Here is a 72,089-nt window from a genome sequence, read left to right on the forward strand (position 1 = left end):
CTCAGAGCAACAATGCACTTCAGCTCCGTGCAAAGAGAGGCTGGATTTCACACACATCGCTTGAGGACTGAGCACAGAAGAATACTGTAGCCATCTTTATATTCATTTACAATAAATATTTTTAATATATTTTTATTGATTTCAGAGAAAAAGGGAGAGGAAGAGAGAGACAGAAACATTAATGATGAGAGAGAGTCATTGATCAGCTGCCTTCTGCACGGTCCCTACTGGGGATTGAGCCAGAAAACTTGGGAATGTACCCTGACCAGGAATCGAACCCAGGAAATTTTAGTCCACAGGTGTATGCTCTATCCACTGAGCCAAACCGGCTAGGGCTACAATAAATATTGATACTTGATCACTTTAAATATAAAATTCTATTTTTTTTTCATTTAAGAGCTATGTTGCCTGAGCTTCAAGGCATTCTGTGAAATATGTATTACTACCATAAAGGGAAAAAAAAAAAAAAAAAAAACGATATATAGGTAGCTCCTATGGGTGTCATTGTAAACCCTTTCATAAGACAAGTGTATCAAAAGTGAGGAAAAAGAGTTCTTGGAGCTTTGGCTCTATTTTAAATCTGGAATAAAACCAAGGCTTAGAAAGGGGAAGGCAATTCTGTTGATTTTCAAGGACAATAGGGCCACACCCCAGAGGACTTCAGTGGGGACTCCAAGAGGAGAGAGCTGCTAGAAAAATCATATGCACTTGAGGCTGAGAGTTTAGGGTAGGCATGAGAGAGTGAGAATCACAGTCCAAATGCTCCTTGGAGCTTCCTAGTATAGAGAGGACAAGGAGTTCATAATGATTATTGGACTGAATTGTAATTTTTCTGTTCTTGCATGTCTGTGAGCTCTTTCAGGTAAGGGGTTACATTTTATTAAATTTAATAAAATAAGTCATTTTATATATTCAATTTATTTTTATAAATCTTTGCCCATATACCTACCACAGGGCTGCTATATAAGACACACCCAGTAAGTGTTTCAATGGAACTGATGGGGCTATGGCTGGAAAGAGAAAAATATCTCTCTCTCTATCTCTCTCTCTCTTTTTCCAAAGGTGTGAACCTCCTAGTATCCTTGAATAAAGCCTAAAAGAGAAAAGCATCAAGACCTGCTCATCAAAGCATCAGTCAGTTTTATTCCCAGCAAACTTGAAATCAAAGAGTGTGCCACAATTTCTTCATAAAGGCATCCTGTGCTCAGCAGGGCCACTTTGGGTCTGCAATATTGCAATTCTTGCAGCACCGATATGTGTAATTTGGGGCAAAGTCGGACACTTGAGTTGTCTAGAGTTGTTTATTCAACACAAGAAACAGACTGTGAGACATGGCTATGAAATTGCATTTATCATACAGACCTCACCTGAATCAATGAAGCATTCATTCTCTGTAACGTCTCATCTATGCAGGGCCGACCTCTCCCTCAGATGTCAGAGGAGCCCAAAGTACTTTCAGGGGCTCTCCAAAATGTTTTAATTCCTTTTGAAATCAGAAGAAAAATGAGCTTCTAGGTCTCAGGAAATCTACACTAATAAAAGAGTAAGATGCAAATTGACCATACCTTCTTGATGCCCACCAGCCAACCAGGAGTGAGTATGCAAATTAACCCAACAAAGATGATGGGGTAATTTGCATAAGCAGGTGCCAGTCACCGGGGGCAGGGCAGGATGCTTGTGTCCTCGCCATGGTGATGATGCAGGCGTTCCACACCGCCCCAGCCACTCAGGGCCTCTGGGCAGCATGGGAAGGTGGAAAGGTGGCTCCGGGCCAGAGCAAAAAGGTGGTTCTGGCCGGAGCGAAGGCAGTGCTGGTAGCCAGGGGAAGGAAGGCCCATTCTTGCATGAATCTTCGTGCATTGGGCCTCTAGTATTTAAATAAATAAGAATAATATTTCATCTTTACATCAATGCTGTCATGATATGTAATTTTTAGTTAACTTATCAATTTTGTTGAAGGATAGCTCCCACAAGGACAAAGGTTATAATTCTACCCAGTAACCACATGTGCCAGGAGTAGATTGGTGTCATGATGGGGAGAAAAATCCAGTTTTCAGAAAAACATCAAACAATCTATTAATTGTAGAGGGATGGATTCTTTTCAAAGACATACAGGTGAATTTGGGGTAGTAGGGCGGGGCTGGTGGGAGTAGGCATGTGATGGGTAAGCTGAGTTGGGATGAACCACAATCCTTCACAAACCACATGTTTGGGGAATATGGCCCTCATTTTTTTTTTCTCTCACAAGCCCAGTGCTCTAGGAATTAGCAAATCAAAAGAAATATAAAGAATTCTAAACTTCAGCACCATCACCATCAAATTAGGGGAGTTATTTGAGGATACATTCACACAGTGTAATCACGCTCTCTTTGTTTTGGTCAAAGGAGTGAAAAATATCTTTCAAACCCAATGCCCTCCCCTCCACCCAACCCGTTCTATGTACTGCAGCATTTCATAGCTGCTCCCATCAGTTTTACACACAATCTCTTCTATGAAGACAGGGAAGCACAATTACCATTCGACAATACCCATTAAGCTTCCCATACAACACGGACCTTTTGAAATCCACTTGACTTTTCAGGTGATTCAGCAGGAAGAGCCATTAGTGCACCATCTAAATCAGGACTTGGAAAGTTTATTAAAATTGGATTTTTAACCTGATCCCAATTTCCTCTGTTTATAAAGAATCCCACTGGACTGCTTACTATTCATGCTATTAACCTGAAAGATTCAAACAGCCATTATGGGAGGAAAGGCTTTACAGGCGAGCCCCACACACAGGAGTTAGAGATAAAATCACATGGAGTCCCTGCTAGCAGAGGGACTGTGGATCCTGGACATCTCCCCAAAGAGCAAGTTCTTCCCTCTCCCTTCCCACCTCCCCTTCTCCTGGCCTCCCTCTTCCATCACATACCTAAGGGAAAAGACGACAACCAAAAAGAAAACATAAGCAAGCCATTCAAATACAGAGAGCACTAAACAAGGAGTTTAGTTTTCACTGGAAGGGCAGCTACCTTGGATAAATTGCCTCCTCCAATGGTGCTGGAATTACTCCCACTCACCCGTGTTCCATTTTTGCTACATGAAGAAATCATACCTTTTAAGAAGGTTGGGGCAAGGACAAAACGTGCAATCCATGTAATCCATCTTGCACAGTGCCTGGCACAAAAGCCTTGAATACCTGTCCCCTGGTGCGATGACTGATGATTGACCAAACTCCTAGGTCAGTTTCTTTGTTTCCATTTTACCCTTTCAGCCTTTGTTTAGTGCAGAATACAATTTGCAACTGAACTGATGTCAGTGAGTTTGGGTAGTAATAGGTTGTGGGTGTTAATCTTGCTTCCCCTTGAGATGCAATTTTCTACTCCCTCAGGGCAGTGGTGATGTCTTCACTTAACATAGCAAAGTCTAGATGCTCAATAAGGAGTTTGATATGTTAGAATATAAGCAGCTTAGAGGTCATCTATTAAAACCCTTTGATTTTCCAGTTGATGACACTGAGGAAGAGGGTCTCAGGCCAGACACTGAGGAGTGACAGCCACTTTTCCAGTTGACGACCACTATGTCTGACCTAAACCATAAGCCATGACTCCTCGAGGAAAGTTCATGTAGAAGCCCGCCCCCTTTTTTGAGAGTATACCATGTTTCAGACATCATGCAAAATTTTGGGAGAGATAACTAAATTATGGTGCCTACACTCAAAGCCCTTCTAATCTAGTGGGAAAGACAGATCTTTAAGCAGACATTTTAAAGAAAATGTTCATGTTATAATAGAGCTAAGTTTTGGTCATATGTAAATGCCTATTAGGAAATCTAACTCATACCCAGGAGAGGTCAAGGGCGGGGGTTTAGGAGCAATGACAAGTGTCTTGGCAGAGTCATAAAACTAAGTAAGAACAAAAGAGCCAATTAAAACGGTCTTATTTATCAAACCATAAACCATTGATCCTTGATCAATGAGTGTTGTCTGAAGGGAAAAAATGAGAGAAGCTCAAAGTTCAGTCCTCAGATTCTCGTCACTTGCCAGATCTGCTCAGAGTAACTTGTTGCAAGTGAAGCTTCCAACAGAGTCTTAGGGCTGAGACCTGGGTTCTAGTTCCTTTTTGGGACTTGCAGTGGGGAACTAAGCAGATTCATTAACCTGCCTTTGACTCCCTGAGTACAAATCACAAGGCCCGCCTCCCTTTGCATCTGGCAAATGAACTGTGAGATTCAGACTCGAAGCACAAAAGCACTTTGAACTCTCATGGAAAAATAATCATAGCGACTTAGGACATCAAAGCAGCTCCTTATTTTGAAGAGCTCATGATCTGCACTGGGCTTAGCTGCTGGTAGGAGCTTAAGGACACCAGTAATTGGCAAGGGCTTATCTTCGACTACCATTTGACCCACACAACCTCGTACATGGTTTTACACAGCTTCAGAGAATGTGGGGAAAAAAGCACTTCTTTTAAAAGTAATGTAAATTTAAATGCTAAGGCTTTTCAAAGTGGGGCTTTAAGGTGACTTAAAAAAATCAAACATACATACACATATATGTATATGTAAGTTCATATATATACATGTATGTATATATACACACTGAGTGGCCAGATTATTATACGTTAAGAGATCATAATAATCTGGCCACTCAGTGTATGTTTGTGTTATATATGTTAACATTATATAACACTAGAGGCCCAGTGCACGAAATTCGCAGTCCAGGCCCCCTTGCTCCTTACTTACCTTCCTGCTTGCTGCACCTTACTGCTCGGCTCGCTGCTCCTCAGCACTGCTGTGGAGGCAGGAGAGGTTTCCACCACCGCCTGGGCTCGTCAGCCATGAGCCTGGCTTCTGGCTGAGCAGCACTCCCCCTGTAGGAGCACACTGACCACCAGGGGGCAGCTCCTACATTGAGCATCTGCCCCCTGGTGGTCAGTACGCATCATAGCGACCAGTTGTTCTGGTCATTCCTCTGTAATGGTTGCTTAGGCTTTTATTACATAGACCAGTGGTTGGCAAACTACGGCTCGTGAGCCACATGCAGCTCTTTGGCCTCTTGAGTGTGGCTCTTCCACAAAATACCACGGCCTGGGCGAGTCTATTTTGAAGAAGTGGTGTTAGAAGAAGTTTAAGTTAAAAAAATTTGGCTCTCAAAAGAAATTTCAATCGTTGTACTGTTGATATTTGGCTCTGTTGACTAATGAGTTTGCCGACCACTGACATAAACTAAAGACCCAGTGCACGAAATTCGTGCATGGGGGGGTGTCCCTTAGCCCGGCCTGCACCCTCTCCAATCTGGGACCCTTCAAGAGATGTCCGACTACCAGCAGTTGGACATCCCTCTCACCATCCAGGACCACTGGCTCCTAACCACTCACCTGCCTCCCTGCCTGATTGCCCCTAAACGTTTCTGCCTACCAGCCTGATTGCCCCCAAACTGCTCCCCTGCTGGCCTGATCGCCCCCAACTGCCCTCGCCTGCAGGCCTGGTCCACCCCAACTGCCTTCTCCTGCTAGCCTGTTCAGCCCCAAGTGCCCTCCCCTGCTGGCCTGATTACCCACAACTGCCCTCCCCTGCTGACCATCTTGTGGCAGCCATCTTGTGGTGGCTATCTTGTGATGACATGAGGGCGTCACGTGAGGGCACTAGGACCACCTAGGCTTTTATTAGTATAGATTGTATATATGGCATGTCAACATTAGCTTGGCTCAAAGAAGTAGCCAAAGACATTAAAACCCCTAAAATCTTATTTTCCAAAATAAGTCTTGGCCTTGGCCTCACAGATACTCCTAGCTTTGGCTTTATCAGCCAGAAAATGATGGTCATTGCTTTGCTTCCTGAAAGGACAGCCAGTCTCTAGAGTAAAAGAGTCCCGTTTCCCAGGTAGCCGGATGGAGAGCTTTAGTATTAAATCCTCCCTTCTTTCCTGAAAAGATACAAGTTATCAGGTACCAATTTAAAGAGTTAGGCCAGTGATGTTCCCTACAATGTATTTTCCGTCCTAAAAAGTGATTTCTGTCTAACTGAGTTCCTGTCAAGTTTTGAATCTACTGACAAATGCCACAATGTCCTTGAATACAATAGTAGCAAAGAGGCAAGCAGAGTGTAGGTCAAGCAGCCCAGTAGGGCAGGTGAGGTGTATAAAATTGTAGCAACGCATGGATGCTAGGATCATACACTGAGAATGGTGGTGCGGGAAGTCATGACTGCGAGAAGAATTCTTGGGGATCAATGTGGTGGGCCAGCGTGTGCTGCTTTTGGAGGAGGCGCCCAGAGGCCATGAAACCTAATATTCATCCTCGATCCGCTGACGTGTCTTGGTTTCTCTCGCCAACTGTCTAAAACAACCGTGAGGACCCACAGTGCTGGGTGACCAAACCTTACATACGTTCCCTGAGGGGTCAAGTTTAATTACAGTTGTATTCTGGAGGTCCTGGCAGTTCACGAGAGAGACCCTCGGATACCTCCACGAGGACCCTCAGGCCCCAGTCTCGTGAGAGTGTCTGCTTGCACAGACTGGAGGGAAGATGTGCCTCATGTCATCGGTGCCAGTTCATTGCTGGGCCCTCATATTTTACTTCTGTTTTCCGCTTGCAGGCAGTTATCCCCTTTTAACTAGAATTACTGCTCCCCCCTCCTGATCCTGGACAAGAAGCCCTTTCTCCAGCCTTGTGGCCAGAGAACTTATGGTTTGTGCAATCCGAGTCACACAGCCAAAAAGATGTTACTGATTGGGGTTACTGGCTAGGACCTTAGTTCTTCTCATCAATGCAGAAAAGATTTGCAGGCCCACCAAATGAAAGTAAAGCAAAGTGGGATTTATGGGAGATACATTCCAAGCAAGGAGTAGGCCAGTGTAGAGTCAATGGCCCTGAACTCCTGGTTATATGGTTTAAATGAGGTATTTTCTGGGTGGAGACTTTGATTTGCATTCAGGGATGATTGACAGAAAAATGCTTTGTAACAATATTCCTTGTTCGCATGTCCTTACCCATAATGCATACAGAAAAACCTACAAGGTGTGTGTGTGTTTGTGTGTGTGTGTGAAAACCGCAATGTAAATTTTATTATAATTAGTCCAGGGCCTTCGTAAGGTCTCATGGAGGTCATGTCATTTTGCTCTGAGCTTGCTCAAGAACAGGTTTGGAACCTGCCCACTGGAGGTCTGCTGGGTGCTGGGCCTCCCATAGAGAGGCAATGTTGGTCTGACAGCTGCTTGCACCCCAGGGCAGGCCCCACCCCAGCTGCTCATGGGTAACTTCCTACCTAACACTATGGGAACCATTCTTTAGATGGAAGAGTATTTTTAAACTAAGCAAAGTTAATGAAAGACTTTCAAAACTAGTGACATATTTGAATTCTTCCAAAAATTTATCTTCCACTATTTCAGATATGGAATCTCATCTGAAAAAAATATACTGTTGTATTTTGATGTTTCTTTGGAATTTTTTTAAAAACAAGTTTGATGACCTGCCTGAGAAGTGACTTGCTTTGTGTTGGGTAAGTGGGTAAACAGGCAGCCCGGCTTCTTCGGCTTCTTCGAGGAGATCCCAACCCCAAGCCCCTAGAAATCTTCACTGTGAAGGTGAACTACTGAAGGCTAGTCATTCTCATAGAAAACCTCCCACCTACAGGAACGGGGGAAGGGCAGGGAGACCCTACTCAATGTCAGAGCTGAGGTTGCAATCCCGCGCACTAGCAAGGCAGAGCTGAATTCTCTGAGCTCTGGTGGAAGATCCTCACCCACTGCCAGGCGCTGAACCGAACCGAACCGGAGGGAGAGGGCGTGTTCAATGGCGACAAGAGCACTGGGGAGCCCACTCCTCACGCGGATGCTGGCTCAGGCAGCCTTGCGGCGGGTGTCCCAGCCAGGCCCCTTGGTGAGCCGGAAAGGATGTCTCCCTCTGCTACCCAGGCGGTGCGGGGAGAATCGGAGCCTAAGGTGGGTCACCCATCAGGAAGGGAAAACGCGGTGCAGACCCATTAGGAAGGGGCGCGGGTCCCGGGGACCCTGTGGGACTGGAGAGTGGGGAAGAAGTGGCCTCGGGGTTCGGACCTGCCCTTTCCCAGCAGGGTTTGGGCGTGAACCAGACACGCCAGTTTTGCAGCGAAGGCACAGTCACTCCACCCTTCCCTGGCCCCACCTTCCGGGCCTCGCTGGTTGCCTCCCCCTGGGACTGCAACTCCGTCAGCCCTGGCTCCCTAGCTCCATGTGGGCGGGGCCAAGGCCTCCTACACCTGCCGGCTGACACCGAGCGCCAGCCCCTGGCTGGCCCCGCTGGCTGGCTGCACGGAGCGCCGAGCGGACAGCCCAGCACCCGGCGGGCTGGACTCGGGCAGCACCAGAGCGGGCCTGGCAGCAGTGGGCGCTCGCGATCTTCCTCTGCCCAACGCGCTCTCCCCCAGGGCCCGGCCTCCTGCGTCCCCTCCTCCTGCTCCTGCTCCTCCTCCTGCTCCTCCCCTCGGAGGGACTCAGCTTCGAGCCTCCTGCCTGCAAAGTCGCTGGCGCACAGGCAACAGTGAGCGGACTCCACAGCCAGCCGTGTCTCTGGGTGCCCGCGCCCCTTCTCTCCTGCCTGTCCCGGGGTGTCCCGAACCTCGCTCCGCCGGCCACTGCTGCTCGACGGCGCTGCCCATGGCCCAGCCCGAGAGCCGACTTCGGGGGGCGGACCTGCTGGACCGCAGCGCAGCTCAGGTGAGTGGCACGACACCGGGCGTTCCAGGTGCTCCGACCTGGCGTCCTGGACTTAGTGCCAGCTCAGGGCTCAAGGTGAGTCGGAGCTGGAGCAAGTGTAGTGAATGTAGGGGGACCAGGAAGGAGAGACGGGCTTTTCCTGTCCTCCTCACCTCCCGCCCTGCCCCCCAAAGCCCCCACCCCCAGCTCTGCAAGTCCGGAGGGACAGTTTATTTTTTGCTGGCAGGTCTCGGGGTTTCTGACTATTCGGGGATTGGATGGCGTTTGCCTTCGCAGAGCAGGAGGTTGGATCCTGGCGGCCGATGCTCCCTAGGACCATTAGGGAAAGCCGGAGGGCAGAGCGCAGCGATCCCGGTACCACTGGAGCTGGCAACTGGGGCGGGGATACAGTCAGCAAAAAGTCCTCAGGTCGAGGGAGCAACTGGGCTGGGGAAACCTTGTCCGGTCGGAGTGGAAGAGAGAAGAGGCATCTCCGAGGGGCGGGGATGCTTGGGAGCGGGGAGATGGAGGCTGCAGTAAGTAGCCTCTTTCCCTGAATGGCAGTTATACACTATCCTGATTTTCCCTGTTACTTTTTACACCCCCCCCCTTTTTTTTCCTGCCTCTGTTTCTATTTCGAGCAACTTGGGTGGCAGCAGCGGATGAGGGTGAGGGGTGTCGGGGCGCCGACCCGCGGTGGGAGCCGGAGCCCCAGCTCCAAGCGATGGGCACCTTCTAGGAGGCTGACTTCTCCAGGTGCGCTCCGGAGCCTGGAGACAGGACGCGCTGCTCCCCTGCTTGCCCCACCTGCCCCGGAACAGAAGGGAGAGCCCGGGATGGGCTGGGGAAGCAGCAGGATCAGGAGCCCCGCACTGGGTGTGCTAGGTGCCACGGTTTGGGTTGGCGCTGTATGTCTTACCCTTCCTGGACTCGCCAGGCACCTCCTTGAACACGCGGGCCCCTCTCTCCCGAGCGGGGGCGCGTCCCTCCTCCTCGGGCCTCCTACTTTGCAAGACCAGTCGCATCCTTGACTCGCCTTGCGCGAGTCTTGCTCCTCCCCCATAGTTATCTGCCGGCTATTTTTATCTCAGGACTTGCACCAAGATGCTTTGGGGGAGGGAGAGCGATTGGGGTGGTGAGTCCAAATCCACTGTCTTTGAATTGCGCTCCCAGAAGCGGTCCACTGCTTGCAGGGAGCAGCCGCCGGGAGCGGCCGGGGGATCACAGAGGAGCACGGTGCACCCGCTCCGCCTCCAGCCGCCGCCGGAGCGCTGGGAACCCGGGTACCGCTGGCTCCGCTGCGCCGCCCGCTGCTCGCCCGCCAGGGGAGCCCGGCCCTGCGCCCCGCGCCTGCTTCCAGGGCTTCCGCGGCGGCAGCCAGCGCGCACGCAGGAGTCTCTCCATCTGACTCCTGAGTTCCTGCTTTGCAGCCAGATCTCACCTGAATTTGTTGAAACCCAATGACCAACTTCCACTCAAAGGTTAATTTCAGGAATTCCATCTTTTTTTATAAAAAGGAGGGGGAGACACCCCAACTTCTGCCTCGCTGCGTTTGTAAAGCCCATCTTTCTGCGTCGGGAATTCTGATTCTGCTTTCTCAGTAACAATTGGGAACAACCACCATCCCCCTGACCTGGTGAAATTCCAGGGGAGGAGCGCGTCTGCTGCAAAGAAATCCCCTCGTTATGCTTTGCATTTCCAGGGCTCAGAGGCGTTCCTCCCCTAGGACTGCAGAAATAGCACGTTGAAATGGACCATGCTGTTACATAAGGTCCCCCCAGCGCCAGGCAGAGGGAGAGCAACTCTGAAAGGAGCCTCTCCTGGAGTCAGGAGGGCCCTCTAACTCTGCCAGGGGAGTTGGACAAGGGGGCGACTTTGTGACTAAACACTCCTAAGCCCGCAGGGAGTTAGCACAGTAGCGTGACTGAGGGTCCCTTCCTGAGGATTCTGGAGCATTTTTCTGGGCTGCAGATCCAGGCCCGGGCTGCCTGGTGAGCAAGACACTGTAACTTTAAGATGGGAGATTTTCTTTCTGTTCTGGAAAACTGGTGAGAAAGTGGTACCTTGAGCTTGGGGATGGGAGCAGGAGACCCCCAGGCTCTAGGCTCCGCTGGCGCACCTGGTAGGAGGCCTCCAGGCCTGTGTAGAAAGCAGTGCTTTGCACAGTGTAGGTGTCGGGGAACCCTGTGATTGGGCTCCACAGTCTAGTTGGGGCTTGTGCATTTGTGGTCAAAAGAAGAAATTCTCTTGCTGGAAAAGTCCCCCAAGCTCTTGAAAGAAAAGGTAATGCGGAATTAGAATAAAGGAAAGGAATGAAAATGTACTGGTGATCAGAAAGGGGTCAGGCAGATGGACTGGCTGGGGGGAAACGACTTGAATAGTGCCCCTGCTTTTCCCAGACCATGGCATTCACCCAGACTGGCACATGCCAGCCGGGAGTACTGAGTCATGTTCTCTCTGTTGAGGCTAGTGTTTGGAGGGGGGATGGAGGGAAGACAGTAACATATATTGATGTCCCGATGGAACTGAGCCTGGTTCTAGGCCGTGCCTGGCCAGGGAACCTCCTTGAGAGACAGTCCTGGAGAAGTGAGGAGTTACCGCTTTCTAGCTGCTGGTGGGAAATGCAGGAACTTTCCAGCTCCTGTAGAAAGCCGCAATTTTCCGGCTGGTACTGGGAAGGACCTGGGTTGTTCCCCATCACTTCGGGGTAAGTGTCTATCTTCTTTCAAATCACAATAATGGCCCAGTGCTGTCTAGTATGGCTTTCCTTTCCGAGTGGGGGGGGGGGGGAGTGGCGGGGTGCTAGCTGAATTTGGAGGCCACTTCTTTCCCCCGCATCCTAGGCAAATGGTTTTTCCTCCTTCTGAACTTTGGATTCTTCCTCTACAACTCAGAGATTGAAAGACTATTATGAGAAAGCGAGACAATGCATGTGAAGAGCCTTTTGCTGATTCTAAATGTGCAGGGCTATTTGCCTTTCCTACAAACTTGATTGCGTTTGTTGCAATGCTCACTGTAGTCTGCATGTGTCTGTGTGGATTACATAGTCTACATGGAGAGGATTTCACACAAGGTGCCAGTATCTCCTTGTGAGCGCTCTACCTGAAACCCACCAGCACCAGGCCCCATGGCTTCTCAGGCTGTTAATGAACATTACTTGCTTGGTTTTAGGATCAGAGTAAAATGTTTTAGAGGTTTGTTTTTTCTTTTTCTTTTTAGCTTAATGCACTTCGAATGTCTTAAGATAATATATTTTTGGAGGAAGGGGCCTGCTACTGATTAATCAGGAAAGAAGGGAAGTTGCAGATGAGTGTATCCATTGGAGAAGTGACACGTGATCAGTCCGGGGAGATGACCCTGGCCTCCCTGGTCTAAATCTGTCATCGGCATAAAGTACTGGCTCTCGATGGCCTTTGCAGCATTGTTCAGAGTTTGTCCCCAGGACATAGCTAAGTGCCGGGCACCTAATCGATGTCTGATAAGTATTTCTAAAATCACAAACTGATGCTTGAACTGCATCTTCACGGCATCCCTGGGCTGAGCGCAGGCAGATGGCATCCTTTCTATTTTTAAAGGTTTGGAATCTGCAGATCAGAAACGTTAATGAACATTCTGAAGGTACAAAGGGTTCCAGACTGAAGTTCAGGTCTGCCTGTTCTCATTCTGCACCTGTGCTGGCTCGCCCTCTCCCTCCCACTGCCACCGAGACTCCTCCGAACCCAGGGGGACTTTTGCGCTCTGGAAGGTGCCCAGCAACCAAGCAGCGCTCTTATTCAGGGGGCACAGCCTTCCTCTCCAGGAGAGACTTTTCAGTGGCCGTGGGCCCCTTCTCCTTGTCCCTATCTCCAGGCCCTGAGCCAGGGCCCCGTGCGTGATCCCACCTGAGACCCGGAGCCTTGAGGAATGAGCTAAAGGACACAGGGCAGCGGAGTGCTTTACCGACCACCGTGGGTCATGAACCAAGTGGCATGTGCAGCCGCACAGGTGTCGCAGGGTGTCCCAGGGGTGCAGTCCCACGGCATGAACCTGGCATGTTCCTTAGTACCTAGGTTCCCTTCATCCTTCTCATTTTCCAAGCCTGGCCCTGCAGCCTCTCATCAATCCCTGGAGGTAATTGGTCTCCAAGTAAACTTGCTTTCTCTCTGCGTTAGCCTGATCTGTCAGGAGCGGACGCCCGGCCTCTCACCATTCATCTCCAGGCCTGCCTCTGGCGTGAGGCATTCTCGGCTTCCTCTACCCACAGGGAATAAGCTCCTAGCTTTTTCGGGCCATTAGAATAATACTTACAGGGCCATAATTTGTCAATAGTTATGTGGAACCACGAGAGTTCTAGAGGAAGGAATACATTATTCTTCCAAGGAATAGCCTGCACGTAATGGAAATAGATCCCAGCGGGCATGTTTTCTTCACTTTTTTTCCTCTGTGTTGCATGTTTTCTGGTTGCTTTCCAGCAGGGGTCGCAAACTCAAATGCATTTCAGTGGCCCAGCAAGTAAAGACCTTAGAAACAGACCTCGGCCTGGGCCTGGGTACAGGGGGTGCTATGGCTGGGATCCAGCACAGGGGTTCCCAGTGGGGCCTCGGGCCCTGTCTTGACAGATCTGTTGTGTGTGTGTGTGTGTGTTTTCAGGATAGTCTGTAAGTTCACAGTTTTACATAGAATCTACTGACTTTCGAGTGCTCGCAGCTAATTCAGTATTTTAAAATAATACCAAATGGGCCAAACAAAACACCTATGGAGGTAGGCCTCCGATTTGTCCCAAGGGCCCCCAATATGCAGCCTCTGGTTTTGGGGGCTAGAGAAGAAACAGGTTGCAATGTGAGACTTAGCGAAATCAGTTACCCAGAATATCAGGGCAAGATTGTGTCGGGCGTGCAGCGTAGGCTGTGTTCCAGTGAGCAACCTTCCCATTTACAGATGTGTGCAGTGTTCCTTTCCCTGCCCTAATGAGCAGTTACAATGATCAAATGTATTCCATTAACATGTGTTTATTGAGTTGCAACCATGTACCAAGTGATGTTCTGCTCGCTGGGGACACCCTAGGGAGTAAAACAGGGGGTGCCCTTGTTCATATCTTCTCGTGGAAGAGGCAGATATGAGTGAGATGGATAAGTAACATCTATCCCATGTTAGATAGTGATGTGCCACGGATAACAGTAAGTCGCTAGAGGACCATAGGAAGGGTCAGGGGGTTGGGGTAAAACTAGGGATCTCAGAGTTCAGTCTCTGAGTCCATATAACCAAAGTCAAGTTTCATGGTCCCACAGGAAAGGTTTTCAGGTGTGGGAGTTTGGAACTTTGATTATATTCTAAGAGTCGCTATTTTGAGTAAACTCATGATAACTGACTATACTCTTAATTTTAATGAGATTGATGATTGAGCACATTTATTGAGCACATGTGCCAGTCACAGGATTAAGTGCTGGAATGCATTAACAAACAAAACCAACAAGGGTGAGCCCTCTAGGAAATGATAGACCAGCATGGAAAACATTAATACATGATCCCAAACAAGTAGATTATTAAGGTGAGTGAGGAGTGTGGGAAGGAGGTCTTTACTATTGAATTTTGACTCTCAGAACTCTAACATTCAGCATCTTTTCTTTTATAACTTTAAAAAATATATTTTAGAGAGAGAAAGTTTAGAAAGAGAGAGAGAGAGAGAGAGAGAGAGAGAGAGAGACATTGATGTGAGAGACAAACATCTATTGGTTGCCTCCCCTACCTGCCCCGACTGGGGATTGAACTTGCAACTTGGGTATGTGCTCTGACTGGGAATTCAGCCCACTAACTTTTGGTGTTTGGGTGGATGCTCCAAACAACTGAGCCACAGTGGACAGAGCTTGATCATGTTCTTAACCAAGCATCTGATTAGTACCAGGAACTGTTTAGGTATGTGCTCCTCAACTTGAAGTCGGCACTCTATCATTAGTGAAGATATTTTTTTAAGCTTTAATCTCTTTACCTAGCAAAGACATTTTTTATTAAGCAATTTCATTTTTGCATTACGAAAATGAAATATTTAAAAAATGTGTTGTCTGTGTGGAAGGTACTTATGCCCTTGAAACGCTGATACACCCTGTCTCAGCTCTTTCCCGGGCGTTGCTGTTGCGTGTTGTTGCCAGGGAGGTTGTGCACGAGGTAAAACACAGTTCTTGTTCTTGAGGAACCTGCAGCCCAGCATGGCAGTCAGATGAGCTGCGAGTTTTACCTATGAGGGGTCAGTGCATAATGGCTGGGTCTCTGCCTGTGTCATTGGGCTGACCTTTCTCGAGACCCCATCCCTTCCAGTCACCCACTGCTTTCTTTCATTGCAACACGTTCTTTCACGGCATGCCTTTGTACAATAGTGTTTACCTTGTTCCTTCAGGGGCTCCCCTGGCTACTATCACTCACCCTCCCTTCAGAGTAGGTGCCCTCTGAGAGCAGGATGGGGACGGGGTGTTATTTCTGACACCAGTTTCGGGAACACTGTGTCTCTGCTCCTAGTAGTTAGTTGCTCAGAAAATAAACAAGAGGATGCATTTCTGCCTGGGAGAATTTGGGAAGGCTTCAAGAGGGAAGAAATAGCCCTAGCCGGTTTGGCTCAGTGGATAGAGCGTCGGCCTGTGAGGTCCCAGGTTCATTCTAGTCAATGGTACATGCCCAGGTTGCGGGCTTGATCTCCAGCAGGGGGCGTGCAGGAGACAGCCACTCAATGATTCTCATCACTGATGTTTCTATCTCTCTCTCCCTTCCTCCCTGAAATAATAAAAATAAATTTTTTAAAAAAAATTGGGAAGAAATATTTAAGGAAAGACAGGGACATGGAGAGACAAGCCGAAGAAGGATGGTCAAACAGAATCAAAATTGCGGGCTCCCAAACCCTTCCTGAGAACTCATTTGTCCATTTCAGGGATCCCCAATGTGGTCAGCCCATTCACACAAGCCTTCGCAGAGTAGTTTCTGGCCATGCAAAAGCACGTTGCTTATGAAAAGAATGAAACCAATGGAAGAAGAGTGAAAGAAAGAATGAAAAGAATGAAAATGACAATTCCTTACTTTTATGTAGTATGATAATACCCACCATCTCCTTTTCCTCCTCGACTCAGTCCTTCAAGGGAGATGGAAGCTTGGAGCCTCTCCATGTTCTGCTTAAGGAAACTGAGGTCTGGAAGTGAAGGACTTTTCTCAGATCCTCAGAACGAAGGCTGCAGACCCCAGACCCAGAGCCGAGACTCTCCACCTGCCTCGAGGGGACGGCTCAAGGTGGAGGCTCCTGAGATCCTGGGAGGACGGAGTGGCCCACATTTGCTATAAGCGGAGAGACATATTTAGATTTAAAACACTTCCCTTTGTCCTTTATTCATCAGGAACTTCCATTTCAGCACTTTCCGGCTGCATTTTGTGTCTTGTTGAATTTCCCCTAGAATTCCTGCAGATTAGGTATACCGCGCGGTAGATGGTTTTATGTAAATGTCCTCACTCTCTCATTTAGGAGAGTAAATCAGAGTCCTGTATCAGCAGTTAAAATACAGGGGCGGAAGGTGGATTGCAGATGCAGCTGAAATGAAAAGCAAGCTCTCCTCGCTGTGCTCAGAAAAAGAAACCCTTCAGTGGCTCGGCCTCCTCCGGAAAACTTGCTTGCACTTTCCTTAAATGATGTCTTAAACCAGATTTTTCTCTGCGCCCTGCGTGGGAAGGAGGGAGAAGGTATCAATGACAGGTTTCCAGATTAGATTTGGGAGTTATTCATGTGGGGAAAGACATGGCTTTCAAAGTCACATCTGTTGGAATTTTTCATCTCCTGCTTACTGACTGTATCTTCCGAGAAATAGACAGACTTCCTGTGGCCTCACTTTTTCTACATTCTAATAAGGATTAAAAGGGGCTGCCAATATGAAGTGGCTCGCATAATGCTCAAGAAAACTTATACTCTTCTCCTGTGGAGTTGCTAGATTTGCCAAATAAATATAGGGGACACCCAATTAAATCTCAATTTCAGATCAACAACATAGACTGTTTTAGTACAGTTCTATCCAAGACACTAAATCTTAAGAAATTACTTATTGTTTTCTGAAATTTAAATTTAATGGAAAGTCCTATAGTTTCTTAAACATCCCTATTCTTTTTTAAAAAATAGTTTTTAAAATATGTTTTTACTGATTTTTCTGAGAGAGAGAGAGAGAGAGAGAGAGAGAGAGAGAGAGAGAGAAATGTTGATGTGAGAGAGAAACATTGATTGTTTGTCTTGGGAATGCACCTGACCTGGGATTGAGCCCACAACCTGGGCATGTGCCCTGGCCTAGGATCAAACTGGTGACCTTTCAGTGCACAGGACGATGCTCCACCAACTGAGCCACATCAGCCAGGGCAAACATCCCTATTCTTGTGGTGACAGTTCTGAGAGCTGTTACTTTGGGGAACGTTCTAGAACCCTAAGAAGTTAGAGCAGATAGAGTCCAGTAATCTTGAAGGTGAAATGACTTAGCCAGAGTCTGGTCGAAGGAGAAAAGGGAGGGTCGTTTGCTCTGATGGGCTATGTAACAGATCAGAGCAAGGCAGTCTTACTTTTTTGCTGAAAGAAGCAAAAGAATTGTGGACCAAATCAGAATGTTCAGTGTCTTTAATAAGTGAGTCAGATTCTCTCCCATGTCTGGAAGGCATGCACAGGTTATTCCCAACACCCCCTGCGAAGAAGGTATTTCAAACCCCTGAGGCCACCAGGGCAGCGTTTGGCCCACTAAGGCAGCACCTCATCTCTGGAGGGCCGGATGTGGAAAGACGAGGCTCACACAAGGGCCCCAGTGAGTTCACTGAAGGGGAGCTTTGTGCTTTGCAAACTCACACCTGCAATTGCTCCCTCCTCCCTGAACCCAAGGCTTATAAAGCTGTTAGAGGGCCTTTCAGACTGGCTCCTCCTAAGGCCATGACCTCAGGTTATAAAATTGAGTCCCAGGTTTCCCCTAAGGCTGCTGGAGTATGTTGTTCCGAGGGTGGCTGTGAAATGGCGTGTTTCCATTCCAGGTAGTAACCTGGTGAGGTAACAAGACTTTTGTTGCATGCGGACTTTTCCAAAGAAGAGTTTTGTGCTTTCTTCGGTAGTGAGATATGGCTTCTGCTGAAATAACCAGTTTCTGTTGCATATAATATTACTAAACCCTCATGTAACCTGAGCTGCTTCCTAACGACATATTCATGTGGAATATGGACCAGGAAGAAGGCAAAGCCTCCTAATGGTTAGCATGCAGGCTGCACCAGCCTGAGAGATCCAGCAGAGTCCACTTTGCAACTTCTCAGCCACATAACAAGAAGTGAGGTACTTCTCATCTCTGAGCCTCAGCTTCCACAGCTGCAGAAGGGACATAATTAAAATTATAGCAGAGGGTCACTTAGCAATGCATTAAAACAAAGTTATGTCAAACATATACAGGACGCCTGGTTCACAGTCAGCATTAAGAGAAAAAGGTGCTGTTACTGAGATGACAGAAGCAATGTCGGCCTCTAGCTTGCAAACTTGGTGTCACATCACAGAGACCACAGACGGGAACTCATGCATGGCATTCATCATATTCATGGGAGAGTGTCTGAGTCCCGTGCCCTTTGTGTCATTAAGTCTTCATTTATATAATTCAAGCCAACATCATGCTTTCATTTCCTGGATCAAAAGATTAGAAGGAGCAATGTAGAAAAGGGATGGAAGACACAAAGTACAGAGAGAGAAAGGGAGGGAAGAAGGGAGGGAGAGATCCAGGGGAAGAGGGCAGGGACAAAAAGAAAACAGAAGAGAAGACAGGTGGGAAAACTATTCCAAGCAGACCAAAGGTTTGAAGAGCATGGAAATCCAGTGACATTTAGTAGCAAGGTTTGCGTTGGGATTCCCTGCTTATACCCTCTGACACAGTCATTTAAGTCCACACCCTCTCCCCTTCCCCAGGTTTCTCAAGACTCCAATGTCAAGCCCCTGACCTTGAGGGAAGGGCACAGAGTCTGTAATAGTGAAACTGGGAAGAATATGGGACATGTAAACAGTGTTCTTCCATGGCATAACATCCCCAGTAACAGCTGAAGACGAGGGACCCACGTGCCATCTTGTGCTGGGATTGGCCACGGTGCCCCTTGTTCTCCTCGGACTTCCAGACGATTGGTTGTTCCTTTTGGCTTGGTGGTAATTTTCCACATATTCATCATCAGCTCTTACTAGAGAACTCTTTAGGGAGACATCTCTCCCTCTCTGATGCCTCCCTGTGAAATGCTGACCCCTTCCTGATCCCCGAGCCCCATCCTCACACACATGCCAGGAAAGGGCCGTTTCTGGGAGGCCTGAGCACCCGTGGACCCTGAGCAGGGAGGAGTTCCTGGGGACTCAGCCCCCGCTCCCAAAGCTATTTGGCACTGGGGAAATGCCTTTGTTTTCCCAAATCACGGTTGGCTTACCTGCTGAATGGAATTATACTCCCTCGTGGTTTTTTGCTGGGAGAATCACATGCTGTAATGTACGCCAAACACCCATTGGAGAGCCTGGTACCGAGTGTCCATTACACAGCCCTTAGCAGTCTTCATTGGCTTTTCTCTCCGATAAACCTGATTTTGTTTGGAAAGCAGGTCAAGAATGCCATTCAAGATCCAGATGTGGGGTGTCTTCTAGACCCCTCTGTCCATCTGGCTGCTGGCTGTGCAGCAGGAGAGAGGGCCATGGTGTGCCCCAGCAGCCGCCCTCATCTGCGCCAGTGTGGGAAGAGGGCGAGATTGGGAGACTCTTTTCTTTTCATCAGGGAAGGAAATCTTTCTCAAAAGCCTGCAGGTCCCATCACCCAAAAATTAGTTCATATGCTCACAGGCCAAAATCACAGAAGGGGAAACTGAGGCACACAGACATCTGAAACAGTGGAAGAGGACAGGTAGTGGATACAGCGACCCTGAAATGATCCCTTGTCCCCTTGAGCAACTGTTTACGTTCATGCTTGTATACTACAATGTGCTGGATCCTGCTCAGCTTTAGGTCTGTGTTATTTATCACTGGCCTCAGCTGAAATACAAACTTCATATTCTTCTGGCTTCCCTTTCTCTTTTCCTCCCCAGCTTTGTAACTTGTGGGCAAAAGTATGTTTACAGTTGTTCATATGGAAAATAATGTAATAATCCTATATTATAAAAACCCAGTGACTGAAATGGCAGAATGACCAGAGACCAGAACTACCACCCCCTTGCCCAGGCCTGCTGGGACCCCCACCCCGATCGAGGGCGTGGCCGGCTTGCAAACCACCCACGGCCCTTTGCCCAGGCGGGTCTCGCCTCCCAGCGGGGGCCTCCACCCCGATCCAGGGCCCCCATCAGGGCAGGCCAGCTGGTCCGCACCCATGCACCAGGCCTCTATCCTATATAATAAAAGGGTAATATGCAAATTGACCCTAATGGCGGAACAACCAGAACGACTGCTGGACCAGTCACTATGAGGCGCACTGACCACGCTCAGTTCCTTTCCCCAGCCAGCAGTCTGATGGCAAACGGGGAACTGGGGTTGGGTGGTGAGGGATGCAGGCAGTGCCAGGCCAAGGCCCCGCCCTGCTGGTCACCCCACACACAGAGGGCAACCAGTGGCCATGACCTCATGGGAGGGTGAGGGGCTGGCGAGCAGGTGGGAACAGCCAACCTCTAGGTCCCTTCCCCTGGCTGTCAGGCACCGATCACCCAATGGCAAAACCAGGGGTGGGTGGCAGCAGGGGGCAGGGCCGGCTGTGGGCACCCAGGGAAGATGTCCCTGATCACAGGCCAGGCCTAGAGACTGTACCCACATGTGAATTTCATGTGCCGAGCCTCTAGTCCTATATAATGAAGAGGTAATATGCAAATTGACCCTCACTCTGTCACATAGTCACAAGATGGCTGCGTCCACAGCAGAGGCTAGGTAACCATAACAAGCCATTATGAGCAATCAGCAGGGACCTGAGGCTGCATGATGCCAGGCCAGGTTGGGGGACGTCAGGCCGTGCCCACCCCCCACCTGGTGGGGCTTGACAGGGGAACTCAGGCCACGCCCCCCACCCTGGCGCCAGGCCAGGGGACCTCAGGCTTTGCCCCCCGCCCCAGCACCAGACCACGGGACTTTATGCCATGCCTCCAGCCCAGTGGGGCTTGATGGGGGACTTCAGGCTGCAGCCTCCTCCCAGCAGGGCTTGAAGGGGGACCTCAGGCCATGCCCCCCACCCAGCAGGGCTTGATGGGGAATCTCAGGCCATGGCCCCCACCCGGCTCCGGGCCGGGGGACCTGAGGCTGAGCTCCCCACCCAGTGGGACTTGACGGGGGACCTGAGGCTGCGCCTCCCACCTAGCGGGGCTTGATGGGGGTGGGGCCAGCCAGGTCTGGATCTCGCCCAATGTGGGTGGGGCCGGCCAGGTCTGGGTCTCAAACGATTTCAAGGTGCATGCGGGTGTGCAGGGACTTGACTCTGGGTCCCGTGGCGTGCCCCAGACTCTGACAGGAGGAAGATTTTCATATACATTTTAATAATTTTCTTTCATCTCTGATACTTCTATTATAGAGAAAGGGCAAATAGCAATATTAAAATATTTCCTCTAGCAGAGACCAGTTTGGCTCAGTGGATAGAGCGTTGGCCTGCGGACTGGAGGGTCCCGGGTTCGATTCCGATCAAGGGCATGTGCCTTGGTTGCGGGCACATCCCCGGTGGGGTGTGTACGGAAGGCAGCTGATCGATGTTTCTCTCTCATCGATGTTTCTAGCTCTCTATCCCTCTCCCTTCCTCTCTGTAAAATATCAATAAAATATATTTAAAAAATATTTCCTCTAATTAATTCCCTTTTAATGTGCATGAATTTCATGCACAGGGCCACTATTAATAATAATACAAGAATAAATAAACTCTTTCATGTACTCACAACTGTAAACCTACTTTTGCCCACCCTGTATTTCTCTGTTAATCTCTCCTCCGGACCTGAGCAAACATTGAAAACCATTATCAGGCACCTTCCCTGACCCCTGATGCAGAATGTCCCACAGATCCCCATATTTACAGGATCAGGACTCTGCACCCAAGAAGATATCTGAGCTCAGATACTCCACTGTATGACCATATCCCTTGGGAAAGGTTACAGTCACTCTAAACCTCACATATTCCTCATGATTTTTAATCATGTATTTTTTTTTGTTGTTGTTAACCGTAACCTGAGGGTATTTCTCCATTAATTTTTAGAGAGAGTGGACAGAGAGAGAAACATCGATGTGAAAGAGACACATCGATTGGTTGCCTCCCACATGCGCCCCTACAGAGGCCAGGGATCGAGCCTGCAACTGAATCGAACCCTTGACTGGAATCAAAGCCCAGACCCTTCAGTCCATGGGCCAATGCTCTATCCACTGAGCCACATCGGCTAGGCCTAATTATATCTTTTCATATCCTTATTTAATCTGTTTCAGTAGATTAAATTCTAGGAGGATGGGGACGTAGTCCAGAGCGCCCATCCCTGGATCAACCTGAACCAGTGCCTGGCACCAAGGAATAATTGTTGAAAAAAATATAGTCTAAGGGCCCAGTGCCCTCTTTTTCATAGAGTCCTTAGGAGTAAACGCAGTGTTCACACTGAGCGCTGCAGGCATTCGGGGGAGCTCAAAGCGGCTCATCTTTGCCTGCTTTGTCTCATAGTAAAAGTCACAATGGAATTCAAATCCCACAGCCTGGCAGCCGCATCCTCATCTTCCAGGCATCATCTCTCCCCAACCTCCCCGCTGTGCACACACCTCATATTCTGACCTCAGGGCCACCACCCCTTGTTCCCGGATAAGCCTGGAATGTGGACATTCCCACCCTTTACACATGCTGTTCCCTCTGCCTCACATCCTGCACCTGTGCCCTTTCTCCTCCGGGTTGGAACGTGGTGTTCTTTCAGGTCTGTCTTGGATGCTCTCCCGATCCAACTCCTCCCTGACCTGGGATAAGTAACGGTGCGCTTCGTGGCACCGGGCATGGAAGAGGGCTGCACCTTCTTTCCTATCAGAAGGTCCGCTTGGCTGTGACTTTCTGTGGTTGAGAAAGCTCAGGTGCATCCCAGCCTGGAGCCTTAAGAGGCGCTCTGCATTACACATTCTCGTCCCTCTGGCATGGCGACCTGCACCCTTCAGCTCAGTGAGCACAGTCCTGCCACCAGCCCTTGGGGGAGCAGCAGCCACAGGGCGGAGGCACTGAGCGAGGGGTGTTTATCTCAGCTTAGCCCGGCGTGCCCGCAGTCAGGCACTCATTTTCCGTTGTCCTGGGAGGCTCCTCACGGCACAGGGGACATTGTGAGGATGCTGGGGGCTTGGCTCCAGAGCAGGGCTCCCCCCGCCTTGTGCCTGACCCAGGAATGCAGGATTTTCGGCCAAATGAACTGTGGCTTGAGGTGGTGACAGAGTGAAGGACTCAGGTCCTGGCAGTTGGGAAGTGGAAATGCCATCATTATATTGGGAAACACCAGTCTTCCCCGAAAGGAGGATGATTGGGCTGAGGTTCCCAGAGCTCAGATGGACAGCCAGGCTTGGTTGCCCCACTCAGGGGTCAGAGCGACCTGAGAAAATGTTCTCTGGGCAAAGTCAATGTCAGCCTGTGTCCCGTCCTTTCTGGAACTCTCTCAAGGTGGCTGCGTGGGCATTTCCCCAGCTTTGCAGGCCCCTGCTCCAGGGCCATGTCTGTGGTTGTGGTCTTGAAGGAGGAGCCTGCCTTTGCCTGTGTCTGAGCCCCCACCACTCTGGTTCCCAGGCCGACCAGCCCTGCTGAGGGAACAGTCCCCTGTGTTCAGAATTGCCCTCACCTGCTGCCTTTTCTTACTCGAATGTACTTTATGGGCCAGCTTGTTTCAAATACTTTATTATCATAAATGCATATTATTTTAAAAGTATAAAGCATGAATCATCCAGAAAGAATACTTGACCAGTCTGGAGATGGTTTACCTTAACACGTAGTATTATATTTAATCGGACGACATGGAAACTGTAAGAAGAGTTAACGGGAGGTCCCGGCCATGGCTGTGTCAAGTGCAGGATCCAGGTGGTGTTCTTGTGAATGGATTAGGTGGCATTTGAAGATTGGAAGATGAGTAAGATAATAAGGCAGGCAGCCCTGTTTAAAGTAAATTCATTCTGGGTAAGTTAAAGCTCGTGTCAGAGGGAAATGAAGTACTAATTCCTTCTGCAGAACCTGGAGCTTAAGACTTTAGGAATATTTAACTTGAGTACTATTTTTAAAAATTTTCAAGTAAAGGCCAAATAGAAATCGCAGCCTTGTGTGGATGTGTGTGGGGTGGAGGATAACGCTATGTGCCATGGCTTTATCCGGGACTATTGCATGAACGGCAATGCTTTAATTCCGAAAAGGCTAAAAATTGGGCAATGTAACACCAAGGCCAGCTACAATCCGTGTTTTCATTGCTTCCACGCCTGTCTCCCATCAGCTCCTCGCAGGCAGGCAGGCAGGGACGTGTGAGTCAGTGTTTCAGCCCCCGTGCCGTTCACCGTACGCGTCAGTACTCAGAGCTCACTGAAATGTCTCTCTGTAAACAATCAGGTTAAACAAGGACATGCATATCCGAAGGAAAGACTAACGGAAGCCAAACCCGTGGTGGCCACGATTTCCCATTACCTTGCCCCAACTTGCAGCCTGTACGCGGCGTTGCTGGGCTTCGAGCGCAGGACTTTGTACTTCATCTTGTTGCCATGGTGCTTTTCTTTCCACTGTTTCCTTCTTCTTCTTTTCTTTTTTTTTTCACCCACCCTCTTGAACCCCCCTTCATCAGCTTGGCAACCATCAGCTTGTTCCCTGTATCTATGGATCTGTTTCTGTTTTGTTTATTCATGTGTGTTGTTAGATTCCACATATAAGGGAAATCAGATGGTATTTGGCTTTCTCCCTCTGACTTGTGTCACTTAGCACAATACCCTCTAGGCCCATTCATGTTGTTGCAAATGGCAAGATTTCATTCTTCTTTATGGCTGAGTAATATTCCATTGTGTGAAATATGAAATCTTTATCCATTCATCTATCGATGAACACCTAGGTTGCTTCTATGTTTGAGCTATTGTAAATATTGCTGCAAAGAACATAGGGGTGCATATATCTTTCTGAATTAATGTGAGTTTTTTGTTGTTATTGTGTGTGTGTGTGGTTTTTTTTTTGTGTGTGTGTGTTTTTTTTTTTTTTGTTTTGTTTTGTTTTTTTAATAAATACCCAGAAGTGCAACAGCTGGCTTGTCTGGAAGCTCAATTTTTGGTTTTTGGAGGAAACTTCGTCCTGTTTGCCAATAGTGGCTGCACCAGTTTACAATCCCACTGACATTGTTTGAAGGGTCCCCTTTCTCCTCCTCCTCGTCGGCACTGTTATTTGTTGATTTTTTTTTTTTTTTTCGGACAGCCACTCTGACAGTCCACTGTGTACTTAAATCTCAGGTCATGGCCCTCCTGGCTGGTGCGGCCTCATATCCCTACTGCCTCCAAGAGACTGTGTCCCGTGCCAGCCCCAGCACAGCCAAGGGCCGGCACGCGCCCAGCCCTGCTCCTGCTGCAGACCTACTAGCATGAATGTTCCTGTGGGACTCCCTGCCCAGCAGATGCCAAGTCTCCTCCCAGATTATGCCTGAACGCTGGAGGCCTTTCCCAGGGAATCAGACCAGGCAGACCCTCTCTGCTCCTCCACCAGGTCCATCTTCTCCTCTGTGCTCTCACCTACCTGTGACTGGATCGCTGCTCACACCCACATGGTGGCTGGTTTCCTTGCATGTGTGTCTTCTACTTTACAGGGAGCTCCTACGGACAGCAACTGCATCATCTCTGAATCCCCAGGAATGCCGTGCAGTCTTAGAAACATCATAGTGCCATGGAAAAGTTCGAGCGATCATGTGTGGGCCAATATAGACCTCAGGCATCAGTCTCTGCCCTCCAGTCTTTTTATTTTTCTCAAGTTCACCTTATGTGGCAACTAATACCCATTTATTCCATTCATAAAAATCAGGAGTTTTCACATAAATATCCATGGTTGCATCTGTAAAAGCAAAAGATCAGAGGGCATTGGTCCCTCGCCTCCAAGAGCATCTGCAGAGCTGTCGGCAGCTGGCGTTTTAGGCAGATCACATGCACATGCACAGCCTCTGGCTGCAGTCCCTCCCAGGACACCAGCTTCATAGGTTGATGTCACCTGCCAGAATCCAGGAGACAGGTGAGCACCACCCTGGAAAGACGTACACAGCAGAAACTTACTGTTTCTTCTAAGGGCTGAGTATTAGCCTGCTCAGCAGCCCCAACAAAATACCACAAACCGGGGGCTTAAACAGCAACAGCACTGCTTTTTCAGCTCTGCAGTCTGGGAAGTTGAAGAGCAGGATGCCAATGATTCCGCTCCTGCTGGGAGCTCTCACCTGGCTCGCATGTGGTTGTCATCTCCTCATGTGCTCCTGGGGCAGAGAGAGCTCTGGTCTCTCTTCCTCTCCTTACAGGGTTGGGGAAAGTCCAGTCCAAGGGCCATATAAGGCCCATCAAATCATTTGGTCTGGCCCTGCCAAGGCATTAGGGGTGGGTCAATTAAATGTTTGATCAAATTTAACAGGCTAATTTTTAAATTTATTTTTTCCTTTATTGATTAAGGTATTACATATGTGTCCTTATCCCTCCATAGTCCCCCATCCCCCCACGCATGCCCTCCCCCCTCGCCCCCGGAGTCTGTGTCTATTAGTTAGGCTTATATGCATGCATACAAGTCCTTTGGTTGATCTCTCCCCCTTACCCCTACCCCCTTACCCCCACCCTCCCCTACCTTCTCTCTGAGGTTTGACAGTGTGATCAATGCTTCTCTGTATCTGGATCTGTTTTTGTTCATCAGTTTATGTTGTTCATTATATTCCACAAATGAGTGAGATCATGTGATATTTATCTTTCTCTGACTGGCTTATTTCACTTAGCATAATGCTCTCCATTTCCATCCATGCTGTTGCAAATGGTAAGAATTCCTTCTTTTTTTACTGCAGCGTAGTATTCCATTGTGTAGATGTACCACAGTTTTTTAATTCACTCATCTGCTGATGGGCACTTAGGCTGTTTCCAAATCTTTGCTATGGTAAATTATGCCGCTATGAACATAGGGATGCATATATCCTTTCTGATTGGTGTTTCTAGTTTCTTGGGATATATTCCTAGAAGTGGGATCACTGAGTCAAATGGAAGTTCCAGTTTTAGTTTTTTGAGGAAACTCCATACTGTTCTCCACAGTGGCTACACCAGTCTGCATTCCTCCCAGCAGTGCACTAGGGTTCCTTTTTCTCTGCATCCTCGCCAGCACTCGTCGTCTGTTGATTTGTTGATGATATCCGTTCTGACAGGTGTGAGATGGTATCTCATTGTTGTTTTGATTTGCATCTCTCGGATGATTAGTGACTTTGAGCATGTTTTCATATGTTTCTTGGCCTTCCTTATGTCCTCTATCAAAAAGTATTTATTTAGGTCCATTGCCAATTTTTTGATTGCGTTGTTTATCTTCCTTTTGTTAAGTTGTATGAGTTCCCTGTAAATGTTAGAGATTAAACCCTTATCAGTGATAACATTGGCAAATATGTTCTCCCATGTAGTGGGCTTTCTTGTTGTTTTGCTGATGCTTTCTTTTGCTGTGCAGAAGCTTTTTATTTTGATGCAGTCCCATTTGTTTATTTTCTCTTTAGTTTCCATTGCCCTAGGAGCGGTATCAGTGAAGATATTGCTTTGGTATATGTCTGAGATTTTGCTGCCTGTGGATTCCTCTAGTATTTTTATGGTTTCCCATCTTATGTTTAAGTCTTTTATCCATTTTGAGTTTATTTTTGTGTATGGTGTAAGTTGGTGGTCTAGTTTTATTTATTTATTTTTTTTTTTGCATGCATCTGTTTAATTTTCCCAACACCATTTATTGAAGAGACTGTCTTGACTCCATTGTATGTTCATGCCTCCTTTGTCAAATACTAATTGAGCATAGTGGTTTGGGTCAATTTCTGGGTTCTCTATTCTATTCCATTGGTCTATATTTCTGTTCTTGTGCCAGTACCAAGCAGTTTTGAGAACAGTGGCTTTGTAATACAGCTTGATATCTGGTATTGAGATTCCTCCTACTTTTTTTCTTCTTTCTCATGATTGCTGCAGCTATTCGGGGTCTTTTTTTATTCCAGATGGTTTTTGGAGAGTTCGTTCTAGGTCTGTGAAATATGCCGTTGGTATTTTAATGGGGGTGTGTGTTGAATCTATAGATTGCTTTGGGTAGTATGGACATTTTAATGATGTTGATTGTACCAATCCATGAACACAGTATGTTCTTCCATCTGTTTATGTCTTCCTCTATCTCTTTTTTCAGTGTTTTGTAGTTTTCAGAGTACGGGTCTTTTACCTCCTTAGTTAAGTTTATTCCTAGGTATCTTAATTTTTTTGGTGCAATGGTAAATTGCATCATTATTTAAATCTCTCTTTCTGTAAGTTCACTATTGGTGTATAAAAATGCCATAGATTTCTTGGCATTAATTTTGTATCCTACTACATTGCCGAATTCATTTATTAAGTCTAATAATTTTGTGATGGAGTCTTTAGGGTTTTCTATGTACAGTATCATGTCACCTGTGAATAATGGCAGTTTTACTAGTATGTCTTCTTTTCCAATTTGGATACATTTTATTTCTTCTTCTTGTCTAATTGCTATGGCTAGCACTTCTAGTACTATGTCAAACAGGAGTGGTGAAAGTGGGCATCCCTGTCTCGTTCCTGTTCTTAGGTGAAATGGTTTTAGTTTTAACAGGCTAATTTTTAAGTTAATAATTTTCTATGGTCTTTGAATGATGTTATAAAGATCCAATGGCCCTTGGCAGAAAAAAGATTCCCCACCCCTGCCTTAGAAGGACACTAATCCCATCATATGTCTCATCTTCAAGGCCTCCTCTAACCCTGAGTCCCTCCCAAAGCCCCCATCTCCAAATACACATGCATCTGGGAGAACACAAACATTCAGTCCCTACAGGCTAGCCCCAGAAATGAGGCCAATCCTCCCCCGTCTTTGCCAATCCAGGGGAAGAATTTAGTTTGGTTTGTATGTATTTATTTTTTAGCTACATACTATTCAATATTTTCTACCCCAACACAAAATGAGCCCAGCCTTCCATGTCTTGTGCAGTGGCAAGGGCATCCGGAGACCTCTGTTTCTGATTCAGCTCCGCTGCCTCATGCTTGACCTTGGGGTTCCTGTTCTCTGCCTGCCTCAGTTTTCCCTTCTGCAGGGATCTGGACAAGACAAGGGGATGGCTCATGGCCCTTCAGCATCTAATGCACCTTATGTCTTTCCTGGTTCTTTCTGGGAAGATGTATGGGATTTCTGAGTGCTCCCATCCACAGAGTGATGTCAACTGTCCACTCCAGCCAGGATACTCCCACATTCAGAGGGCACCTGTGTGGAGGTTAGGTCTCACCTGGAGCAGGATCAGAAGGCCATGCCCACTGGCATGCACTGAGGCAGTCACTCCTGTTCCTTGTCTGCTGGCACAGCCCCCCTTTCCACTCAGCTGCACCAAATAATAAGAGAGGCCCATCCGCCCTCCTGTCACGAAGCTCCACGTGTGCTGCCTCTAATGAAGGATTTATTTAGGTCAAGGCTGCCTCCTGTGCACAGCAGTGCAGATTATACACATTGAAGAGAGGTAGCTGCTCCTCCTTTTCCCTCCCAGACTCACGGATCTGGCTGCCCAATATTCCTGAGGGGGGGGGGGCAGTCACAAAGGACTCAGTGGCTGTGCGCCCCTTAGAAACAGAGAGCCAGCACCCCGTCCAGGTGATGCTGTCCTTGTTTCCTCGAGCCTCCGTCTGGTTGAGTCACTGCAGTGCTGTGGATCATGAACAAATGAGTTTGACTAATTATCATGCCTGGATCCCATTTATACCACACAGCTTTCTTTTTTAGGGACAAAAATAGCTCCCAGAATTTGAGGGCTTGCCATGGACCAGGCGATATGCTAATATCCTCAGCATCCACACAGCCTGTTGTATTGAAGCCTCGCAGGTGAAATGTAGGGCCAGTGCATTTGACCTAAGACTATGAGCTTCAAAGCTGCCTGCAGGATTTTCAGCAGTAGAGCTGAAATTTGAGCCAGGTTTGGGCCCCAAATCCTCTGTGAAATACAGCATCTCCCCTCCGCCTGGCTCTGGGGATAACACCACCTCTGAAGCCAGACCGATCTCTCTATTTTGTCTTCCACAGTTGTTTTCATCCTGCAGTTAAAAACAAACAACAGTAAGAACAAAAACCAAAAGAAAATTGGCCACCCTGCTCAAGGCCAAGGTGATTAGAATCCAAATCCGGATATGCCCAGAGATTTCAAGCTCACAGCTGCGCCCAGAGGTTCCAAGCTCACAGCTGGGCCCAGGGGTTTCAAGCTCACAGCTGGGCTCAGAGGTTGCAAGATCCAAGGGCCCAAATGGGCAGCCAATTTCCCTGGGAGCTTGTTAGGAACACAGACACCCAGGCCTCTCCAACCTCTCAGATCTGAACCTGCATTTGGAAGCAGATCTCCAGGGGATTGGAGTGTGCCTCTGAGTTTGGAAAGCATTGGGCTGAGCTTCTGGGAGGGAAGTTTCAGTCACCTCCCACCTGTAGCTTCTAATCCAGATCCTTCTGCCCTAATCTCTCACCTTATTTGGAGAAGACTGGGTGGGTTGACCTCAGACTCCCTGGGGGACAGGCCACTTTGCTCATCCCCAGTGCATCCTGGAGTTCTCAGAGGCTCAAAAACAACATTGACAGTTATTTCTGGTGACCCCAAATCTCTGTGCCTGCCCCACACCATGCTGTCCTTCCTGGCTTGCCTGGGTACCTCCTTCCTTCAGTTCTGGGAGTCCAGTCACCCTTTTGAAATAGGGAGGAACCTCCCAGCATCGCGCGAATGCAGGGGAGCATGGAAGGCTGGAGGAGGAGCATTGAGGGTCCACCCCCTTTCCAAGGGGAAAATGGGCCAACACCCTTCTTTGTCCAAGATGGTAAATTCGGCCCAGGGAAACTTACCAGCATTCCCGGGACTGGCCTTGGGTCCTTTCCACCCATCTTACCACCCATCTTACCGTGCAACAATTGCCATCAGTAAATCCAAACAAAAGCGAATGTCAGCATTTGTTGAAAAGTGTCGTGTGTAGGCAATTTCTAGAAAATAAATATTTATGCAAGCTTTGAGATACCACTGTCCTTTCCCAGTCTGACAGGCACAAGCTAAGCTGTTTCCTCTTTCTCGGTTTCCAAGAGGACCTGCCAGGAGGGACATTTGACACCCCTGCCAAGCATTCATCCGTTAGTTGTGCAAGGACAAAAGTGAAGACTTGTGTGACTCTGAAAGTGAACAAATGATCTTATCCTGTTGATTGCTCTGGAGTCGGTTGGATAGGGGAATGACAGCTCCGTTGTTCGCATTGCCTTTAACCAGGTTTCAGTGCATTCCAGAAAATGAGATCACTCAGCACCCATGAAGCTGGAGAGAGGCAGTCCTGCATTGCAGTAGAAAGGCTCTGGTCCTCTCTGCTTGCTCATCCTGCTCTTGCTAAGCTGCCCCTGCCTGGAACACACTCCCACTGCCCACAGAAGCATCACCGGTCATGGGCAGAGTGCAGCGGGCTTCAGAGATGGCCTGTAGAATTTTAGTCTTCATACTTCCTGGGTCTGTGACCTTGAGGAGGTCATTCAACCTGAATAGCACGATTTCCTATTTGTCATGGGGAGAAAGGCACTGTGATTTATTTATTCAGTGTGGGGAGTCTTGTTTAATCACGATGGCATCCATAGGAAGTAGGTTTTAGCCCATTGTGCAGAATTGTACATTGAACCCCGATAGGTAAGAAGCTTCTTATCAGAGGTCAGGCAGCTGTAAGAATTCTAGCCTGGATCTTTCCAATTGCAAACACTCCTTTGTTTTTCCACGTCTGCGTGCTATCTTCTTGTTGTCTAAAAAATGTAAAATAAGCCCTAGCTGGTGTGGCTCAGGGGATAGAGCATCGACCTGTGAACCGAAGGGTCCCAGGTTCGATTCCAGCCAAGGGCACACGCCGGGTTGTAGGCTCGATCACCAGTGGGGGGTGTGTAGGAGGCAGCCGATCAATGATTCTCTCTCATCATTGATGTTTCTATCTCTCTCTCCCTCTCCCTTTCGCTCTATTGATTTGAAATCAATCAATAAATATATTTTTAACAATGTAAACTAAAATGAGAAGAACCACCTCATCATATTGTTGCGAGTATTCGAAGGGGTCATTTATATATGAGTACTTACTGTCTGGCACACAATGGGCACTCAGTAAGTAATCTTTTCCTTTCCAACCCTTTTGTTAAACCTTTAAAGGATGTGTGGTTGAGTGCTTTGCTCATCCATGTTCTCTGGGGGTGACTCTTGCCTGTGACAGCTGTGTCTCTCTCATGTGCAGGGGCCGGGGAGGTGTCCCGCAGAGGGATCACCGACACCACTGTTCCCGACGCACTGAATGCCCTCCTGTGAAATACTCTCGGTATTTCATTCTATCATGAATCTTCGGGGGGTGGGACTTGGAGAATATATTGTAGTTAATTACATTTGAAATCTAGGTCATGATGTGAATCATGGAATAAGAAAACTTAAGGACAAAATTAAAATATTTTTGAAGGGTTATTTCACTGCTTCCCCTCCTTTTTTAATTAAAATATTTTCTAGACTCTCAGGTGACCCTGTCCAACTATCATTAGAAATGCTGAGCCTGCCTTTCAACATCTGGTTTCTGTTTGACTCTCCAGAGGCTGAAAAACTCGATTTTGATGCAGTTGTTTTTATAGACAAACTATTGGGTTTCCCTTATACTGAATTAAAAGTCTTTCTCAGGACCTTTGGACATGTGTCTTGCTTTCCATTACATTTGACATGTCCATTCAGCAAACAGGATCTCCAGCACCCACTGTGTCCCAGAAATCACCCAGGCACTGGAAGGGTACAGCAGGGGGGCCTGGACTCTGACCATGAGCCGGCACTTAATTGCATTGTTTTTAGTGTGGCTCCTGGAAAATTTTAAAATGCACATGTGGGTCATTTCCGCATTTATAATAGAAGTGATAATAATACATGATTTGACATAGGGCAAGATTTGACTAAGTACCAGAGACACATAAATGAATAGTGGTTACTGTCACCTCAGGGAAGGGTTACTCTCACCTTCATGAGCACCTCTTGATTGCCAGTGAAGATCTGAGTTTTTCTGAGAATGAACTAAAACTGTGGTATACTTTCATCTATATAATTCACATGCCGTGTGCCTGCTGTGGGAGAGGCTGTGGTTGGCATTACGGAAGGGAGAAGGCATTGGTAAAAATGGGCACCCGTGTCAATGCTTAGGTAAAATGTTAGATATGTAGCATAAATTCAGTCAGTATTTGTTTGTTAAGGGAAAAAGTGCAAATGTGGTTCACAGTGGATTTCTTTGGATGGTGCTTATTGATCCACGGCATCTCACTGATACACAGTCCAAAGGTAACCATTGGAGATGGTGGGATTATTACTATTCTATGGATGAGGAGACTGAGACTAAGAGAGGTTAAGTTACTTAGACTCAGATCAAACCTAGTGAAGGACTCCTGACCCCATCACCTGTGTGAGTCCTTGACTCTTCTACTGAATAGAACTAGGGAATGAGTTTCACCCTGTGGGTATCAACTGATGCTGGAGTTGGTGGCCAGGGGGTTTCATTGCTGGATAGGTTTTGGGATCTTTTGGTTTAGGACCCCAAAACCATTGCCATTAGTGGATGTTGAGACCTCATGCTTGGGAGGCAGCAGTAATAGCAGATAGAACACAGAACTGGAACTCAGGAGCCACAAGTTCAAGCCTGGATTCTCCATGTGACCTTGGGCAAGTCATCTCGGGGCCTCCTCACCCACAAAATAAAAGACAGTGGCTCAATGGCTCTCTTTTGCCTTGATGTTCAGAATCCCACTGTCAGGATCCATTCGGCTCAGATGTTCTGGCTTATAGACTCACCTGAGTGTGGGGATCTTTGCTTTTCTACGAGTGTTACTAAGAGGCCCAGAAATTATGTCTATGCCACTGAACAATTATCAGACTACTACAGAAAGACTACTACAGAAAGACTGTGGCTCTTGATGGCCACTGTGTTTATGATATATTTTATATATATAAATTTACATATACAGATATATATGTGTGTGTGTGCATACATATACACATGATATACACTGAGTGGCCAGATTATTATGATCTCTGAACGCATAATAATCTGGCCACTCAGTGTGTGTGTATATGTGTGTGTGTGTGTGTTTGTGTGTGTGTGTGTGTGTATTAGAGGCCCAGTGCATGAATTTGTGCATGGGTGGGGTCCGGCCAGCCTGGCCAGGGGGAGGGGACATGAGCAGTTAGCCGGCCTGCCTGCTGGTCGAGTTCCTGGTCGAGGGACAATTTGCATATTAGCCTTTTATTATATAGGATATACACTGAGTGGCCAGATTATTATGCGTTCAGAGATCATAATAATCTGGCCACTCAGTATATATGTGCATACATATTAATTGGCTAAAGTTTCATACATGCACATGCTATACACATAGCTCTCTCTATATATAGCTCATATATATATGTGTGTATGTGTGTGTGTGTGTGTGCTTTTCTCTCTCTCTCTGTTTCCCTTTCTGTCTCTCTCTGTGTGTATAACACTTCACTAGTAGCTAAGCTTTTGCTTTCCATATAGCTTGAATATTAAATATTTTTGGAATATTGAAGAAAGGCTTACAATAAGTAAATACATTTTTAGAAAGTTTTAAGTAGAAATGAGGAGCTTGTAAACTACTAACTTCCCAGTTTATTTATTTTTTTATTTTTCATTTCTGTTTTGAAAGGGCAAACTATATTTCATTTTTTTCTCTCTGGGACTGCTGGTAATTCCCCTTTAGGAGAAAGATCTCTGATGTGCACAGTGCTAACAGGATACCTCCTAACAGGGTGGGAAGGATGGTCAGACAATATGACTTGCAGATCTGGCCTCCAACTCTGTCACTCAGGTGTAGCAGGGTTGGGGCGGGTTGGGGCCTGGAGTCGGGCACAAATTTATAAAAGCACACACATGTACATGTGCGCACACACATAAAAACATGTACAAGGCAAGCATAGCCAGCCCGTTCCCGTTCTGTTGACCCACATGAACAGTTGAGAAGGAAATGAAATTTGCCTGAAACACACTGAAATGTTTAATTGATTAAAGCAAATGGCCCATTAAATTGAGCTTATCCAATCAGTAGAACCAACCTTGAACCACATTTTGTCTGACCAGTCATCCTTAAACATTTCCCTTCATTTCCCCAAAGAGTTATGCCACCCAGTCTTGCAAGTCTCTTCTCCAGCTTTCTGGGATTCTCCAGAGGTTTCCAGCTATTTAATTGCTTGTTCTTTCATATACATTTTCCCCAAACAGTTGATATTTGAGGGAAATAGATCAACTGGTTTGATCATTAAAATGGAAGCCCTGGGCATGGTTCTTTGTTTACACATTCTGGACAAGAGTTAAACTAAGTGAATTTTAAACCTGGTCTAAAGATGATGGGTCCTCTTGATGGAGAACACTTTTACTGACTCTGGAAATGCCAGTGCCCAATCCCAGCCTGTCTCTAAGCCAGTGGTTCTCAACCTTTTTAATGCCGCGACCCTTTAATACAGTTCCTCATGTTGGGGTGACCCCCAACCATAAAATTATTTTCGTTGCTACTTCATAACTGTAATTTTGCTACTGTTATGAATCGTAATGTAAATATCTGTGTTTTCCGATGGTCTTAGGCGACCCTGCTAGCGGTTCTCAATCTGTGTGTCGCGAAACCACTACTGTAGAGCCTAAGACCATCGGAAAACACAGATATTTACATTATAATTCATAACAGTAGCAAAATGACAGTTATGAAGTAGCAACGAAAATAATTTTATGGTTGGAGGTCACCACAACATGAGGAACTGTATTAAAGGGTCGCGGCCTTAGAAAGGTTGAGAACCACTGCAAGTCATCCAGCCCTGTGTTTAGACAAGGATTACCTACAGGATAGCTGGCTGCCTCCTCTTTCAGACTGTTGTTTATCAGCACCCAGAAAACATGAACCATGACTCACCTGCCTTTGGGAACCCCATGCCATCCGTCCATCTGACCCAGCAGTGCCTGTGTGCTTGAGGGACTTTAAGGCCTAACTGTGATAAATCCCAGAGGGGTAGAGAGAAGGTGTAAAGAAGGGAGTTTGTGGAAAGAGAGCCCTGAGCTTAGAGTTTTTAATTTGGGCTCTGAATTTTGAAATGGACTGAATGTTAGTGTCCTTGGGGAAGACTCTCATTTCTAACTGCCCTGTCTTCCTACCCTACACTGTAGGGTTGTGTGACACGTCACCTGAGCAGATTGCAGGGCCACTTTATAAACGGTAAGGCTTTGCACACAGGAAGGCTTTTTGCTCTTTCTAGTAACCTCACGTGTTTATCCCTCTAGCCCAGCCTTGGGCAAACTACGGCCCGCGGGCCGGATCCGGCTGTTCTATCCAGTTCTCTTACTCTCCCCTCCGCTCCTTTACTTTGAATTTATATTAGTTCACACAAACACTCCATCCATGCTTTTGTTCCGGCCCTCCGGTCCAGTTTAAGAACCCATTGTGGCCCTCGAGTCAAAAAGTTTGCCCACCCCTGCTTTCCTCTGCTGTGAAGCCCTCCCCAACTGTTTCAGGCCAAATGAATGACATTATGCCCTCATGGGACCCTGCCTAGAGTGTAATCATAACATATATCGTGTCGATGCCTGCAGTCAGGTTGCATCTGTTAACCTTTCCCATATGAGTGTTCTGTACAAGCCACACCAAAACTCAATGCCCGACAAGCACCAGGGTGCATTCTCACTCATGAGCCATGGTGGCTCCGCTGCCCCTGTCTCCCCCCTTCCTCCTGGGAGCAGGGGCTGCCGGGCACATTCTTCTCATGGCGAGAGGGCAAGTGGAGACACACGTGGCCTTTCCGTGCCTGGTCTGGGGACTGACCACAGGCCATTGGCCAAACCAAACCAAATTGTGAGGCAGTCCCCTCACAATGAGGCCACAGCAGGAAGTGGATGGAGGGTGGGGTGAAGTGGGGTGAAGAATTGGAACTAAATGACCAATCTTTCGACAGGTTCACCTGCCCTATTAGATCAGGAGCCCCATGGTGGAGGGGGAGTGGGGGTGGGCAGGGAGCAGGAACAATGTCTGCTTCTATATCACCTACCCCTAGGCCTGGGGCTATGTGTTTGTTGAAGTCCAAAAGGCCTTTCCAACCCTTTCCTTCACAGCAGAGTTTGGCAAACTATGGCTGCAGAGCCAAGTCTCTCTCTCTCTCTCTCTCTCTCTCTCTCTCTCTCTCTCTCTTCTCTTGCAAACATAAAACTAAGCATATACATTGTTGGAAAACAAAGTAAAAATAATATTTAAAGTAGTATTAGGACATAACCACACCCATTCCTTTGTGTGTTGTCCATGGGTGCTTTAGAGCAAAACAGCATTCTTGGAGTTGCCATGGAGACTGTATGTCCCTAAGCCTAAACCATCCCTACCTGGTCCTGCACAGAAATGTTGCCGCCCGCCCCTACTTTACAGGTCAGGAACCTGAGAGAGCCCCAGGGAGGTGGACGCCCTGCCCACGGCTACAGAGGGGTCCGCTCCATGAAGCCTGTGGATTTGGGGTTAATATTTTCCCTTCTTTGTTTCCTAGTAATTGGCTGCCTGCTACGCCCATGTGTCACTGACCAGGAGGCATTTCCTGCGGTGGCGCTTCATGACCCAGCGACGTCCGGCCTAGCGAAGCCCCCGTGGTGTCCAGCATGGCCACGCTGCTCCTGGGCGCGGCGCTGCTGGTGGCACAGCTCCAGCTAGTGCCTTCCCGCCCCGGCGCGCCCTGGGCGGAACCTGGACCACAGGAGCTGGTGTGGAAAGCAGCCACCCTCCAGGACCAGGCCCTGGACGGCGCGGCCCCCAATGGCTCTGCCAGGCAACTCCCGCAGACCATCATCATTGGCGTGCGCAAGGGCGGCACCCGCGCGCTGCTGGAGATGCTCAGCCTGCACCCCGACGTGGCGGCCGCCGAGAACGAGGTGCACTTCTTCGACTGGGAGGAGCACTACAGCCAAGGCCTGGGCTGGTACCTCAGCCAGATGCCCCTCTCTGCCCCCCACCAGCTCACCGTGGAAAAGACCCCCGCGTACTTCACGTCGCCCAAAGTGCCTGAGCGGGTCCATGGCATGAACCCGGCCCTCCGGCTGCTGCTCATCCTGCGGGACCCGTCGGAGCGCGTGCTGTCGGACTACACGCAGGTGCTGTACAACCACGTGCAGAAGCACAAGCCCTACCCGTCCATCGAGGAGTTCCTGGTGCGCGACGGCCGGCTCAACGTGGACTACAAGGCGCTCAACCGCAGCCTCTACCACGTGCACATGCGCAACTGGCTGCGCTTCTTCCCGCTGCACCGCATCCACATCGTGGACGGTGACCGCCTCATCAGGGACCCTTTCCCCGAGATCCAGAAGGTGGAGAGGTTCCTGAAGCTGTCCCCGCAGATCAACGCCTCAAACTTCTACTTTAACAAAACCAAGGGCTTCTACTGCCTGCGGGACAGCGGGCGGGATCGCTGCTTGCATGAATCCAAAGGCCGGGCGCACCCCCAAGTGGACCCCAAACTCCTCCATAAACTGCACGAATATTTCCACGAGCCAAATAAGAAATTCTTTGAGCTTGTGGGCAGAACATTTGACTGGCACTGATTTGCAATAAGCTAGGCTCTGAACCTTCCCGATACTGTAAGTTCCGGTGTACATCTAGGGGTGAAGACGTTTTAAAAGGCATTTAAGCTATAATTTATTTGTAAGATCCATAAATGACTTCTGTACAGTATTAGATTCACAATTGCCATATATACTAGTTATATTTTTCTACTTGTTAAATTGAGGGCATTTTGTATTGTTTTTCATGGTTGTTAACATTGTGTAATATGTCTCTATATGAAGGAACTAAAAGATTTCACTGCAAAAAGAAATAATAATAAATTCTGGAGACGCTGTCTTTTTTTAATATAATTACCTTGCCCCTGACTCAAAAGAGCTGTCCATGTTGCACCCATTGGAGAATCCATATTCCTTTGTTACTAAAAAAACAAAAACAAAACGGATATTATGTTCGTCTTTCCTCCTTTCTTTCCTTCAGTGCTCTTTTTAATTTTGACTGTCTTGCTGTGATCATCAGATTTACTTTTTTTTACTTGCATTGTAAGATTTATCTTCACTGAGACCCCCCTGTTATTTTGGAGGAGACAGTTTTGCCCACTCCTGACTTCAGCACATACCTGAGTGTGGATTTTAATTCCATGTAAACTCAAGGTGGACAAAGCAATATTAATAACTAGTAAGAAGCTCCCTGTGATACGCCTGTGACTCAGGGGGTACTTGTATGTATACTGGTCTCAGCAAAGGGTGTAACCTACAATAAAGGTGGGTGAAACCTGCAATAAAGTGCTGTAAAGCATTGGCCTTCAGAATGACCTTGGGACTCTGTATACTGCCCCAGGTGGCCATGGGTCTCTGCAGAGCCATTCAGAATAGGAAAGAGGAGTTGCAAAATCTATGTGTGTCCCCCAACTTGAAGATTCTAGGAAAAGCTGCTTAAAGGGGAAGCCTTTTGCTTAGGTTGGTGTCTGTTTATCTATCTCTTGAAAGCTCACAATGCATTTGTAGACACATATGCCAAATGCTTTGAGACATAGATATGTGCGTATTTAGTAACCACCTCTTAACTTGGAGACCTGAAGGTGGGAGAAATGTAAACTTCAAGGGTTAAAATTAAAAAAAAAAGAAAGGAAGAAAAGCACAAACTGGAGGGTGGGGCAGAAGGAGCCCTGCCCACCTGCGCCCAGATGTGAGACCCCATTTCAGTTTGACTTCTGCCCCCGAACAGCTGGTTCACGGGAGGAGCCTCGGTTTTCTCTGCTGTTTCCTTCAGTCGGCCTGTTACAGGATTAAATATATTGTGTGAGTTTTTTCTCATGAAAGCAAAGCATATTCATTATGGTAAAACAAAAAAATACAATCAGGCAAAATAAAGCCATTTCCTGACATAGTTTAAACTAAGGTAAAAGAGTGAAATGGACATGATTGATCATTTTCCACAAACAGAACCTCATTGAAATGTTGCCCCAAGCCACCTCGGAAAGTGTAGGAATCATTATGGCAGGTTCAAAGAGGAGGAAACAGGCACGAAGAAGATAAAGACCGTGCCCAAGTTCACACGGATGGTAAGTCAGCCAGTCTTGGAGTCCCTGCATAGCTAAAGCACACATTTCATTTCTTACTACACAATTCTTTCTGAACTCAGCCTAAAAGGCCCAGATTGAGGAAAGTTCTCTATTTGATTGGCAGATTCCTTCCCTGGTGCCAAAGGTCTTCCATCCTGGGAGGTGTGAGTGAGTCACAGGGAAGGGGCAAGAATGAGCCTGCGTTCTCAGGAGTGCTACCAGGGAAGTGAGTCACCTTGGTTCTGTATCAGCATCTGCAGCCGGGCCTGACCTTCGAGTGGCCCATGCCCTGCCCCAGGCCCTGCCTGGCTATCTGAGGAAGGCCCTCCCTCTTCTTCAGAACCCATTGAGGTTGTCAATGACCCCAGCTCCCCAGAGGGCGTGTCAGAAATCCTTGTAGCAGGACCCCTCTTTGCACTGCAGTCTGCACAGCACTTTTCTCTGCAGCACATCACTGGATCTTGCTTTCCTCACCCCCATTTAAGAGTTGAAGAAACAAGAGGCACAGAAAGGTTAAATTGAGTTTCCAAGGCTGCCCAGAAATTTGGCGACCATGGAGACCCTAGTGTGAGTTTTCCGACTCCCAAGAGGATGGCTTTTGCAAAATACCTATGAATGCCTGTGTGCTCATAGGGATGGTATGCTTGAGGCATGGAGTGTTGGGACAAGAGGTGTTGGGTAGGAATGGAGGAAGGAAGGACCATGCACCAGGATCATGGGGCTGGCACAGCTGATGGTAGGTAGGGGTGGTCCAGTGTAAAATGGTCATTGTGTATAAATTCAATAATTGGCCTTAACTAAGGATGTTTTCATGGAGGTGGACCATGGGAAAGGGGTTGGAGTCCTACTGGCTATGTCTGTTTGGAAGGTACAAGGATTCAGAGCCAGGCACTTCGATCTCATCTGAACACTGTCCAATTCAGAGGATGCCCTGCACTTGACCTGTGCCTGCCAAATGCCATGACTCAGGAACCTGGTCCCTTCCCAAACACACCTCATACCAATTCTATTAACAAAGAGAGAGATGCCAACTGGACAGAGTGAGGTTCCTGTCCGAACCAGTCAGGCCCAGGGCAACCTACGGCCTCCAGGTGGGGTCCTTTGGGAGAGGTGGCTGAGAGCAGCTGAATGGAGCCTCAGCTATTATACTTAGAATATTCATGGCACTTGAAGCTTCTGAGTCAAGACAGCTCCTGCCCACCCTCTCTCCAGGATTCAGACAGAGCTGAAATCCTGTTAAGTTGTTATCAGCTCACAGCCTGAACATCTCCTCATTCAGCAAAAATGATGCTGCGCCTCTGAGTGCAGGGTGCTTGCTCCATCTGTCCCAGGAGACTAAAGGGAGGAGTAGGAAGAGGAGGCCAATGCCCAGGGTGTCTACTGCTTACAGAGGAATCAGAAATCATGACCAAGAGTTCAAATGTTCATTAAAATTGTATTTCTATTTGGAGCCCCCACTCTGCACTTAATATGTTATTAAGCCCTTAAAAAATAAAGGAAAATGCAGCAACAGGAACTGATACTTATTCACTGTCTTGGGTTTAAATTAAACACACACACACACACACACACACACACGCGCGCGCGCGCGTGTGCGAATCATGAAGGTAGGGGGAATGACATTGTGAACTGGCCAGTACTTCCTCATTTAATTTAGGAATAACTAGTCCCATTATAGAGAGGAGGAAAGTGAGGTATAAGAAATGGACCTCCCTTATTGCTTTCAAAGAAAGACGGGACTGCTACTCATGCCAGAGGAATAGTTATCCCAGAGATGGGGAATGGTGGCATTGAGGATCATAAGCAGCGGGTGAGAAATCGCAGAGATGTCACTTGTAATGCCATTATTTAGGAGTAGTGACAGAGGAACAATCTTCCCAAAGGTTGCCTGGCAGAGCTATGACCCAGACCACTTAGAACTGATGAGCCACAGGGACCCTGCTCTTTCCATGCAGAAGCTTCTTGAAAGATGTGCTAGTGAGTCAGAGCATGGAGGGTGGTGGATGGAATCAGAGCAGGACATTCTGGACAAGGACAGAGGAATCAAGACAGTGGTGATGGGAAAGGGGAAGGAGCTAGGGGACATGCAGGCAAGAGACCTGTCTACCTGGCATGCAAATAGGTTAAACGCACTGAGAACTCACTATCCATCAGACATTTGTGGCCTTGACATCTGCTTTCTGAATGGTGGTAGCTTACTTAGCAAGCACCCATGCATTCTGTCTCCTGTGCAGGTGTGTCTGTCACATAAAAATAACTATCATTTATTGCACACCAGCTATGTGCTTGGTATTTTAAATATATTGCTTCTAATCCTCATGACAGTTCTAAATAGGAAATGGCATGGTACTAATTTTAGAGGCAGAAACTCAAACTCTGAGATTAAAGGTTTTGCCCATGATGGAGGAGCCACTGATTGTTAGAACTGGAATTTAATCTCCAGCATCCTTTCCCTGCTGCAATAAAGTCTACTCAGTGGTAGATAAGGGGAAGAAGAAGTATTGCATGAACATCTGCCTATTAGGCAAAGCCTATAAGGGAAATGATGGACATCCAGGATGTGGAGATGCACAGAAAGGTTTATACCAGATCACAACATCTTCAAGCAAAAGACTGGCTGGGACTGGCTATAACTGGTGCCTGACAAAACATGTTCCTTACTGAAAGAAGTTCATGGAGGAAGCCTGGACTTGAGCTAGGGAACAAAGCAACACATCTCTTCAAATAGCCAACAAACAGGACCATGCTACAGACTCTTTGATTGATTTGCTTTACTGAAGTTTTTGATGTAGGAAATGGTCTTGGTTCCTCACTCTCATATCAAGATCCATTTCCCCCCAATTTCCCAGTTAGGTAACTTGAGAGAAAAAGCAGTTAAGCCAGGAGACCTGGGGGTGAGTCCTGACTCTACTGATTTATTATAGACCATGTGGCCTTAAGGTTCACATTCTCAGAATCTCAATTTTCTTGTCAATCTTAATGGGCTGGTATTTATTTAACTGTGTTTGGGGGGAAATTAAATACGTTCCAGTAGGTAGAAACTATAAATTTGTTGGGTATGTGGCTTAGTGCCTAAGAGTTTTTCGGACTTTGGCAGACAAACTCAAACTGGTTTTAAACCAGAGAGCAGGCACCTACTACCTTTGTTACCCCATCCACTTCCACTATGGGACTGCAACCATCACTAGGAGTGTCCCATCCAGATCCCATTTACCAGGGAAGTATTCCCACCTCACCACCAGGAGAGTTTGCAGCTAATAGCTCACCCTGCACTGTTTTCTGGGGAATTTCCTTTAGTCGGCAGAAGTTGCCTTACCTGGAGGTGCCTAAGAAGTTATGCCCACCATGTTCTCCATTTTCCTTGGGGTTGCCTGTGACTAATAATTGATGTGAGATGAAGGGTTGGGCTGTGGGGTAGCAGCCCAGCATCCTAGTCTCTGGGCAGGACAATCTCTGTTATATAACCCATCAACCCATGTTCCAGAGATCCTTATGGATCAGGCTAAGGCCTGAACTCTCCTTTATCCTGTGTCCCTACTCCCTTGCCCCTATCTTCTGTAATCCCCTTCCCAGCAAATGACTTGCCCGAGAATATAGAAATCTGCATCTCAGGCTTTGCTTCTAGGGCATCTGATCTAAGATAGTCAACTTGCAAAAGTGTCTTATTCTCCCTGAATTTCAGAGATGAAAATTCTGAATTTACTTCCTAATACTTTCTACATTGCATTTTTTGTTGTCTAATTACTGTCTAACTCCCCACCAGACGGTTTGCTCTTCAAGTAGAAACCAGTGGCTTCACAGTTCTTTACTTGCAGAAGACACCAGTTGATAGTGTTGATTGAAGTCATATTCCTCATTTACCAGTGTTTTTGGTGCAGTGGGGAAAATGATAAAAGCTAGGTAGACTTGGTTTCCAGTTAGTTGTGGCTGTGTAAGAAACCATCCCAAAATTTGGTGATTTAATGTAACCATCTAGTATCTTTCATTGTTTTCTGTGGGGAGCTTAAGACAGCTGGGCAGGTCTTGTTTGGCCGCTCACCTGTTTGTAGCCAAATGGTAGCTAGTACTGAAGTTGTCTGAAGGTTGGAGTGGGTTGGGGATCCAAGATGGCTCCTCTGATTACATGTTTGATGCCTCAGGTGGGGTGACTGAAACACCTGGGGGCTGCCTAGGCATCATCCTCTCTTTCTCTCTCCATGTGGCCACTTGGGCTTCCTCACAGCATGGCAGACTTGGTGTCATTAGTGGGACTTTGGATATAGCAGCTGGCTTTCTCCAGGGTGAATGCCCCAAAAGACCAAAGCAGAAGTTGCAAGTGAGACCACTGCCACATTCTATTGCTTCAGTGGGGCCAGCCCAGATTCAGTGTAGGAAAGGACCACACGAGGAGCTGAACCACCACAGGAGGAGTGGCTCACTGTTGGGCCCTCTTTAGAGACTAGGTGCTCCACTTGATTGTTCCTTTACAAATAAAATGGACAGAACAGCTGCTGAATGGACCTTTGATCATACTTGAAAAGGAGATTAATACAGGTGTACACTCTCATGAGTCCATTATACTAATGTAAGCTTTCATTATTATAAGTCCTTGGGCCTGCTATGTAATTTCAACTATTTTGACCTAAGGCATTTGACTATATTCAGTCCAATCATTTGATAAGATGTGGCAGTAAGTGATTTTGCCAACACTTTTTGTCCCATAAGTGGAATACAACCACGGACAATGTGATGCTTTCTCTGTATTTTGTTATAGCCCAACCAAACCATCTGAGAAAAAGGTACACTTGGAACAAACTGTAGACTGAGGTCAGCTTGGCAGACTTTGTCTTGTGCAGGCACAAACCCTGGCAGACCTACAAACCTCTTAGATAATTTGTCAAACATGAAAGAGTGTTGCTGAGACTGTTCACACTGCATGTTAAAAGCTGAATACAGCGCTCAAAAAAGGAAGCATGGCAGATTCCATTTCCACTTCCCGTAATTTGGAAGTTCTATCTTTAGTAGCAATTTACATTTTCCACACAATTAAAGGCTGCACCTATTCTAATTTACACTTCAAGTATCCAATTCAACTGTAATTTGCATTTTTTTTCTCTATTTATCTGTTTATCTGCTTCCCAGTGAGAAAGCTGGGCTTTGAATCTTGACATTATCACTTAAAACATGGGTAACACTGGACACACTTGATTAACCATTTCAGAGAGTCAGTTGGCTCATATATTAAATGGGAATAAGACAATATTTAAGGAGTTATTGTGCATCATAAAGGCTCTGAGCACAGCCAGGCACACAGTCCTGCAATACCAGTACATGTGCACTCATTGTTCTTTTAATGCACTTTCTGTGGACACATCTGGAGGGTCTGTGGATAGGAATTCACTATCCTATCTAATAAAGAGGGAATATGCTAATTGACCATCACTCTGTCACAAAGATGGCTGCACCCACAGCTGAGGCCAAGTTCCCTTAAGGAGCCTTAATGAGCAATCAGCAGGGACCTGAGGCTACGCCCTCCCCTGCTCCCATGGGACTTGACAGGGGACCTCAGGCTACATCCCCCACCCAGCAGGGCTTGATAGGGGACCTCAGGCCATGCCCCCCACCCAGCGGGGCTTGATGGGGGGCCTCACGGTGTGCTTCCCGTCCTGGTGCTGGGCTAGGGGACCTCAAGCTGCTTCCCCTGACCCAGCACCAGGCTGGGGGACCTCAGGCTGCACCCTCCACCCCAACACTGGGCCAGGGGACCTGAGGCTGCACCCCTCTGCCTGGCTGGGCTTGACAGGGGACCTCAGGCCATGCTCCCCACCCAGCGGGGCTTGACGGGGGACCTCAAGGTGCACCCCCAGTGCTGGGTCGGGGAAATTCAGGCTGCACCCCCTGCCCAGCAGGGTTTGACGGGGGACCTGAGGCTGCACCCCCCTGCCAGTGGGGCTTGATGGGGGACCTCAGGCCATGTCCCCCACCTGGCGGGGCTTGATGGGAGACCTCAAGGCATGCCCCCACCCCAGTCTGTCTGGGGGACCTCAGGCCATGCCTCCCGTCCTGGCACTGGGCCAGGGGACCTGAGGCTACATCCCCTGCCCAGTGGGGCTTGACAAGGGTGGAACTGGCCAGGTCTGGATCTAGCCCAATGGGGGTGGGGGCTGGCCAGGTCTGGGTCTCATGCGATTTTGAGGCGCACGTGGGTGGGTGGGGACTTGACTCTGGGTCCCGTGGTGTGCCCCAGACTCTGACAGGAGGAAAGCTTTCATATACATTTTACTAATTTTCTTTCATCTCTGACACTTCTATTATAGAGAAAGGGCAAATAGCAATATTAAATTATTTCCTCTAATTAATCCCCTTTTAATGTGCACGAATTTTGTGCACCAGGCCACTAGTAGGTATTATAACAGTTCTTCAGCTATCACTGTCCATTGTGAATGTCAAGGCCAACACATTCAAAATCAGTGAGATTTTTTTTGTGTGTACCTCTAAAGAAACTTTCATATAAATCCAAGCCACCAACAAACACAATTTTTGAGACAATTGTCTAGGTGATAAAGATCTTTATGTTTTTCTGAAATATTCAAATGAAGAAGGAGAAGAAGAAGAAGAAGAAGAAGAAGAAGAAGAAGAAGAAGAAGAAGAAGAAGAAGAAGAAGAGGAGGAGGAAAGGTTGAGTGGTCTCTTTGTTCCTTTCTTCTCTGTACATGACAAATACAGAACAGAGGTAATTTGAACAGAAAAACATTTTCACTAATCATTTGAAAATGTACCCGTTTTGGTAAAGAAAGCTACTGTTTTATAAGGACATAACAGGACTATTTTTCAATCAGCTGTCATTTCTCTCATTTTTTACAAAATTATGCCTTTAAAATTCAGTTTCTCCCCTCCCCCAATATATGTCCTACATAGATTCCCTTCCCCACCATGGGGGTTATGGCAACTTTGGAAAAAGAAACGTAAACAAGTTTTCAAATTCATGAGATATTTTAGCCCTGCCCATCTATTTATTAAAATTCAAACTTATTCTCATTGACAATCTTCAAAAGGTAGAAGCATGGCCAGTGTCCTCCAATAGATGACTGAGGAGACAAATACCATCCATCCATGCAATGAAGTGTTCTTCACATGAAAAGAAATGTTGTTCTGATGCATGCCACCACATGGATGCTCTTTAAAACCTTATGCTAACTGAAATAAACCTGACACAAAAGGGTGGATATTATATGATTCCAATTACATGGCATATTTAGAATGGGAAAATCACAGAGACAAAGAGTAAGTCAGAGGTTATCAGGGGCCAGAGAGGGAGAGAGCAGTGAAGAATACTGGTCAGTAAGTACAAAGTTTCTGAGAGATGGGGCCAGTATGGTCGGCCTTGTCTTCTCTCAATTTCTTTCCTACCCAAATCATTCTGTCCTGTCTTCCCTTTTCATAGTTTGTGTCTTCTGGCCCGTATCCCAAAATCCTAGAATAGGTACTCTTGGACGTTCTTTCAATAAATTGCACAAGGCATCTGATGTATATAAAGTAGGGACAAGTGGCTCAGTCCTGGAGAAGCCCATAGTATGGCTCAGTGATTGAGTGTTGACCCATGAATCAGGAGGTCATAGTTCGATTCCTGGTCAGGGCACATGCCTAGGTTGCAAGCTTGATCCCCAATAGATCAGGGCATGCAGAAGGCAGACGATCAATGAATCTTTCTCAGCATTGATGTTTCTATCTCTCTTTCCTATCTCTGAAATTAATAGAAATATTTTTTTAAAAAGACGGTGATAATGATACCTCTTCACTGGGCAATTTGAGAGTTGAATAATTGAACACGTGGGAAACTGTAAGAACTGGACTTGCTTAATTACATGGTTAGTAAATATTCACTATGATTGTTACCTCACTTTAACTTAGAGATCAACTCAAATACCATCACTCTAGCAGTGGCTTCTCATAGCCCATAATGTTGTATAATTTTCTATTTTTTTTACTCTACTATATTTTTCTTCAAACAACTGATTATCATCGATGATATATATTTATTTGTAGATTAAATGTTTTTCTTTAAATGTTCGCCCTTATTCCAATTTCATTGTGCCAAATGTAAATTGTTTAATTATTCTTTGGGTATTAACTGAGCAACTACTATGTGCCAGCCACTGTTCATGGGACTGGTATTGAAGCATTAAATCAAAGGACAGATTTCTTTCTGTCATGAAGCTTTTTTTCTGGTGTTGACTTATTGCTCTTCCCCGCTAGAATCCCATTTCCATGAGAGTTCTGTCTTCAGTTCATTCCTGAATCTCCAGAGCCGAGAACAGTTCCTGGCCCATCCTATCAAAATTTAGCGAGTGAATGGATAGATCATCTTTTTATTTGGTGCTGGAAATTGACACCAGGGAGAAAAGGAGGACAAGCCTTGAAGATCTCTTACTGATAGAGAAATGGTGATGGAATGTATCTCATATTTCATCCTCAGGATTCCCTGTGGCCACCTGTGGAAAGTGAGACTCAGAGACATCAAATACCTTCCTCAGGGACACACAGCCAGAGAGGACAGAGTCTGAATCCCAGTCCAGCGGCTCCATGCTCTATCTACTGTATCTGTTCAGAACAGCACACACTTACCAATTAGTGACCAGAAGACATAAGAAAGGGTTGGTAAAGATCTCAGTTACACACAAAGTCTCTGCACTGTGGGCTCCACCACACACTCCATGTAAAATAGGTGCTTGGATTTCTAATCACCTCGGGGTTTACCCTGAAAAAATAAATCACCTTAGGGCTTATGAAAGAAAGAGAAAAAGGTTGGGGGGAAGAAGAGAGGAACAAAGTAGGGCATTTAATTGGCTTTTTACTCACCTCTGTGTTATCCTTGGCCAACAAGTGGGCACTTGCTGTTTTTGACCATCCTGGAGGGATTTCTCAACAGTTTCTTGTAAAATATTCCTATGCATTCCTCAGTGGAGAGTCAAGATCCTCTCCCACCCCTCTCCCATTCACTGCCACCCTCCCCCCCAAACCCTTTCCAGAGCCCCAGTTCTCTGGAAGGTGGCCAGATGTTTAAACAAACACTATTCTCTTTTCAGAGAAATGCAGTCAATTTATACAGGTGGGCAGCTGGATTCTCTGGTTTAACACTGGGAGCCATAAAGCCCAGCAAGATCTTTCTCTCATGGAAGCTGTTGTTTAGACAACACAGGCTTGTGAATCTACTGCATTTCAGTCCATCTATTCGCTGGCTCTGTGGCTTTAAACAAATATCTTCCCCTCTCTGAGCCTCAGATTCCCTTCTCTGACGAAGGTCACAGAACTAGATGATCTTTAAGTTCCTGGCAAGTTCTAATGAATTTTAACTTTTCCTAAGTAAAAAAAAAAAATGGAAAAGTTTTGTCTTTTTGCCTCTCCATGTTTTTCTCCTCTCCCTCCCTCCCTTCTTCAGTTTTCCTCTGTCTTTTCCCTTTTCCTTCCTTTTTCTTCTCTTTTTTCATGTGCCAAGATTTTAAGTAACTGGCTGTTCTAACTGAAATGAATACCTTAAATGTCTGAAGTTGTTCTGGGCAGAAGCTAGAAAAATAATCTCTTCTGAGCTGTAACCATTTGGTGATGTTATCAGAGGAGAAAACTGAGGATTCCTTTGTGGACATGTTTCCTCTGTCCCGAGAGCCATCTATTTACTTCTCAGGTCTTGGACAGTCCGCCCCTGCATTCTGACAGGTTAGGCAGAGGGGTTCAGCAATGCAGACCCATTTTCCACTCCACACGTGACACTGAGCAGTGATATGTGTGTGGGGTGTGGCCACGTCAGGTTGCCAGGGTCTTGAGCTGGGGCCTGGCAAGGGACTGCTAGAGACAACATTGATTTAGGATGTTTTGAAAACTGTGCCTTATCATTGTAGAAGCAGAGATAGCGTTTAAAAGTTTGTTTTCTGAGATTGCATAGAGGAGAGAAGGCATGGAAGTGGGGAGCCGAGGGCGCAGGTTTCGGGAGGGGTTTGATGGAATTCCAGGGGAAGCAGCCACACAGACAGTGTGAACAAGTGGGGGACACCTGTGCCAAAGTCACCCGTCTCTCTGTGGACTTTGTGTGAGCTGGAGACAAATTTGGGGTTACGAAGTCTTTGAGATTCTGGGGTGTAACTATGGCAGAAACCTTAAGTTGTATGAGGCAACCTAAACTTAACCAGATTAACAATTGACAGGTAGTGAACAAGCTTATAATTGTGGGCACACGATATATGCCTTTTGGGGACCCAGGAAAGAATTGGAACTGAGAGGGTGAGAGAAACTGAGGCCTTGCCATCAGGCTGGGGGGTTCAATGGCACTATCATTTTTTATTAATTGTACATGTGACTTTGTTTAGACACAGACTTAATGTCTTTGGTGCACTCTGTCTCCTAGAACTGTGCCAATGATTCCTGAGAGGAGGGCAAACTGAGGCTGGTGTTTGAGCAAAGGACCATCTCATGTTGTGGCCAGTGTTCTCCCCATCACAAGGCACCGACTCTGTCTTCCAGTTTGCTCTGCTCTGGCCCCGGTGCAGCCTTTTCACACCCGCACAATCCTACCACCTTCTGTACTTGGCTCTCCCTCCACGAGAGCTAACGGGTCTTTCCTGTTGAAGGCCTTGCCGCATTCATCGTATGCAAAAGAACAACTAGCATTTGGAATATTTCATGCTTGGTTCTCTTCCTGTGAAGAACCCTTGGAGTTTGAAAACCCTTGAGCTCTTGCTCGGAAGCTGGGGAAGGGGCTGGTAGACTTGAAAGGGTGTCAAATGCAGAGGAAATTTTGTGTCTTTGGCAATCTTGTAATTCAAAACAACCTCAAGTTTTGAAATGTCACACTTGCGATGCGCTACAGACAGTCATTAATAAACATGGATGGCTTTTTAGGTTAAGATAAACAGCAGTTAATAAAAGACAGGAACTCCCATATGGAAGGCAGGTGAATGACGCTGGGGCCCCGCTCCGCAGTGGTAGCTGGACAGTGTGTGCACCGAGTTTAGGTTTGCTGCACTGGCTGTGATCTTCACAGGGGAATCACCCCATTCATGCTTGGATGGCTGCCCCACTGATGGAAGGCAATTTTGCCTTTTGGGTTTTGGATTTGGCAAGCTGGGGCCGACTTTACTTCCCTGCCCTCCTTTCCTACTCTTCTACATTGTGGGCCACAGTTCAAGCCACGGAAGTGCCGGACACAGTAGCCTGGATTCCCAAACAGGTCATAATTTTTTATGCCTCTATGACTTGCTCAAAACATGTTCCTCCCTTTTCTACTCCGCAGTGGCCAGTGTAACTCTCAGAGCCCAGCTGATACACCACCTATGGAATTTGACTTCCCCTGATTCTCACCTGGTGAGCCAAGGTCTGCGTGATGAGAAGGGGCCATATCTGTGAAGGGTGGGGAAGATGCTTCTTACCAGAGAGAGGAGTGAGTGTGAGGCCTGGGCTGGGAAGATGTGATAGGACAGACAGCTCATGTGAGTCCCTAGTCAGGGCCATGGCTATCGCTCTTCTGTCTTCTAAACCCTGTCCTTGGGACTATCTCTGCAGCCCAGCTGTGCTCAGCACACACTCCTGACTTTTTTTTTCTTAATTGATTTCAAAGAGGAAGGGAGAGGGAGAGAGAGATAGAAACATCAATGATGAGAAAGAATCACTGATCGGCTGCCTTCTGCACACCCCACACTGGGGATCAAGCCTGAAACCCAGGCATGTGCCCTCTCTGTGTATTGAACTGTGACCTCCTGGTTCATAGGTTGATGCTCAACCACTGAGCCACACCAGCCAGGCACTCTTGACTCTTTTTTTTTTTTTTTTTTTTTTTTTTTTTTTTTTTTTTTTTTTTTTTTTTTTTTTAATATGGGTACAGAAAGCAGCCTGGCAGAGAATTGTAGTGTGTTTTTTCCAAAGGAAATTTGTCTGTGGCTCTGTGGTTAGTTCTGTGGCTGAAGAACTGGGATGGGAGCCCATACAGAGGGTTCGGTGTCTCCTGTCTCTCTCAAGCATCCTCTCCAGCTCTCTGCCAGATGAACAAATGATGCGGGTCCCATAGCTCCTCTCCCCTCTAGTCTGTTTCGCATTCCTGGGTTGTGGATTGTATATTTTTAACTCCACTCAGTCACAGAGCTCGCCAACATCATCCCATCAGGCACCTAACTTCAACATGTCAGGCAAGTAAATCTCAGAGAGTTTGAGTTACTTACTTGCGGTCACACAGTCATTCAGTGGCAAGGCTTGGGCTAGGTTACCCTTCCCTAAGCATGGAGCAGGTGCTAAACACTGTGAAAGTCACTTCACATAGACTGTCTTTCTCAATAGTCCTAGATGCTAAGGAAAAGGAAGTGAGGGAAGGTAACTAAGTGGCTTGGAAAAGAAATTTATAACAGGAAAATCTCTCTTTTCTGCATCTCACGTTGTCTCTAGATGCATATGCCTTTCAGAATATATATCCCCTTGGCATAGGCACTTTTAGGAACCCTGAATGATAGATATTGGGTTTTGCTTGACTATTTTGCAAGCATCATACCCATTTGCATGCTGGCAAAGTGGAATGCGCTTTACAACTGGAATCTTTGGGCCAGTAACCATTTCTGTAACCAATCAAGTATGAGAAAAACCAGACACAAAGCCAGAGGGGCTAGAACCGGAATTCTAGCAGACAGGCTTGACCCACAGACCAGATGCAAGCTGGGCATCCTCCCTCGCGGCCCCCATGACCTTTGTTCTCCACATTTTGGAAAGTGAGAAACTGAGGGGCACTGTGGTCAACTTTAAGAAATGTCTGAGTAAGGTGAGGAGACTTTTCTTCCAGGCCCATAAATCTAGGAGTAGGAGAGTAAAGGGTATACTACCGAAAGGTAAAATAATTGATAAGCAAAAATATAGATAACTGCTCAGACACTCTAGAAATATTTTAAGTGCACTGTAATAAAAATGAGTGACTGCTTCACCTATCAAATTATTAAATATTTATATGTATAATCTGTATGCATGTGTTGTTTAACACCAATAAGATCAATCAATAGGACATGATCATACAACTTTAAGTTCAAATGGTAAAAACACTCTAGAAAGCAATTGAACAAGATGTATCAAGGTCCTTAACAATGACTAGAGCCTTTCCCTGACTAATTCTGTTGCAATAAATCTCTTGTAAGGAAATGACAAACCTGAAGACCTGAAGCAAGGGCTTATGAACAAAGATTGTATTAAAGTGATATTGAGTAATTATACCATAAAAGTGATACTGAAAGCAACGAAATTGTCTATTAAGATATATATGCTAGGTTTTCATACATATAAAATAAAAGATGAATTATTATAAAATATAGAGAATGAGAGATCTAGCTTCATATTTTACAAGCATCAGTTCCTCTGGCATAAAGTCAGGAACAATACACTCTCTGTCGGTTGATATTGTAAGTCTCTGGTTCAGCAATCATTTATGTAATTGATATGGCAGTAAACAGGACCACAAACAATGCCAGAGAGGCTGGGACTGAAACATGAGCAGGGTTGACATGGATGACAACATCTTGCTGGCCAACATGTGGTTATACGGAAATTCTTGCACATTTTCATGGTACCAGATAATGGGTGATTGTTTAAATGTTTAGCATCTAGGTTTAATTCTGAGAGTAAAATCTAAGGAAGGAAATTTTTCAAAAGGGCAACATGGTAAGTTTTCACTTCCGAAGATACTCACTGTCACAGTATTTATAATAGCCTACTTATTCATTAAACTACACAGCCTGCGCATTACTGACCAGCCTAACTTGCCTAGGAACAGGGCTTTGGGACAGCTATCCTCACTTAAGGAAAGCACGATGCTTAGAATCCTTCTTGCCTGACCTAGAGTCAGACATCTGATATCCTGAGAATTGACTCCAGCAAAATGTCTCTGGTACTTTCTTTTATATATATACTAGAGGCCTGGTGCACGAAATTTGTGTACAGGGTGGGGGGGTGTGTCCCTCCGCCCAGCCTGCACCCTCTCCAATCTGGGACCCCTCGAGGGATGTCCAACTGCCCGTTTAGGCCCGATCCCAGTGGGATCGGGTCTAAACTGGCAATAGGACATCCCTCTCACAATCCAGGACTGCTGGCTCCCAACTGCTCACCTGCTTGCCTTCCTGATTGCCCCTAACTGCTTCTGCCTGCTAGCCTGATCACCCCCTAACCACTCCCCTGCCAGCCTGATTGTCCCTAACTGCCCTCCCCTGCAGGCCTGGTCACCCCTAACTGCCCTCCCCTACAGGCCTGGGTCCCCCCCCAACTGCCCTTCCCTGCAGGCCCAGTCACCCCCAACTTCCTTCCTCTGCTGACCTGGTCACCCCTAACTGCCCTCCCCTGCAGGCTTGATTGCCCCCAATTGCCCTCCCTTGCAGGCCTGGTCCCTCCCAACTGCCCTCCCCTTCTGACCTGATCACCCACAACTGCCCTCCTTTGCAGGCCTGGTCCCTCCCAACTGCCCTCCCCTGCTGGCCATCTTGTGGTGGCCATCTTGTGTCTACATGGGGGCGGCCATCTTTGACCATGTGGGGGCAGCCATCTTGTGTGTTGGAGTGATGGTCAATTTGCATATTACTCTTTTCTTAGATAGGATAGAGGCCTGGTGCATGGGTGGGGGCCAGCTGGTTTGCCCTGAAGGGTGTCCTGGATCAGGGTAGGGGTTCCCTTGGGGCATGGGGTGGCCTGGGCGAGGGGCCTGTGGTGGTTTATAGGCTGGCCACACCCCCTGGTGACCCAAGCGGAGCCCCTGGTATCTGGGATTTATTTATCTTCTATAATTGAAACTTTGTAGCCTTGACCAGAGGCCAGGGCAGGCCAGGGCTATGGGAAGCTTGGCTTCCTCCATTGTTGGGGAAACCTAAGCCTCCTGCTCACTCTGTGGCCACAGCCATCTTGGTTGGGTTAATTTGCATACTTATACCTGATTGGCTGGTGGGCGTGGCTTGTGGGCATAGTGGAGGTACAGTCAATTTGCATGTTTCTCTTTTATTAGTGTAGACTAGAGGCCCGATGCATGAAATTTGTGCATGGGTAGGGTCCCTAGGCCTGGCCAGTGATCAGGGCCGATCTGTGGGGCAAACAGTGGGGTGATCAGGGGTCCCCCCACTGGCACCTTCCTTGGCTGGCCTGGGGCCTGTGGGCTGGGGGCAGCTCCTGCAATAAGGGTCTGCCCCCTGGTAGTCAGTGTGCATCATAGTGACAGTTCGTTCTGCTGTTTGGTCGCTTTGCATATTAGGCTTTTATTATATAGGATTTTATTGATTTTAGAGAGGAAGAGAAGTGAAAGAGAGATAGAAACAGCATTGATGAGAGAGAATCATTGATTATCTGCTTCCTGCATGCCCCACACTGGAGATTGAGCTCACAAGCCAGGTAAGGGAATTGAACCCTGGACCCTTCAGTCAGCAGGCCACTACTCTATCTACTGAGCCAATTTTATTTCTCATGAGGGCACAGGACTCAGATGCCTCCTCCCTCTCAGCACTCACTGTCCTGAGCCATATTAGACAGATGTGAGTGGAAATGGGTTTCAACATTACGCAGCTGTGAAACTTCAGACACAGTGACTGCCCTAAGGTTTTGTTTAATTACATAGAGCAATGAGAATATCCATTCCTAACTCATGGGTCACTCAGAGCTCCGAGTTAACATGTAAGGACCTAGGACATCAGCTTATATGTAAAGCCTTTTATAAATAGTACTTCTCACCCCTATTTGGACCCATCTTTTGATTTATTTGTGGAGGTTATTCATAGATCTGTTGCCCAAGAATGCATAAAACATTCCCGCCTGCCATCATGGCCTCTTCTTATCCTCCTCTGTCATGAGATTTCTGATGGACAGAATTGGGGCATTCCATTTAAAAACGTTGCCTGGATTTGACATTTCCCCACATAGTCCTGTGAACAAGGGAAAATAGTATGAGTTCCTAGCTTGCTTGACTCATTTCCAGAATTTCTCATGAACTTGATCACCAAGTTCCAGCTAGAACCAGAGTTACTGTCACAGCCTATTTCAGAAGTTGCTTTTCCCAAAAAGAAAATGAGTCAAGGAGGTTCGTTTTCTCATGACAATCTGGTCTTCAACAAAGTGCACTCTGCTCTCAACGATTTCTAACCGTCCTTTATTGGAACCCATCTGTAAAAGTTAGAAAACAATTTTTAAAGTCACTTTTTAATTGAAAACAAGAAGTGTGTGCTATCCTGGTAATAGAATGACCTTCAGAGTAACACAGCTGAGGATTTCTACTGCTGAGGAGCTGTGTTACCTTTGACCCGTGGTCGGCAAACTGCGGCTCGCGAGCCACATGCGGCTCTTTGGCCCCTTGAGTGTGGCTCTTCCACAAAATACCATGGCCTGGGCAAGTCTATTTTGAAGAAGTGGCGTTAGAAGAAGTTTAAGTTTAACAAATTTGGCTCTCAAAAGAAATTTCAATCGTTGTACTGTTGATATGTGGCTCTGTTGACTAATGAGTTTGCCGACCACTGCCTTAGACAATTTCCTTACCCTCTCTGTGTCTGTTTTTCACAACTGGAGAATGAGAATTAAATGAAAGGATGATGTAAAGGGCCCCCTTGCAGACATGCAGAAAGAAGCACCTCTACAAATGGTCGGGATGGATATTGAGCATGTGCAAGCCTGGTATTTTCATCAGCGGATCACCCACGCCAACTCTTCTCTGCCCAGAATGGTAATACTCCTCGGGTTTTCCAAGAACTTCTGGTAGGGACTTTTCACTGTTTCATTCAAGGAGGCCTGGGATGGCCTGTGGGAACTTGAAAGTTCCATTCGTGATGGGTATCATTAGTAGAACCTGCTTTAGGTTTTTGTTCCTTTTGTTTGTTGGTGTTGTTTTAAGTAAAAAGGATTATTCTCTCGATCAAATACAGGTATTGTGGAGAAATTAAATTTTAGGTCGCACATAATATCCTTTGACTGCTTCTGTCCTTGCTTATCTGGTCTTTAATGGTCTTTGCTGGAACATGCCAGTGAACCTGGGAAGTCCCACTGGGCTGTCCCTCCTTGATGAGCTGCATTTCGAAATGCAGTAGCAGGTGCTGGTTCTTGTTCCTCTGAGTTTAAGGAGAATTAAACTATTCTCTGAAGAACAATGCACCTTATTGAATTACTGTTTTAATAGGGATTTTGTTGAATATGTCATCATTTCTCAAGATATTTTAATTTTTGTTATCTAGCTCACTTCCTTTTTTATGTTTTTAATTGAATTTATTGGGTGACATTAGTTAATAAAATTATATAGGTTTCAGGTGTAGAGTTCTATACCACATCATCTGTATATTGTATTGTGTATTCACCACCCCAACTCAAGTCTCTTTCCATCACCATTTATCCCCCTTTTCCCTCATCTACCTCCCCCCAACCCATTTCCCTCTGGTAATCACCATACTATTATCTGTATCTTTGAGTGTTGTTTTTTTGGTTAATCTCTTCACCTTTTTCACACAGCCCTCCACCCCCTCCCCTTTGATAGCTATCAGTCTGTTCTCTATGAGCCTGTTCTATTTTGTTTGTTAGTTTATTTTGTTCAGTAGATTCCACATATAAGTGAAATCATATGCTATTTTTCTTTCTCTGACTGGCTTATTTTACCTAGCATAATATTCTCCAAGTCAAGTTCTGGAAGCAGCTCAAGTGGCCATTAGTAGATGAGTGGATAAAAAAACTGTGGTACATTTACACAATGCAATATCACTTGGCCATAGAAAAAGAAGGAAATCTTACCTTTTGCAATAACATGGATGAGTCTAGCTCACTTCTTAATGTGTCTCTTGGAAAGATGAGCTCTGATGTTGACAAGCCTATGCCTGTGATGCTCCTTGAGTCCTTCATGTCACTAAGCTGGGGTGGCCCCTCAGCATTGGCCCAATGAGGTGGGCTCTCGGCTGGGGTGGAGCACCCTGGGACTGTGCTAGTGATATAATTGGTGGTTTTCATGAACCATATGTTTGTGCTAATGGCTTTTCTACAGACAGTGATATGCTATTTTAGACTTTTTTCCCACACCGTCTTCCTCCAAAAAATAAATTAAAAGATAAACTAAAAAGATACTTATTTCAGACTCCTGAGAAGAATCCATAAGTGTCAACCCTTGACTTTCTTTCTGACATCCCAGCTCCTGAAGGAAGTCCAGGGTATCTTTTCTGAACAAGACTTGTCCCTGCATCTGAACCACTTCTGCTTAGGGCAGGAATGTCAGGACCTCAGCCCTCAATCCCAACAGGATTCTAGCTGAGTGGCAGTAATCCTGGGATGCTGACTCTGTCACTCCTTAGCTCTTTGAATTTTGGCAAATTATTTCATGTATCTGTGCCTCAGTTTCCTCATCTGTAAAAGGAGAATGATGCTCCCTCTTCTAAGAGCTTATTTTGAGGGAAAACCTCAGTATTACATAAAAAGTGCCGGATACATAATAATCTCTCATTATTATTATTTTTTTCTCTTCTTCCAGGTGGCCTATGTTGCTGAGTCAAAACCCAGGGATTCTGCCCCAAGCTTGTCCCCATTCTTTTACAAAGTATGATGACCTGAACACTGGGTCCATCCTGGACCTCCCCACTGCTTAGTGAATTTAGAAATTTATTTCATCTGCAACGTATGTTTGTAAAAGGACTATCGCACCACCACTAGCAGTGTGAAGATTGCACGAGCTAATTCATGTGCAGTGTTTAATAAAATCTGTGGGCAATGTTGACTCTCAATGATTTCTATCAAAATGCATGTAAACTGAGTGATATATAGAAAAGTTTGACCTGACTGGTTTGTCTTAGTGGTTAGAGCATCAGCCCACACACCAAAGGGTTATGGGTTCGATTCCTGATTCAAGGCATTACCTTGGCACAGGTTGGGGTACGTGCAGGAGGCAATCCATCAATGGGTCTCTCTCACACATTGGGTAAGGATTTTTTAAAAGTTCATAAACAAACAACATTATGTTGGATCTGCCTTTTAAGAGCCCCACCTTTGTGCCCATCTGCAGATGCTCATTCTTTCATCCCTGTAGCACTCAGCTTGCCAATTCATTCACTAGCCTGCGGTTTGGTTTTGTGCCTGTGTTTTACAGGCCCTGGTTCTGGGGGGCACTTTGCTTTGCCAGGGAAGAGTGGGCATCATCCCCGAGGTTCCTATGGGTTTCCACAAAACATCAGAATTCACCTCTGCGCATGAAATACATTGAAATGTGGAAAAGTGGAACTGCTGAATAAATATTCATAAAGTGAAATTTACTCAATGAATGTCTGTGCCAAGTGAACGCGCATACAATAAAACCTCATTGGACAGGTACAGAATTTAACCAGGTTATACAATTCATTAACCAGTGAGTACACTCATCCAGTGACAAATTAATCAGCTTCCCGGGTGTTAAAAATGAATGCGTAAATGGCTTATTATGCTGATCTTTCCTCACTGCAGACTATTCATATGGGAGCACTGACTGCAGAGGGAAGGAAGGGGGTTTCTTCTTTTTCACTGCCTTCATGATACCCGGAGGCCTCAGCAAAGACTTTCATGTAAATTGCACAGTAGGGAAAGGACACATATTTTTTGTTTTGCTGGTTTTGATTTTTGGGGTTTTTTTAGTTTGTTTTTAACATTTCCTTAATGTCAATGCCCATATTTTATTTTCATGGGATCCTGGCGGGGACAGGACTCATGAACTCACTTTAATTGGCTTGAACAGGCCACACATTGCTCAGAGACCAAAAACCTGACCCCGGCTCTGGTTGCATAGCCTGGCTGCCAGCTTTCACACACAGCGACTTGAACAATGGGAGCAGGCGTGCCTGATGGATGGTAGCCAGGCTCAAAACATGAATCTCTCCTGCAGGCGTCTGCATAGTTCACACACTTGCTGCACAAACCTGCTTCCTGAGATACCATTCTTGGCAAGATGTTTGTGAGAGGCCCACAGCAAAGCACTGATATGAACATGGATTTATCCCACTGGAACCACTGGAAGTTAAAGTTAAGGGGAACCCAGCGGCCTTCTTCCTTAATACCAGCTAGAAATAGTTGGGTTGGTTTTTTAGAATAGAAACAAAGTGAGCACATAAGGAAAGCAAAGGTGGCTGTGGATCACGGGCATTCAGAGTATCCATGTCCACTCTCCTCAATTCCTCATATTCAATTAAAAGAAAGTCCTCCCTCCTTTGATTTTTATTGGCCCATTTGAGTTGTTTGGAACAAAGAATACTTTAACAGGTGCCTGAGGCTGAAGTAACAACTGTTATTGGTTGAAGTGTGACACCTCAATATATGTGTGAAGTCCTAATGCCCAGTACTTCAGAATGTGACCTTATTTGGAGATCAGATCTGTACAGAGGTAATCAGGTTAAAGTGAGGCCATTAGGGCAGAGCTTGGTCTTATATGACTGGTGACCACATAAAAAGGGAAAATTTTGACACAGAGATAGATACAAAAAAGAGGGGGAATGATGTGAAGAGAGAAAAGGAGAAGAGGCCAAATTAGTTTGTTAGGTCGTCGTAAGAAAGCACCACAGACCGAGTGGCTTAAACAATAGTAATTTATTCCCTCACTGTTCTGGAGGCTAGAAGTCTGAGATCACAGTGCCAGCAGGGCTCATTTGTTTGGATGCCTCTCTCCTTGACTTATAGATGGCTGTCTTCTGCCTGTGCCTTCACATGGTCTTCCCTGCGTGTGCACTAAAAATAATTATCATAAATGCTTCTAAACAGAGCACCCTTATCCTTGCCTTAAACATGTTTCATATAAGATGACTCCACAGCTTGTTCTCTCATCTTCCTGTATATGCTCCTGTCTACCCTTCAGTCCTCAGTCTGAGCGACAGACCAGTATCCTGCACTTGCGACTCAGTGTACCCCTGCTAGGTCTAGCCCAGTGGTCGGCAAATTGTGGCTCACGAGCCACATACAGCTCGCGAGCCGTGGTTTGCCGCTCTGTTGACTAATGAGTTTGCCAACCCCTGCTGTAAGGCATTAACCTTACCCAAAAGTTTTGACTTCAGGTTAAAGACATTAGTACATTATTAAAATGTTTTTTAAGTGTTTTTCCCTAAGGCAGTGGTCGGCAAACTCATTAGTCAACAGAGCGGCAAACCGCAGCTCGCGAGCCGCATGTGGCTCGCAAGCCGCAGTTTGCCGACCACTGGTCTAGACCAACTTCTGTACTCCTTACTATGTGCTATTGGTTGAATTGTGTTCTCCCAAATCCATATGCTAAAATCCTGAGCCCTGGTACTTTCGAATGGGACTTCATTTAGGGATAGGATCATTACGGAGGAAACCGAGTTCAAATGAGGCCACTAGGGGAGCCTAACCCAGTATGACTGGAACAAAAGGGAAAATTCAGATTCAGACAAGCATGATGGAAAGACCATGTGACAACACTGAGGCAGAAGAGGCTGCCTACCAGCCTGGGGAAGAGGCCTGCCATAGGTCCTTCCTTCACTGTCCTCAGAGGCAGTCAACCCTGTCGACACCTTGGTTTTAGAGTTCTAGACTCCAGACCTGAGTAGGACCCCAAAGATTTATGCTGTTTAAGCTGCCCCGTTTGAGGTATGTTTTTACAATGGCCCCAGCATAAATGAATGCAGCAAGCTCCTGCACCTTGTCTCAATCTGCCCCTACTTGCCCTAATCCAGCCTCGTCCTTGACTCCCCAAACACCAGGTTCATCTCACCGTGAGCATTGTCTTGTCTCCAACTGTCAGCCACTCCCAGAATGCTGCTTGCCCTGGGGCAGGCAGTTAATAAACCCTTTTGGAATGGATTTTATGTGGATTTCACTTGCAAAGAGCACAGGTTGGAGCAAGGAATCTTCAAGAAACTCATGGAAAGGCCTACAGGCCCTGCCTATGTCCTTCATCAGAATGACATGTGTGCTCATAGGGGTAGAGAAAAGGTCATTCCGAATATTACAAACAATGTCAAGAAACAGCTCTAGGACACGTGATCAACATGGTCTTTGCTGTTTAATTTGCATTTACCATTGGTTCTTTTTTTTTTAAAGAAGTATTTTTTATTGATTTCAGAGAGGAAGGAAGAAGAAGAGAGAGATAGAAACATCAATGATGAAAGAGAATTATTGATTGGCTGCCTCTTGCATGCCCCACACAGGACACCAAGCCTGCAACCTGGGCATGTGTCCTGACTGGGACTAGAACCATGACCTCCTGATTCATAGGTCGATGCTCAACCACTGAGCCACGCTGGCCGGGCCACCATTGGTTCCTGATAACTCATCACATACTGTAAGAAACATTTGTCAAAGATAATTACAGCAATTATATTTTATTTCCAAATAGCCTGGTGGACTGGAGGACCTGCCCTTTCTGGCATCTTGGAGAGCTCAAAGCATGAGACTTTCCTGAGAATACTGTTTATATCACTATAACTTAGGTTTTCTTACACTGTTATCCAGGTAGCTATGCTTAAGTAATATTGTAGGAGTGAACACGGTGAGTGCACACAGTGCTTCCTTTCCGGAATCCCAGTCAGTCATATTTTCTAGAGTGACTAGATATTTTGGAATTGGTAAAACGTGGCTCATTTAAGTTTTGACATTTAGAATTGTAAAATTTTTATGGTTTCTTTTGTAGCAATAAAGCACCTTTTCTTGTGATCTAAGACAGGATTCTTGGAATATTATTTTAATGTTACTGTTCCTGCCTTTGGTGGGGGGGTCATCATAGGGACTGTCTGCAGCACTAAAGTGCAGTGGGACTCACAGGTATACTCAGGTAAATGAGACCTGACCTCTGACCGCCTTGGGCTTCTACTCCTTTTGGAATTCTAGTGTTTTTCTCAGAGGCAGGTTATGATAGGGGAAGCTTGTGCATGTTGAAATAAACAGGAGAAATAGAGTAGTCTGCCAGGTACAAATGGTCTATTGCAACCGTAAATCATAAGCATAGTACCTGGCACATGTTCTTTTCCCTTCCTTTTAATCTCTTCCCTAACTGATTGGAAAATAGATTGTCAAACTGGTTGTAACTGTGAATAAAAATAAAACTTAACACGTCCTACACGCTAGCCTGACTTGTAGTCCTTTGAGAGTTGCACGTGAACTTTAGTTTCTGAAATTTCGTGGTAACTTAAAGGGTGTGGAAGTGTGTGTGTGTGTGTGTGTGTGTGTGTGTGTGTGTGTGTCCTTCTCCATTCTTAGCCACTGGCAGGTGGTGGTGAGCTCTGTGCTTTAAGATAGAGCTAGGGTTGAATCCTTCCTGCTGAATTCCTTTGCAAGAACAAGTACAATGAACTGAATCACTTAAACAAGACACTCATTGTCTCAGAGTTCTGGGGACCAGAAGTCCAAGGCCCAGGTGTCCGTGGGGCTGCTTTCTTCCCAGGACTGTGAGAAAGGATCTGCTCCGCGCCCCACTCTGATTTCCCGGTGCTGTGCTGGCAATCCCCAGCATTCTCTGGTGCCTATTGCATGGCCCTGAACTGTCTTCATCTTCATGTGGCATTATCTTGCTCTGCCAGCCACCACCATTTCTCTCTGCTGATTCCGATCTTCTTCCTCTTTTTAGCATTTACACAGGCTCACTTCCCTTTATTTTAACAACAGATCCCATAATCTCTTACCCCCATCTATTACACTTCTCTGCATGTTAATGAAACTCCTCCAAAGGGTTTCCTGGTCTACCTACTTCTGTTTCTTTTATCTCTAACACCCCACCTCCACCTTCACCCATGGCCTCTGCATGTTGGTATTTACCTCACAGGAGATGCCAGCAGCCTTTGGCCTTACCCACATCCTTCCCTTGTGAATATTCCCTTTCTTAGCATCCCTGCATGGTGCCAACTCTGTCCTGGAGCCTGGCTCCTCACCTCTCCCCTCCTGAGTCAAACAGGGAAGACGCTGGCTTCATTCAGCATCCAAGCACCTGGCAGTGTCTGAATGGCAGTGAGCCCCTTGGGGGAAGGCACTAACCAAATCTCCATTCTTCCAGGGGGAAGACCTGGGTTCCATTCTCCAACATGCCCTACACTTTTAAGCAGAAGCAGTGGTCATGTCATGCTCTAATCTCCCCTGGACAGCATTCAAGCTCGGGAAGCCTTGCGTGCCCTGTAAAAGGCTGGTTCTGACTCCATGGATCTCCAGAGTCATAAGGAGGCCGATGTCTTCAGTTCTGGAGTCAGCATGGCTGAGAGCTACACTTGGGAATCAGACTGGCTGAGGTTAATTTCAGCTCTACCATGCAGTAGATGGTGACCTAGGGCAGTGGTCGGCAAGCTCATTAGTCAACAGAGCCAAATGTCAACAGGACAACGATTGAAATTTCTTTCGAGAGCCAAATTTTTTAAACTTCTAATGCCACTTCTTCAAAATAGACTCGCCCAGGCCGTGGTATTTTGTGGAAGAGCCACACTCAAGGGGCCAAAGAGCCGCATGTGGCTCGCGAGCCGCAGTTTGCCGACCACTGACCTAGGCCAACCAGAGCCCCAGTTCCCACATCTGTAAATTAGTGAAAATAACAGCCACATTGTAAATACAGACATAATACACTTCCAGGCTATTAAGCTAAATGAAATGAGATTATGTACAGCCAATTCTGCTATAATGTGACATCTGAGTGGCTAAAAATCATTCCACTATGCAGGACCAGGCTCGAGGGGAAGATGCAGTTATTGGCACAGTGCTCGAAAACTTCATCACTGACATATTTTAGGGAAAAAGATAGGAACTTCATAAAGCTGGCGCAGTTTTACATGTAAGTAAGTGGCTAAGAAATAAAGTAGTTCACTAAATATGGCCCTTGACCCTGCAAAGGACCTGAAGTTTGTAGCTTGTGAGCGATTGCAAAGTGGTGGAAGGAGTGACAAAAAATTGGATGGAGAGTTGTAACCTCGGTGTGGGCGGGGAGTGCGGCTCCTGCCACATGGGGCAGTCTGGGCCCTAGGAGACCTGTGAGGTCTTGTGTGCGCATTTTGTGTTTTCCTACTTGGCTCTGTTCGTGTGGATGCGCTGTTCTTTGTTTATCTAGGTTTTCTTGTGGACAAAACTCAGCTGAGCAAGGACAAAATTTGCATCGAGCTCAAATTGTTTCCTAATGTATCCATTGCGTTGCAACTCAACGGTGCTATAAAAATGATCCTTGCATCAGAACTGGCTGTGAGTCAGGTGCTAGCCATGTCTCTGGCCTGCAGTGAATACTCAATGAATTGTTTCTACTTCTCCTTTCTATTTTCCTCCCCTAAAATCAGATCTTCTTGAAGGCAAGTGGTATGTTTGGTCCAATTTCGTGCCCCGGTGACTGATACCCATTAGCCAATCAATAATCATCCTCAGATGGTAAAAGCAGGACAGTGCTGCAGTCTCTGGGGGAGGGGCTACTGTAATTGACATGGGTCCAATCGCTAGCGGGGATACAGTAACCTCGGTACCTGGTGGGCTGCAGGTTAGAGCAGACCCAGGTCCAGCAGACCCAGTTCCAGCAGACCCAGAGCTGGACCCTGAATACTAACCCAGCTGAGAGCTGAGCCTGCAGGTGGAAGAGCCATTATTTCTCACAGTGGAAAGTGGAGGGTGCCCAGGTTGAGAAGTGGCCATGCTATAGCTCCCTTGGGACAAATGAGAAGTCTCAGGTGACCATGTCATCCATCTGGGAAGTGACAGACCTGGTACTTGACCTTGTGCAGAACTGGCCCCAAGCCCATGATTTTCCCTTCGTGTCACTATTGACCAATGCCTATCACAAAATCATCCAAATCTACAAGATGCCACCATGGTAGAGTGAGCTTTCTACCTGGCATTTAACCAGCCATTCTATTTAATCCTCAAAACCATCATGTCCTTATTTCACAGACGAGAAATAATAAGCTCAGAGAAGGAAGATGACTTGCCCAGGAACACACACAGATGAGGACAGGGGGCTGTGTTCTCATGGCAAGCAGGGCAAGAAGAGGACTGGCTTCCTGTCCTGCAGGGTGGGGTGGGGAGGATGGATGACTGAGTGAATAATAAACATCAGATGCTGTCCACTCTTGGCAGAGCCACCAACTGTAATTGCGGAGCCCCATTCTGCTCTCTCCCTAAACAGGCGTCCTCAAACTACGGCCCGCGGGCCACATGCGGCCCGCCGAGGACATTTATCCGGCCTGCCGGGTGCCGCTGCCTGTCCTGCTTAGCAGCCGACTCGTCCCAGGCCCGCAGTGCGCATAGGAATTTGTTCATAGTTTTTTAAACTATAGTCTGGCCCTCCAACGGTCTGAGGGACAGTGAACTGGCCCCCTGTTTAAAAAGTTTGAGGACCCCTTGCATAGAAGAATGAGCGATTTCTGTGGGAAATCTGCGACACAATGGGAAATACCCTCAGTGAGAAATTAAATGTTGGTGTCACAGGACTATCAGAGAAACAAGTGGTGTTGCACACTTCCTCCCTCTCCCCCTAGGCATCTTCATCTGTTCTCCGGCTGGCATGAACTCCTGGAAAAGCCCTGGGACCCAGCTATGGAAGTTCAGATTGTGAGATGTCTGGGACTTGGCTTTAGGAGGTGATCCATGATTTAACAGACTTCTGTTTATAATGGAATGAAGTTTTCATGGGAGCCTGTGATTCAAAGGTGTGAGCTCCAGGAATCTCTGGACCTGTTTTTTTTTCATCTATAAAATGGAGACCATCATCATCATCATTATCATTGTCATCATCACTATCATGATTATAATAATCACCATGAAAGTCCCTTCATTGGGTTGCTCTGAGAATTAATTGTGTTAGCATCCCAAGTCTAGAAGTAGGCAGACATGCAGAATGTGATTTTCTTTTCTCTACTAAGGGGTCACAGGGCCTGTGCTCAGTGATGTGGGAAATGCAGACAGTCAGGGACAGCCCTGTCCTCATGCAGTTCATTGTCTGGCAGGCACAGGGACCCACGTTTTCACTCTACAGCAGCTCCCATTTTAAAGTTGTAACTGTTTTGCATCCACCACAGCACGATTCCCTGCCACCTTAATGTGTGTATATTTATTTTCCTCAATGGGGCAATAGGCACCTGGAGGCAAAGATTGCCTATGTGTGAAGCAGGGCTTACTGTTGAGTACTCAGCCTCATCTTGTGAATTCATATACTGGCTTAAATTGTGTTTGAAACTATTCACCCTCCTCATTTTCCCAGTGATTCTGAAGGTGAGTTTGCCTCTCAGCCAACATCCTTGGGGTCCATATGTCCTATATCGCCTGGTTTTCATCTTTTGGGTTTTTGTCTCAATATTAAGAAGCTCAGTGAATCTGTATAGGACCCTGATGCAGTCTCTGACATTAGCTAAAAGCATTGCTGTCATTTGATGGTCTAGAGCAGTGGTCGGCAAACTCATTTGTCAACAGAGCCAAATATCAACAGTACAACGATTGAAATTTCTTTCGAGAGCCAAATTTTTTAAACTTAAACTTCTTCTAACACCACTTCTTCAAAATAGACTCACCCAGCCCGTGGTATTTTGTGGAAGAGCCACACTCAAGGGGCCAAAGAGCCGCATGCGGCTCACGAGCCGCAGTTTGCCGACCACTGGTCTAGAGCTACAGCTTGGAGAGTGACACAGCTTGTCCACTGCCTTGAGGGTGTTTATAGTAACAAACTTGTGTTATTTGAGGGATAACTGTGCACCAAACTTTGAAATGCACTTGGAATGCAAAGATGCTGGGCCCTCAGGAAAGTGCAGTCCAAGGAAGAGCTAGATACCTATGAGACAATCACAGGTCAGTGTGGGGAGTCCCATGACAAGGGGAAGGGGAGAAAGAGCTCAGATCTGTAGAGCTCAGAGGAAGCACCAGCTAGAGAAGAGGGAATGAGTCACCTGTAGGCTTCAGGATGAGTTTCTGAAGAATGTAATGCCTGAATTGACTTTTATAAAATAAATAAGAATTATAACATCTAATAAAGATGGGAAGAGTATTCTGAAGGTAGAAGATAGTTTGAACAAAAGCATGAAGGCCTGATGATAAGAAAGGGAATAAAATGGGCCATAACCAGATTTGGGTGAAAGGAACATGAAGCTCAAACATCAAGAGTCAGGAGGAGTCTCTGAGCACCTTCCAGGCCATGCGAGGGAGCTGGGACAGTTCCCTGCAGATGCAGGAGGACTCAATGAGTAACAGTAGGGCAAGGCAAAAGCAACAGCTGGAGCAGTAGCAGCAGTGTTTATTTACCTTTTACTCTGTGCCAAGCCCTGTGTTCAGTGTTTTACAAGGGTGATACCATCTTTATAACAACCATATGGAACATGGTAGACACAAAAATGTCCCCTAAGGATGTCCACATCTTACTCCCCCAAATTTATGAATAGGTTGCCTTACATGGCAAAAGGGACTTGGAGATGTGAATGCTTTCTGGATTACCCAGTATAATCACAAAGGTCCTCACAAGAGAGAGCAGGACAGACCGAGTCAGAGAAGTGATGTTGGAAGTGGAAGGGGGAGTGATGTGTGGCCAGAGCCAAGGGATGCAGGCAGCCCCTAGAAGCTGGAAAAGGCTAGAAAATGGATTCTCCTCTAGGGCATCCAGAAAGAACTACCTTTCCAAACCATTTTACACTGACCTCCTGAATTTTAACATAATAAATCTGTGTTGTTTTAAGCTACTAAGTTTATGGTAATTTCTTTCAGCAGCAATACGAAGCTAGTACATGGAAGCATGTATAAAAATTATCTTAATTATAGTGATGAAGGAAATAAGTCTCAGATAGGTTAATTTGTCAAAGGCCACAATGCTGAGAAAAGGTAGGCCTCATGTCATAACTGAACTACACACATTCTTTGTCTAGTACTGCTTATTCTGTGCAAACCAACCAATTTGTGCTGCATGAGCCAGTGATTCTTTGACTGGATTAAAAATAGGTTCTTGTCGATTTCTTCCACTCCCAGTTCTTGGCAATACCCTTTGTGCAGTAGTCAGGCCCACCAATATGTCATTCTTTACAAAATAAATAAGAACGGAAAGATCTTTTATCCCTGTCAAAAAAACCTAAGGGAGAGCAGAAAAAACCTGGGTTATTAAAATCTCCATGAGATTACAGAATCTGAGTTTAAAAATTAGAAGGAAATCTTACCTTTGGCTATAGCATGGATAGACCTGGGCAGTATTATGCTAAGTGAAATAAGTCAGTCAGAAAGAGACAAGTACCATATGATTTCACTTATATGTGGAATCTAAGGAACAAAATTAATAAACAAAATAGAAACAGACTCATAGATACAGAGAACAGACTGATAACTGTCAGAGGGGAGGGATATTGGGGCAGGGGGGAGGCTGGGTAAAAATGGTGAAGGGATTAAGCAAAGAAAAACCCCTCATAGATACATAGTGTGGTGATTGTCAGAGGGGACGTGGGTGAGGGGAGGTAGAGGGTAAAAGGGGGATAAGTGTGATGGACAGAGACTTGACTTGGGGTGGTGAACACACAATACAATACATAGATGACGTGTTATAGAGATGTACACCTGAAACCTATATCATTCTATTAACTAATGTCACCCCAATAAATTCAATACATTTTTTTTTTACAGAAAATAATTAGATTGTGTGATAAAAAGCACATTCTTCATAGATATTTAACTTCTGTCAGCATGACAGTCATTAGGGAGCTGAGGAGAGCACACTGCTGGCAGGGGGCTGCCCGGACTTCAGAAGGGGAGGCCTTTCAGTGTTGTAATTCTTCACTGAAAATATCTGGTTGGAATCCAAGAAAACGAAGGGTGGCATCAGCCACCACCATTTTATTTGAAATGCCCCCAAATGATACTTTTTGAATTGTTGAACTTCTAGCAAATCTGCCTTCTATTTAAACTGAAAGCTACAATGGACCTGAAAACTATATATAATCATCTCAAACAGTTATTCCATCATATTCTTCTCTATTCAGTCACTATGCCTCTTGGGGTAGATTGATCTCAATAATGGTCCTGACTTGTTCACGCTTACCAGATGCACACACCCCTTCAACCGTGACTCTGACTCTGGGCTTGGCTACATGGCTTGCTTTGGTCAGAAAATTGTAGCACCCATGAGACAAGACTTGAAAAGTGCTTGCACGTTAGGGCTTACCCGCTTTCCTTTCTTAGGCTCCTGAATGTCTCAAGCTTGGACAAGCCTATTAGATGATACAAAGCATCTAGTCCAGTTGCCTTATCACTCTGGATGACATCATACATGACAGTTGGCGATCTTACACCATTCAGACCCAGAAAACCACCATCTGGCTGCTGACCGCTGGTAGATAAGTGAGGCCAGCTCAGCCGAGCAGAATCATCTGGTGGAATTCAGCCCAACTTGCCAAGCTGTAGAATCAGGAACTAAAAATATATATTGTTTGAAGTCATTACATTTGCAATGTGCATCCAGAGTATATGTGTTAATTTCTAGCTTTACTGCCCACTGGCTGTATGACTTTAGGCAAGGTGCCCGACCCCCATGTGCCTCAGTTTCCCCATCTATGATATGGAGTTAATGAAAAGTTTATTTTGAGGATATAAAGAGATTAAATAGTGCAACACATTTTTATAACACGTGTTAACTATCAGAGCATACAATCATTTACTTGTTAAACATACTATTTTTTACAAATAACAAAACCAAATTTGAAGTAACTTAGGCAAAAAGCAATATTGATTGTAATGACACACGTTTATGGAAACTAAGACAAGAATGAAGCTAGAACTATGGGAAAAGATGGACATACACTCACATACCACTATGCATTCTTCTTGATAAAGATAGATTTTCTCTTTCCTATGGTCCAGATAGAGGATATGGCCATAGTCAACACGATCTTCGTTTGCTTCTTCTCAATTTAGGATAGAAACCAAGCTTTGGTCGAATATTGGTTTAATATCCAGTTGCCAGCTAAGTATTCCTATGCCATGTTTGGGGCCAGGGACTCATCATTGACTCAAGCAACTGTGGCCAGGAAATGGATGAAGTTGTGCCAGGGGACATCTCCTAGAAGAACCACCCAGATGGAGAAAAGGAGGTTCTGCACAAAGGGGTGAGGGTGAAGGAACAGGGCCCCAGACAGAGGAGTGCAGTGTGGGAAAAAGATCAGTTGTTTTCTACCACAGGCTCTGATAACACCTCTGTGGCAACATTTAAGGAACAGCTTTCTGTCTTTATTTTACTTGATTTCTCAATAGTTGATGCAATTAACCAAATTCCCTTGAAATACTGTCTTTCTTTGGAGACTGAGGCATATTTATTTTTTTTACTCTTTCATTGTTCTCTCTACACTTGTGTTCTGTGCACCTCCCTCCTCCATCTCACAGTTGAACGGTTGAGTTTCTCAAGACTCTTGTCTGGATACTTTTGTCTTTGCATATTTTCCTGCAGCTGATCTCCTACATTGACAGGTTCAAAAGTATCCATCCATGTCCCGATAACTCCAGGTCAGCCTCTAGAGTTCCAGTCTGTCTGCTCAGCCTCCGCACTTGGATTTTCCCACAAGCATCTCCACCTGAGCATGATCAAAGCAGAGTACAGGCCTTGCCTTGTGAACTTGCCCCGGGTCCATTATTCTGCCATTTGGTATTTTCTGCATGCTCTCTCCAGAAACAGGCATAACGGAGCATGAGTGATTGCATTAGGACTTCTATTTTATTGAAAGCCCCATTTAGAGTAAATGTAGAAAGAGGAAGGGAAATTCCTTGAACTCACAGTAATAATTTAGTGGAAATGATCCCATCAAATGCCAAAAGAGATAGTTCCTTTGGGGCCATTCATGTGGGTTTGTTTCTGCAAAGCTCAGGTGGCACCAGACAACATAAGTAAGTACAGGAGACATGCAACCTAGTAGTTTAATTATTGTCTGTGAGTTTTCATAAAGATTCTTACATATTGCTCCGTGGTGGTCAGAGGTGCTGAGGAACATAAACCACACAGGTGATAAAGTGGCGGAATTGGGATTTGAAGCACTGCCCATCCAACTCCCAAGGAGATGTGTCAGCAAAACACTGAGGGAGTTTCAGAGGCAGGAAGCCCATACAAATGTCTGACGTTTGGAAAAGTCCTCCAGCCCCTGCACATAATGTGTGGTCCTTAGTAGGAGCACAGTGCTATGTGTTGAAGGACTAGGAAGCTGCTGCATCCTAGAAGTCCCTATAATCCATCCTACAATCTATCCTATAATCCATCCTGGCAGCAGCCACCCAG

At 46.4% G+C, this 72,089-nt stretch overlaps 1 protein-coding gene across 3 annotated transcripts; it reads left to right on the forward strand.

The window, feature by feature from the left end:
* Window positions 1-8,434: 8,434 nt before the first annotated feature.
* Window positions 8,435-38,836, forward strand: HS3ST1 (heparan sulfate-glucosamine 3-sulfotransferase 1). Of its 3 annotated transcripts, none has more exons than XM_080659221.1 (2): window positions 8,435-8,677; window positions 37,388-38,836. In XM_080659221.1, the coding sequence occupies exon 2, from the start codon at window positions 37,497-37,499 to the stop codon at window positions 38,430-38,432; it is 936 nt and encodes a 311-aa protein (XP_080515347.1). In that variant the 5' UTR covers window positions 8,435-8,677; window positions 37,388-37,496; the 3' UTR covers window positions 38,433-38,836. The 3 variants fall into 3 exon arrangements, with proteins under 3 accessions (XP_080515347.1, XP_080515349.1, XP_080515348.1); XM_080659223.1 differs by lacking the exon at window positions 8,435-8,677 and adding an exon at window positions 8,950-9,192; XM_080659222.1 differs by lacking the exon at window positions 8,435-8,677 and adding an exon at window positions 10,446-11,363.
* The last annotated feature ends 33,253 nt before the right edge of the window (window positions 38,837-72,089 follow it).

Source organism: Plecotus auritus, assembly GCF_963455305.1.
Source record: "Plecotus auritus genome assembly, chromosome: 1".
Classification (NCBI taxonomy): Eukaryota; Metazoa; Chordata; class Mammalia; order Chiroptera; family Vespertilionidae; genus Plecotus; species Plecotus auritus.

What these genes read in the sequence shown, in the direction of transcription:
- HS3ST1 (XM_080659221.1), top strand. Translation starts at nt 37,497, where the DNA reads ATGGCCACGCTGCTCCTGGGCGCGGCGCTGCTGGTGGCACAGCTCCAG.